Genomic DNA, 57,744 nt, shown 5'->3' with positions numbered 1-57,744 from the left:
GAGTGATGAGGAATGGCTTATACAAGAGATAAACACTCCCCCAAAGAGGTTGCAACAGATAGCAAATAGAATGCACATTTTCGTTACATATTACAGCCCAAGACAGTTGTATCTATGAGTTGGCGTCTGCAGTGGCTTCTAACCCATGCCCAGGACTGTCCTTCACTTCACACGGGCTGTGGGTTCCATGCTGGCTGCACACCATCATTCCTGCCTCCGGGGCTCAGAGGAGGCCTGGAGCTGGCACAGGGATGACTTCCATGTGAGGACATGTGCCCAGAGTGGCTTTGTTCCTTTCCCACAGCTCTGCAGAACGTCAGTTTGCCAAATCTGTCAACTCTTTATTTACATACCTATTTTAAAGGGAGGATGCTCTGACAGCTTTACTTGCTTCCTGTCTTCAAATAATTCAGTTGTTTGGGTTTCTTTAATAATTAGTTGAGTATTTTTTCACAAGTATACAATTTGATTTGTGCTTTACAAGGGATAAGATAAGGAGCCAAGTGCAGTATTGAAGATGTTTGTGAAGCTGGCTGTTCATTCTCCAGAATCTCTGCAATATTTACCAGGACTATTTGTGATCAGTATACACGGACCCATTCTACATGCCCATTCTTCCCCTGTGCCAGGAACAAGAGAGACACCATTTTTCCATTATCTGCATTATCATCTTGTTTTACTAATGCTGTTAAAATTTCCAAGGATAGGGTATCATAGAACAGCATAAGGGGTGTGTAATTCACCAGGTGAATACACAGGAAATTAAAACTGACCAGGGGTTCACAGACCTGTGGATGTTCCAGGCTATCACAGAATATCCTGTGCTGAAATGGACTCTGAGGGATCACAGAGTCCAACCCCTGTGTTTGCCCAGACCTCCCAACAATCCCACCCTGGCCATCCCTGGAGCTCCTGGCCCTGCACAGAGCCCCAACAATCCCACCCTGGCCATCCCTGGCAGCGCTGTCCAAACGCCCCTGGAGCTGTGGCAGCCCCGGAGACATGACCAAGCCCTGGGCAGTCTGGGCAGTGCCCAGCACCCTCGGGGAAAATGATTTCATCCAAGTCAGTTCTGTTCCCATTTCATGGTTTGCCTCAACTAGTTGGGAATAAAGAGCTGGGAATTTGCAGCACAGCTTCTGCTACAGAGTTTGGGTCAATGAACTTTTTTTCTTCATGTCCTTCTGACCAACCAAGTGACGGTACCAGAACCCAGCAGCAATTGCCGACCCGCAGGCGCAGCGCAGCCGCGGCCGGCGGGGCTCCGGCGCTCACAGCCGCACTCGCTCCCTCCCGTTTACTTTCGCTTCTCCAAGTTCCCCTGACCTCTGCTTATCCCGGCAAGGAGGATCGCAGCGGGCGGGACGTGTGCCGGGCACGGCACACAGCCACCCTGAACACATGGATGATGCTCTACAGAAGCTGTAAGTGCACATTTGTAACCGGGATTTTGGGCAAAACAACGGTCTGAAAGGCGCAGATCTGTGGGGACACGAGTTCAGAGCCAGAGGGGCAGTGGCTGTGACGGGAGTGCCCAGCCCGTCACTGCCTTCACATCTTTTCGCCTTCTTAGAGCTTGTTTTTGTAAGTTATTGACTAAAGCTTGCTGAAGGGAGCCTAGTGCGCAATCTGAGCTTTTAAGAAATACTTCATTGTATTTTCTCAAGCACAAAGTAAGGCTGTTAGAGGAACTGCTTGCTCTGTCTGGATTCATTTTGTTGCTGAAGAGATCCAGTCCTCTGGCAGTGGGAAAATAACAAAGCGTATTGTGATTCAACAGTTAACAGATAAAACAAAACACTACATGATGATGTTGCCAGGACAATGGTGGTATTTAGTAAGCCAAATAATTCTCTCAAACAAACAAATCGTCGGTTTAGCGGGGGGGAACAGTACTGGCTTTTGAGATTAGCTAAGCAGGAAATCAATCTGCTGGGAAAGAAAACTTTGTTGTGCAGGTCACTTCGCAAGGCCACAGAATTGGGAGTCAGAGCCCTGAACTGCAGCAGAGTTTGGGGAAGGCCCTGGCCCCTGTGGGGAGCGGGGGCTGGCACCGCGCCGCCCGCCCGGAGCGCTTCCAGGGGCGCGCTTCTCGCCTCGCTGTCCGGGATGCGCCTTCCCCACCCGGCCGTGACTGCGCTGTCACGGGACGTGGCCGTCCCCAGGGGACGTGGCTGTCACCAGGGGACGTGGCTGTCACCAGGGGACGTGGCTGTCCCCCTGGCAGGGCGCTCGGCGCTCCCCTGGCCGGAGCTGCGGCTCTGCCTGTGGAGGCGAAGCTGACAGCGATCCTGCTGCAGGTCTGGCGTGCCGCCGGGCAGGAGCAGGAGATATGTTTAACCTCTGCTCCTTGTGTGTTTATCCGAGTCCGCAGGACAAAAATATCTGCAGGCGGTGTGGTACGGCACATCGCAGCATTCCTGAGGGATTGATTTTCGCTTCCACTTCACTCGCTGTGCTTGGAATCACTGTGTGCTGAAAAACATATATTGGATTTATATTAGAGATTTCAGTCCATGTCGCAGTAAGGTGACCAGAGCTTTTGTTTAGCGCTTTAAATTCCAGTAGTTTAAAATTGAAATTTAAAGTTTCTAAAATTTCTAAAAGTTTCCAGGGCAGCACTTTTCCAGGGAAACACTTTAGCAGGTCACAAAATGCAATGAATTCGAAGAGGTATAAAGGGGTCACAAAAACAAATCCTCAGCATCGCATTCTCCCACTGCTTCTTCTTGCTGTTATGTTTTAATATACATATGGAAGTGAATCGTAGAATACAAGAACGGTTTGGGTTGGAAGAGACCTTAAAGATCATCTTGTTCCAAACCCCTGCCATGGGCAGGGACATTTTCCGCTGAGCCAGGTAGCTCAGCCCCATCCAAAATAGTCTCAAAAATATATGACAAAAGGAATTACAAAATTCCAAGTTCCTTTTCACAAGGTTCCTGTTTCTTTACTAAAATACGTTGCCAAAATCACACCAATACAGGCGTGATCAAGGTCTCCATGTGCGGTAATAGTAATAATGAAAAAAAATTTTTCATGATGTTAGGAAGATCTAGATTCCAGAGGGTAAATAGCATAAACTCGGAACTTCATACTCTGTACTCTACTGAGCTCAAGGATATGCACCATGAATGTCACAGCATTTGACAACACTTCAATCCTCTGAAGCATTTATCCCCAGGAAGGCATATTCTCTTCCATTCCTTGCTAGGTAATTAATTGTTGATGGAATTTAGTGCAAATGGCAGGTTTTACATCCACGGATTTGCATGTACCTATTCCTTCATGAAGTTAAAAATCCCAATTAATTAGATACTTCACTGCAACCTTTTCCACAAGAGTTGTCCCTGCTCCTTGGGCTTGATTCACTACCTGCCCAATGTACCTTACGTGTCCAGCTGCGTTTAAACACGTGTTGTACTGCAGCACAAGGAAAATACAAATGCTACATGGGTGCTGTGAAGATGTAGACATGATATTTTGGACAATGTAATTACTTCTGGAAAAGGAAATCGCGGCTTTACTAATCACGCATTAGTTTTTTTTAAAAACTCGTGGCTGTGCAACTGTAAATTCATGTTTCTGCAGGGGGCGGCCTGGTGAGCACAAGCATTTGAAGAACTGTTTTATCTCGAAGCTCAAGGCCATGGGAATCCCGGTGTGGGCTCAGGGGGGCCCGCCCCGGCTCCCCCGGCCGCTCCCCGGCTCCGATCTCCGCTCCCGGCCCCACGCTCCGCTCCCGGCCCCACGCTCCTTTTCCCGGCCCCACGCTCCTTTTCCCGGCCCCACGCTCCTTTCCCCGGCCCCACGCTTGCCCCGCCGCCTCCGGGCCCGGGAGGCGGTGCCGAGCTCCGGCCGCCCCGCCCCGGCCCGGGCTGGCAGGAAGGCCGAAGGGCGCCGTCCGAAGGCCGCGGCCCGCGGGCCGGGCGGGGCCGGGGCCGCCATGGCCGGTGAGTGCGGGGCGGGCAGGAGCCGGGGGCCCCGGGGCTCGGGGAGGCGCGGCCCGGAGCCCCCGCGGCCAGGCGGCTGTGGCGGTGTCCCCGGGCCCCGCCGGTTCGGAGCGCGGCCGGGGGTCGGGGTGAGCGGCCGGGGCACGGCCCGGGCAGCGCCGCGGGGCCCCGCACGGCCGGGCCGCTGTGGCAGCGGGAGCGGGGACCGGGCTGGGCCGGCCGGGCGTGCGGAGCCCCGGGCCTGAGGAGCCCCGGGCCGTGAGGAGCCCCGGGCCGTGCGGAGCCCCGGGCCGTGAGGAGCCCCGGGCCGTGCGGAGCCCCGGGCCGTGAGGAGCCCCGGGCCGTGCGGAGCCCCGGGCCGTGAGGAGCCCCGGGCCGTGAGGAGCCCCGGGCCTGAGGAGCCCCGGGCCGTGCGGAGCCCCGGGCCGTGCGGAGCCCCGGGCCTGAGGAGCCCGGGCCGTGCGGAGCCCCGGGCCGTGAGGAGCCCCGGGCCGTGAGGAGCCCCGGGCCGTGAGGAGCCCCGGGCCGTGAGGAGCCCCGGGCCGTGCGGAGCCCGGGCCGTGAGGAGCCCCGGGCCGGTGTCTGCGGTGGGGCCGGCGGTGCCACGTTTCACCCCGGGCACGCTGGCTGTGTGCTGTGTGGCGGCGAAATCTCCTGCTCGCCCCAGCCTCCGCCCAGCTCGCTGCGATGGTGCCTCGCAGCCGCGGGCACACGGTGTCCTGGTGACTCGGGTGTTTCTGGCCATCGTACGGAGCTTGGAGGACTGGGGTGCGTGTAACATAATGCCGCGCTCTAGCGTCAAATGCTTTGTAGTATTTTGCTCACCGCACTTTTGCTACATTTTCCTCTTTGCTTTAAAAAACTATTTTGAGTAAAAATGACTTACTGAAGTCTACAATTCCCTGACAGGTGGGTGTAGCCGGGTGGGTGTCAGTCTCCTCCCAAGCACCAAGAGACAAGATGAGAGGTGACGGCCTCAGGTTGCACCAGGGGAGGTTTAGGTTGGATATTAAGGAAAATTTGTTCATTAGAAGGGTTGCCCAGGCCTGATACAGGCTGTCCAAGGCAGTGATAGAGTCACCATCTCTTGAAATGTTCAAAAAACGTGTGCATGTGGCACTCCAGGCCATGGTTTAGAGCTGAACATGGTGATGCTGGATTGATAGTTGGACTCAATAAACTTCTTTTCAAGCCTAAATGATTCTGTGATTCTCTTGACTCGCTGTCAGAGACTTTTGACTTCTGATAACTTTCCAGTAGCACATGGCAGTGGGTGAGAGTAGCAGGGGAGGGCAGCATCTTGTTTTTCACCTCTTGTCATCCTTCCAGCCCAGAGGAGCAGACCAGTTGCTCTTTGCAGGTCCATCTGGTAACCAGTGCCATCCGATCATCTCAGACATTTCTCTGCAGCCAGTCTCCTTCTTAAATCCTTGGCATCCCTTTCTTGGGCTCTTGAAAGGGAAAAGCCCAAACTAAATTCATGTGACGCGAACATTTTGTTAGGAGAGGCTTTTTCCTCTCTTTCCTGAGATGCTTCTGAAAGGACTTGTCATGGACATGTACAGATAGTTTGATCATCAGATCCTTCCAGGGTTTGGTTGCCAGCTTTCCTGTATTGTGTGTATGAAAATCACCCAGGAGTTTTACAGGAAGTAGCAGCTCGAGTTTGCACTGCACAGCAGACACCACTGAGCTTTCTGGAACGGATGTTTGCAAGTTCCGTGTTTTACAGAGAGTGTCGGAGAGCTGCGTTGGGTTTTGTGTCTGTTGCATCTAAATTTATCTCCTTAATGATCCTGTTTGATACATTTAAGAAGGCTTTTAAGGGGAAAACAAACCAAAGTTGAGACCTTAAGAAAGATACAGTGGTGTTGGAGACAGTGTCCAGAGTCCTTATGTAAATATTAGTGGAGTTACTAATTGGGAATGTGTACCTGCCTGACTAAAGGTGGTTGGCAGCATTTGTGCTCCCAGGGCCCAGGTGTGGATGAGAATGCTTGCATGTTGCAGTGTGGCAAGGAAGGGCTGGTTTCAGCCTACAAATTTGAAATGCAGCTGTATTTATTAATTAACTGTAATAAATATGACATGGCAGTGCAGCTCCTTAGGGCCCTGTGGCTTTATCCAGAGGGGCAGTGAAAGTAGATCACAGAGAAATACATGCAGGGGATTGTGACAAACAAAATCCTGCTTGATGTTTCTTGTACAGAAAGCAACATGAGGTTTTTTATGCTAAGAATAGTTGAGCAGAAACACATTACAGAGGTGTTTTTGGCAACCAATATAACCTGAAAGTTCTGTTTTGTGTTGTGCCAGTGGCTAGTGACAGCTTTTAGGGACCACACACCTTGCCAGAGGCGTATGGAGCAGGAGTGCAAGGGTTTGTCCAACATCCTGGCATGTCCCTCCCTGGGTTAGGAATTGTGTCTGACAAACTCCCTGTGAGCACTCTGCTATCAAATCAGGAAGAACTTAAGAAAGGGTGTCCCTGATGTTTTTTCTGCAGGTGCTCTAGCAGACAGTGTGGCACCTTATGGTCATGTACATTGAGTTTTTTTATGAGCCTTGTTATTTCCAAGAGCAGAATCAGAGCATCCCGTTGGATGGGAGAAGCATCTTGCAGGTGCCTTACATGTCGTCATGACTTCATATGTGTTAGAGAATTTATCTTCAGTGATTCATTAACTTTGGTGCTGTATTTGATTAAATATCCATCAGAGCTTGACTTCTACATGATTTAGAGCTTTCTCTCTTTGGAAAGAGAGAGGCAGTAGGAGCAACCAGCCAGAAGTTTGGATTTGTGTAATTTCAAGGGGATCGGTCTTCAAAAGCCCATGGCAGTGTTGTGTTTCCGTAACAGATAGTTCAGCTTTCTAATATTAGGTGGTGGTGATAATTTTATTTCAGCTATTTAATCACTGGTGGGAGAATGAAATTGATGGAATTTAAAAATGGCTTATTAGTTAACTGGTGTGCTTTTTCCTGTGTTATTTTATCTCCAGATCAGTCGTACTGTCATCGGCTGCAGCATGACATGTATTTCCTCACAAGCACCAGCCGTCTGAATGAGCAAGTGGTCGACAAAATTGTTCTTCAGCTTAACAGAGTCTATCCCCAAATTCTTACCAATGAAGAAGCAGAAAAGGTAATTTGAGGAGTTTTGCTGTCACTGTTGTGTGGCTTTTGTGGGTCACTAGCCCACCAGACACAGCTCTTGGTGCCATGTGCAGCCAGTCTGCCTCACCTCCTGCGTGCTGACCACTTGTATCTGGCATCTCATGTGCGAGGAGCAGTCACAGGGCTGGCACGTCCCTGTGCCAAGTGGTCATGAGGGAGAAGGCCCTCTGGAGCAGCAGTTTGATGCCACAGTCCCTGCCATGATCAGGGGCACACAGCCATGGAGCCAGTCCCTGGGCAGGAGGGCACCCGTCCTGTGACCTCATGCCTGGCGTGCCTCTCCTCACATGAGGTGGTGTGCAGTGGCACACCAGGTGGTCTGTGCTGCATCCATCTCTGCCCACAAAATCATCCATCTTAGCTCAATCGCTTGTGGTAACCAGTTAATAATTTTAAATATTGGTAGAGAATTGGGGGGGTGTTACTCCCACGGGTAAGCGTGGAGCTGTGGGAAGTGGATGGGGTCAATAATACCTTGCAGTGGTGTCACCATGTGTGGAGGAAGGCCACCCTCCCCGATGTGAAGCTTTCATAAATGGGTAGCTCTTCTTAGGGAGAAAAAGCTCCTAGTCTTGTATGGAGACAAAATTAAAGTCAGCTAAGAGCTTCCACAATGGTACCTATAATAGTCTGTACTTGCCCTCTGCGTATCAGTGTTTTAACATTGGGAAAAATAGGTCCAGTTCTGCCATAATCAAACTCCATGGGGACAATTAGTGTTTTGTGGTGTAGAGCAGAGCTAGATCATATTTACTGAGCCAGTCTTGACACTTCCCTCAAGAGCTTCCAAATAAATCCATAAAGAATCTGAAACATGATTTGTGACTTCTGTACTTAGGCAGAAATGAACTGCTTTTTTATGGGTTCAGGCAAGTTTGTGTCAACTCTATTGAATGTTTAGGAAGTTTATAATCTCAGCTGTATCTGGTAGACCCTGTGGGAATTTTGTCAGAATAAGGAGTGTTGTGTAAGATCTGTGGCATTCCTGTCCCCCTCGAGCAGCAATTGTTCCTAACTCAGTATGCTCCAAAGGTTATCCACTGTGCTGCTATGAAATATGATGCTTTGTGAAAATAGCTTTGGATTTTTTTCAGATAAACTGAAATCGGTTTGATGTGTAAGGCTAGGGATGCATTTTCCTTCTCTTTGTAAGGTCTCCAAATACGCATTGCATTTGGCACTACAGGAAAAATATATTTTCCTCTGCAGCTGTTTGCCAAGCTGAGTAATGGGAATTTGTGCCTGTTGAAGTGTGTACACAGCAGTTAATTGTGCTGCAAACAATAAAAACCAATGAAATATGAAATCTCAGGATAATGAACACTCCAGTATTGGGACTAAGATAAGCAATATAAAATACCTTTTTGGGGATCATTACGAGGCAGCTAAGGGCGAAGCATCAAACTTTATTTCAAATTATATGATTTGCTGAAATATTTTATCTACAGCTGTCAGAATTAAACTGTAGGATAGCAAGTACTGTGTCAGCTTGGATGCAGGGAAGACATCAAATGCAGAGTGTCTTTCCCTTGATTGGGACAGAAAAAAGCAGAAGGAGAGGCAGAGACAATATGCTCTCCATCAGACAGTGCTGATCAAGTGGAGCTCAGTGCTGTGCTGTGTATGTCCTTTTTAGGCTTCCCTTTTTGGCCCATTCTTTTAGTAAATATGAAAGAAGCTCCATGACTTTGTTCCCTGGCATAGTGATGTAAAATTGATCTTTTAATCTCTCTTCTGTTTTAATCTCTTTTCTGATGTATACTTTTCTCTTACAGTTCAGGAACCCAAAGGCATCACTCCATACCAGATTCTCGGATCTGTTAAAACACCTCCAAAAGAAAGGAGACAGGCACTGTCAGGAGTTTTACAGGGCTCTGCAGATCAATGCTGAACAGCTGTTTAATGACCTGCCAAGCAGGAAAATCTTGAGTAAGTTGACCTATAAATTGATTGAGTTGTGGATTTCCTCACCAGTGTATTACAAAACCTCATTTCAGATGCAGTGTAGGTAATTTAAACAACCAAAACAGGTTATAAATATAATAAATAAACAAGTTACTTAAATAATTTTTGGAGTGTACCTTAATTTCTTAATTCCTTCTGACTTGAGTTTTCCAAAAGCTGTAAGGGGATTTTGTAATGTAAAATTTTGATTACCTTCATTTTATCTTTCATTTTGAAAGAAGCAATTTGTATCTACCCAGCAGAAACTGGTGGAAGACCGTTTTCTGCACAGGGAGGCTGCAGAGTTATTCCACATCCATCCCTGAACCCCTCTGAACTGGGGAAGTCTGGGCCCATCCTGCCTCAGAATTTCAGAGGAGCCCCAGTCCCAGCTGACTGGACTTCACGGCAGCTTGAAGGCAATGCTTTGATCTGATGTTCACCTTGTAGAAGTCGTGCACTTTAGGGTAAAGGCTCTTCAATCAAATTGGCTTGGGTCTATCAATTTTACTTGGGTAGAGCTCAAGAAACAGGTTTTCTGCCAGGCTGACTAGCAGTTAGCAGACAGCCTTTATGAATTAAGAGCAGTTTGAGAAGTCTTGGTGTAGTCACTAAGAATAAAATTTCTGGACTGTTTTGATGTTTAAGAGTTGAAGCTTTTTAAATGTTCAGTAGCACATTCTACAAGCCATTTTTGAAAATGCATCTTTACAAGGAGACTTGGATATGGTCTGTGGGATGTTTTCACTTTTAGAGCAGAAATGTGCCCATCCTTGCACATGATCTACGAGGTGACTCTGAGCTTTCCTCAGGTAGCCAGGAGTAGGCAGGGTTAGGGTTTCTCATGTTCAGGTGCATAGCAAATACCTGTGCTACAAGAGCTTCATGTTAAACATGTGGCACCCAAAAACTGTTTGGCTGCTGCTGCAAACTGCTGACTTCAGTAACCATCAAAAGCTGTTAAATTCTCTGTTGTCTTGGTACACTCTTTTGTTACCATCCTCAGAAGGATGAGGACAATTTAAAGAACTGTGTTAGAACATTACTGTGTGCTGAGGTTTGGCAGTTTCCTTCTGTTAACCCAAGAAATAAATACTGAGATGATTGTGTTAATATGCTTGCTGCTTCTTAGAGTTCTGTAATTAAAACAAATGTCTGCATTCTGTATTGAATGGTCAAGAAACATCTGTGCAGCTTTTTAAGCTAAAATCACAAACTCTTCTATGCTTCAGGAAAAGCTCCTTTATCAATATGAGGAGTAGCTTCTCATTTAAGTGAGCTTGGACATACTAAAGGCATTATCCTTCAGACGTCCAACATGCACAGTTCATTACTCAAATGTTACTCCTTGGAAGTGCTCAGGGGGTTTTCAGGGCCAAGAGCTGTGGGGTCCTGAGCACCCTGGTCAGTGGAGGGTCTTCCCTGCCCACGGCAGGAGGCTGGAACTGGATGGCCCTTGGTCCCTTCCAATTCAAACCATGCTATCAGTCTGTAATGCTCTTAGCAGTAGTTGTTAAATTCAGCACAAAGCATTTGCAGAATTTTCACTAGAATTTGTAAATGTGAAGAAAAAGGAGAATCCTAACATGAGGATTTTCTTCTAAATGCCGGCTGAGCTGAAACAATCAGCATTACAAGCAACTGGAGAAATTACTGATGAGGACATGGATGAACACGGCCAGGATGGAGTTCTGTAATAGACCACACGCAGCTATACTTAGGACAGATTTTTTCGAGGATTTCAGAGGAAATCCTTTCAAATGTTTATTTTTCATTTTTAAGACAGCTTTAAAATTCGTGCTAGAACAAAATTTCTTTGCCTAAAGTATAAATTGCCAATGAAATGTCTAGTAATGTCTAAACATTCCCACTAGAGGGAGGGTAAGGCACACGGTGTGGGCAGCCTCGGAGCTGTTGAAGCAAGCGGGAGTTTCCAAGGCACTCAAAATGTTTTTCTTTCTCTCCATGCTGACGTAGACTAAAAGGAGAAAGGCTCGGATCAGCCCCACGCCGATAGAAGTGTCAGGGATTTGTCTGTGCTCTCCTGTGCAGGGTGAGGATTCCCTAGGTGGAATTCCTGGGCAATTCCCTCAAAGGGGCAGGCTGGGTGAGGCTGCTGGGGCACACCGGAGGCTTGGCAGCAATCCCCACCGCTGCGGTGACTCTCAGGCTTCACAGCAAAGGGCTCCAGACACTTCTGTCCTGCTCCAGGGCCCTGCCCTGTCCTCCCACGCAGAGGGAGATCCTTAGCAGGGGACATGGATGTTCCTTAGCAGGGGACATGCCTGCGTGGACAGGGCAGTTTTCAAGGCACCTCTTCTAGATCCTGGTGTCATGTAAAAGATGGATCAGTCTCAAATTCTTCCCTATTGACAGCCAGATTCAGAGCTCTTACTTTTTTTCCTTTCATTTTTTTAACCCTCCTAAGCCTTTGGCAGTTGGACTTAGTGATCGTAGAGGTCTTTTCCAGCCTTTTTGATTGTGTGATTCTATGACTACAGAAAGGTTTGGTTAGGCAGTGCTGCAGATTGGTGATGTGTTTTGGAAAGTGACTCCTGTGCCGTGTCTGGTGACAGCTCTGCACGTCCCTTCTGCACACAGCGTGAGCTCCACGTCTGTGGAGCAAAGGCAGCTCTGAAAGGTTCTTTCTGCCCAGACTAGAAACGACTGAACACATTGTCCTCAGCCAACCAACCTCCTTTTCTACTAGAATTTGCAGAAAGATGGAGGCCAAAATTCCTTGTGCCAAATGTTAGCCTGTAGAACCTACGGAGTTTTACAGAAGCTGGGCACATCTTCAGCTGAGACCTGCTTTTAGTAAATAATCTGCACCAAGAAGTTTTTCCTTTGTGCTTTACCTGCTAAATACATCAATGCCCAGAGATTTGCTCAAGAACAAAGGTCCATTAAATTATAGATGTATTTTTGGATTAGTGCATCTATTAACGAAGAGTTTGTATGTATTACAATGAAAATTGCTGGTGTTGAGAAGGATTATCTCCTGCTTTCCTAACTTGGGAAACAAGTGTAATGTTATTTATGTGGTCACTGCTTCAGCAGATCAGAGGTGGGGCTGCAGCTCTCTGTAGCTGCATTCAGATGACTCTGTAGCTGTGTCTTTTGCTCAGTCCAGTTTTAACTCTAGCAATGATTTACCATTGGAGGGGTTAATACTTAATGTCAATATTGGGTATTTTTTTGAAATGTGTTGTTTTGCACCATTTTGCATGTGCTGATTATGTTTGTTTGTTTGCTTGAGCTGAGTACTAACTTTTCATGTGTTGCTTTTATTTCTAGAAACCCCAGATCCCACAGAGATAGACACTGACAAGGAGCAATATATGCTAAATGACAGGGGTAAATAAATCATACAGTGTCACTGGATGGAATGACTTTGCAGATTATGATGCAATTTATTATATCATGTAATTTGTACTTCATATAACAACTACTTTGGCTTATGATGTCTTTACTGTCACAAGTAGAAATAGTGAAGGAAAATATACTGAGCTACTGTCAAGGAAACCAGTGCCAGGAAATTGAAGAGACTGTAAAGTTTAATCAATATTTACAATGGTATTACTTACACTATTACTGCTAAACTCTTAATTTCCTCTGATTTCTTCAATGCCTGAACAGTAAGGTCTATTCATTTTACATAAGGCCATCAATAACTTTTTGATCTTTCAATTTTTTTAATTTTTTTAAGCTCTCAATTTAATTGCAAATAATTTGAAAACAATGACAGGAAGGAAGGAAAAGCTTAAATATATTTTCCTTAGGAAAACATATTCATTATTTTCACCTTCCTCTGTTCAATGCCAGATTACAGAGGGCAGATATTTTTTTCACAGTAGGATATTTTGAAAGGGAAGATCTGAAATAAAGATGAGGAGTTCTCACATTTTGTAATGAATTATTGTATCATTTAAGTTCAGTATTTTATTTAGAGATTTAGGTACAATAATGAGAGAGTAAAAATACCTTCTATGAATTATGCCCTTTTTGCAGTTTCCTGAGAGAAAACTGAAATGAGTAGCAGAAACTCTGTTTAACTTGATACATAATTTTGGCTGTGGTGGTGGTGTTTCTCTGAATATTGAACCAAATTGCTGTTCAGACTTTCCAAATTGCTGTTGCTGTCTGCAGCATAACAGCACTGGATGAACAGAGAAAGCGCTTGAAAATAAGGAAATGAAATAATATTTTATTTCATTTTTACTAACTATTTTTTTTTTCTGAGCTGGCTGCAGACTAGAGATTGTTTGGCCACTAGCCACCCTCCTTGGGAGGTTACATGCTGAGGAGCAACCAAATCCTTGCTCCTTTGGTGCTTGTCCAGTGTCCTTGTCCACACAGTCAGCTCCAGGAATTTGTTGAGGCAGTACATTTGTCCTTAAATTGACAGACGTAGCTTAATTGTATCTACAAATCGAGGTGTAGTTTAATTGTATCTCTGTTTCTAGTGAGATAGTAACTACAAATAGAGTATTAGGTAATAAAGAAGCAGATATAAATCTTTATGCTGTTTTGTCAGTGGATAAGTATGAATTAGAAAGGTTTTATTGAACATCAGTACTGACCATCACCATTAAACTGTGTGTAATTCCAGGGAGGCAGTTTCCAGGAGATTTGGTTTGGAAACTTTTCCTTAAATACCATAGGATGTAGCTAGATGAGTAGGGGGGAACAGGGAATGGTGGCAAAGCAACTGTAGTGAAAATTAATTGCAGTCTAGTAAATGTGCTTCACAGTACATTAGCTACAGAACATACAGAATTGTGAATATGTTAGCTTCATTTGAATATGCTTAATTATGCATATTGATAGCAATTGGTGATTTATGAACTGAGCTAAACTTCTGCTGTCCTGCTCTGTCTCAGTGTGTTTCCTTGGCATTTCCTGTAGGCCCAGTGTTTTTCCTGGCATGTTTCAGCGTGGCTGCAGGACTGGCCCTGTTCTGGTACTGCTGCAACTCAGGTGAGCTGCTCTGGGGCTTCTCCTGCTGCCTTCCCCCAGCAGGGATTAGTGAGCTGGGCTCCTCATCTCACACGGTGGGTCACGGTGTCATCATTCATTAATGAGCTCCCCATACAAATTGCCCAGCAGAGAGCTGAGGTGTAAATAATGGATGTTTTGCCTACAGAGGATGCACAAACAGGGGCTCTTTTTAAAGACAGTAGTCATGTGAGCTCCTGTTGCTATAGCAATGGGTCATGATTCCCAGCAGCCATGAGACAGACCCAAAAGCTTCTGGCTCCCACACCCCTTGGGAGCTGGTGGAAGCTTGGCCAGTGCCAGGGCTGGGGGATGCTGGCTGGATTTGCTGAGTCCCAGCAGGTCCAGCTGTCCCCATGCTGCTGGCTCTGGGTGTAGCTGTCACCTGGCAGTCACCTGCTCCACACCATCCAGTGCTGTGCTCAGGTGTGAGCACATCCTTCCCTAAGTGCCCAATCTCCTCTTCCTGTCTGAACGTGCAGCAGTGAATCTGAACAGATTCCCTGTTTGCCTCTCTTGGCAGTTGATTTTTACAAATTGAAGGAAATGGGCTTAAGTTATTTTCAGTTGGCTTTTATTTTTTGCAGATGCTGCTTCCTAGCTAAAATGAAATTTAACTGTGTTCGCTTTCTCTTTTTCCTCTCATCATTCTGTTTTAGAAACGCAAGTCATAGGAAGAGCCAGGAGAATCTTGGGCTTTTCTCCTATTATCATAGGAAGACATGTTAGAAATATTTGTTTGTTGTATTTGGAAGACATGTCAAGAAATTAAGGGCAAGCTCTTTGCTTGTCTGTACAGTACACCGGCCAAAGGAAGCCAACAGTGCATAAAAATGTCCTGTACTCATACCAAAGATTTTATTAACTAGCTTCATCAATAATTGCCTTGCCTCCAGATGTATTTGGAATTTCAGCTATAAATGTCCTTCTTTATGGGAATGGACTGTTTATTTTTGTAAATGCTTAGAGTATTTATCGTTTGTATAAAAATATTTTTATTACAAGCTTTAAAATATCTCCTAAGTGAGCATGGGTCTGAAGCCATGTTTGCTTATGTGTTTTCTATACTGGAATGAAGGATCACAACTGTTTGAAGAACTCTGGCCTGTCTTTTGTGGAAATTAATTTAAGAGAAGAACTTAAACACGTGCACTCAAAGCCTTACTAAGAAATGGATCTCTGTCTTAGAACTGTCTGTTTTGTCTAGATCCTTTGTAGTCACTGCCTGAGCTCAGGTGGGCACTGGCACCTGTGAAAAGTTTATGGGGGCCAGTTCCCTTTATGTGTGCCTTGTATTCACTGTGTCTTCTGATTCCCTGTGGGTGCCTCATCCCAGCCTGCCTTGTTCCCAGGCACACTCAGCTGCTGGCCCTGGTTTGAGTGCCCTGGAGCTGGTGCAGGCTGGTTCCCAGCCCATGGGGTGTTCCAGGGAGTGTCTGGTCTGAAGTACTTCAGATTACCAAGAAAATGTTCCAGATTAATTTAGCTTTCCCTTTCCCAGTGAAGTGAAGGGAGGCTCTGCAAGGAGACCTGGACAAATAAGAGGACCAGGCAGTCACCAACCCAGCGAAGTTCAACAAGGGAAAGTGCTGGATTCTGCATCTGGCATGGGACAGGCTGTGTGGACAGGCTGGGCAATGAGATGCTGGAGAGCAGCAAAGGCACCTGGGAATCATGGTGCATGGAAAATGGGAAACGAGTCAGCACTGCCCTGGCAGCCAGGGGGGACAGCCCTCTCCTGGGGGCACCAGGCCCAGAATGGCCAGTGGGGCCAGGGATGGGATTGTCCCACTCTGCTCTGCACTGGGGCAGCCCCACCTCGAGTGCCAGGGGCAGTTTGGGCACCACAATATAAGGAAGATATTAAACTGCTAGAGAGCTTCCAAAGGACATGTCAGGGAAGGGGCAGCAACAGCTTCTCTGGGCAACCTGTGCCAGGATTGCGGAAAGAATTCTTTCTCAGTATGGTACAGGAAAGTTTACTATGGCTAGGACTGTATTTCCTCCCTTCCTGAGGCTGCTTGAGATGAGGATGTCTCTCAGGGAAAAAATGATCCAGAATGAGCTATGTCAAGGGTTAGAGCTGGAAGGAGAAAGAAAAAGTGAGTCTTAGTTCACCCTAGTCTTAAAGGACCTGACAGCAAAGAACAGAAAACAATCTGTTCTTTCATTAGTGCCAGTTATTGATTTGAACGGTGAATGTCAGGCTGCCTATAAAATAGGCCTGTGCATAGGCTGGGAGAGTCTTTTTCTTGGAGTATTTTTCTCAGGGGCTTGCTTCTCTGCAAGCACATCTATGCAGCACATATGGACAGTGATAATTCCATTTTCAGTTCCTGGAGGAAGCACATGTGCACCTGCATGGGAGTCAGGTCCTTATGGGCAAACAGTGTTGGATGAAGTTGCAGAGAATTCTGTTTACCCTGGCAAGTCAAGAATAGCTCAGCCTTTGCTGCTGAGACTGTGCTGGTATTAATTTATAAACATGCTTCACTCTGTGCAGGGAAGTTGTCCTGGCTGGGTTGTAGGTGGTTCCATGCCGAGGGTGCAGGCCATCCCTGGGAACACTGGCTCCCATGCTGCAGGTAGGAATTGTACAGGAGCTAAGGAGGTCAGGGCCTGAGCCATGGAAATGGTTCAGGCCGAGTGACAGGATGGTCTTTGTGCAGAGGGCTGGGAAGCAGAGTGATAGATCCTACAAAGAATTGGCACAATTCCGTTTAAAGCCAGACTGCTATTTAAAGAGCTTGGTGAAGGATGGTGTGCCTGAGGAGTGGGAATGAAGTGATGATTTATTCTGGGATGCACTGGGCTGCTTTACAGCTGCTGGATGGAGTTTGCAGTTAAAAGTGCCTTTGCTGAGGCAAAGTTATTCCTTTTGTTTCTTTCATTTGTTGTTACTTTTCTTATACTGTAATAAATTGAAAACATGTTTGTTCAAAATGTGCCATTGTGGATGCTTTTCCCTGCCATTCTGTGTGCACAGATGCTACTCCATGTTATGCCATGCCTTGACTGTGCTGCCAAGAATCAGTTTGCTGCACTTCACAGGGCCTGTGTCCTGTAGTAATTCCTGTAGAAATCAATGTATTTCTTTTTTTAATGGGATGAAGCTGGCAATTAAAATGAAATAAAATCTGAGAGAAGAACGCTGCTGTTTTTCTTGTAGTTAATGCACTGCTCTTCCTTGCAGAAGCTCACCTTGGTTGTTGCCCTCCCACGGCTGCTGATTGACCCCTCATGGGCTCTGGCCTCTCATGGTTAAATTTTTCTGGGTATTTGCACCAGGATTTTTAACATTTTCACCTGATTTCAAAATTGCAGTTTTTCTGCTTCACTTGTTTAGGGATCTGGAGTTAAACAGGACTCATCAGTTCAAAGACTGGGTGTCTTTGGGTTAATTCTTGATTTTGTGTCATTTTGAGAGTTCCAAGGGTCACTGCCCATGAAGCCTTGGAGGTGCACTGGTGTTTGCTGTAAAGGGACTTTGATAGGCAGTTCATTTTAAGTGCTACTTTGACCACCCAAAAAGGGACTTCATGTTGGGAAAACCATGCAGATTGTTTTGTTAATGGCCTGTTCCTTTGGATAAGGGGGAACTGCTGGCCTGGGCAGCTCTTTGAGCAGTGTTAAGAATCCCACCAAAGAAACTTGTTGCTGTTGCAGGAGAGTCATGGGATCACAGAATTGTGAGGTTGGAAAAGGCCTCAAGATAATTAAGGCTGATCTGGCAGCACCACCATGTTCACCACTAAACCATGTCCCGAAGTGCCCCGTCCACATGTTTTTTAAACACTTCCAGGAATGGTGACTTCACCACTGCCCTGGGCAGCCTCTGCCAGGGCTGGACAGCCCTTTCCATGAAGAAATATTTCCTGATATCAAACCTTCATTTCCACTGACACAACTTGAAACCTTAGGTGGAGTCACTGACCCAGAGCCAGGATTGCATCTGCTGCTGCAGGACTCTCTTTGGGACAAGAGGAGCCCCAGAGCTTGGCACTGGATTCTGTTGAACAGGGCCTGGATGGTCACGGAGGAGAATCTCTGGGATAACTTCCTCTAACTGGGGAGAAATCCTCTTCATCCTGTGCCCTTCTGTGGACTGACTCCCTGATGAGTGGGAACTGCACTCCCCCATTTCCCACTGGTTTGTGGCCCTTTGGGGAGAGCAGCAGCTGTGTTAGTGGGAGGCTGGGCTTGTGCTGGTGCCTGGCTGGGCGGAGTGCCCCAGCTGGGGCAGCCTTGTTCCAGGTGAAGGGACTGGAGCAGAGCATCAGGGGCATCACCAAGGCCTGGCTATGACTGAAACAACAGCCTGATGAAACTACAAAACTACAGAATTCAGGGGAGGGGGTCATTGTCTTTCTATCCTCATCTCACTCACTTCATAGGGATGTTATTAGAGCCAAATGGAAAGAAATCAGAGGCAGGAGATGAGACAGATGCAGCAATGCTGCTCCAGTTAATTCAGTACCATTGCTTTGGCATAAAAGAGCATTTTGGGTGAATCCTGAGCTGCCCTTTCTATTTTGGAGCACAGGCCGCTATACACAGTGGTCACAAGGAAAAGCTTTCTGCCACGGTGCTGTTGATAAATCTTTAATAACATTGTGTCTAGTAAAGCAAAAACCTTTCAGATTCAGTCTGTGCTTCATCACTGGTAACAGGTGAAGGGGGGTGCCAGCAGCCAGAGTGCCACTGCACCTGAAGCCTGGATAAATCACAGGCGAGGTGTGTTCAGCAAATCCTCTCTTTTCCGCAGCAAAATGTGTCCTCACACTCAGGTGGCTTTTTTCCCTTGCCTTTGAAGGCCCGGGTTTAGCTGTCCTGTGGGGCTGTCTGGAGCCCTGCACCTCGGGAGGGCAGCGCTGCGGGTCCTGCGGCTGCTCCCTGCCCAGCGCTCTGCAGCAGAAACCCGGACAGCTGACACAACTCTTCCTCTGTGGGCTCCGAGCTAATTCATTTTAACAGCTCCTAGTGGAGGTTGGAAAGAGGGTGCCTGTGCCTCTTAAGTATTCCTGCTCCATAATGATTGCATGCAGCTGGATTTGGCTTCACCTGTGCCTCTGGAGCTGGCTCACAGTCAGTTTATCATGGCTACTTTGCTACATTTTTGTGGAGTATGAAGGAGAACACTGACCCACACAGGCCCATTGTGGCTTGCTCCCAATGCTCCCCACTTAGTGCACTTCACACAGTTTGTGAAGGTCAGTCACGCTCCCAACTACATTTGAATTTGAAACTCTACAAGGGATGGAGAGGCCGGAGGGGATACAGTCATTTCTTTCCAGAGTGATGCTGTCCCTGGCATGCCTGGTGAATCATGTTTTCTGACACAGAAAAAAATAACTCCTCTTTCAGGGTAAAGACACGTAGCTGTCTCCCTCCATATCTTCCACAAATCTGAAACATAAGGCCTTCCAAACAGTTTAGATTATTTTCATCCTTCATGCCAGAAATCTGTGGTAATGTTGGGTGGTAATGAAACCGATTTATTTTTAAGTATTTTTGGCACCAGTGAAAATGTTTTGCAATGTTTCCATAGCCCTGGTGTGGTGCTTCCTAGCATGGCACCATCTTTACCACTCACCTCCCAACTAGTTAAAACTTGTACCATTAAAAAGGGGGTGGGGCAACTTCTAGGCTGTGAGACTGGAAAAAAGAGGAGTGGAAAACCTCAGGAAGGAGGCTGAACCAAAAAGGAACCCGAGTTTTTGCCATCTCCATTTCTGACAAAGCCTGACTTGCCTGATGAGGAGCCATTGAGAAGTCTCTGTTCCTGCCTGGGAGTTGTGGCGCTCCTCTTGGGAAGGCAGCCAGGTTAGTAAATAGTTCTCTTTATGAGAACCCAAAGGGGTAAAATGAACCATGAAAACAGACCTTCAACAAACTGTGGAGAAAGAGAAAAGCGAATTCAAAATAACCCATAGCATCCAACAGGAGGGCAGGTAATGTTTGGTCACCACCCTGTCAGGAAGTTAGACAGTTATTGGTTAGATATTATTTTGAAAAGATTGTATTCTGTGTTTTACAAGCTACCCTGCAATGACACGTCCGTGACCCTCCCACTGGCAGGGCCATGGAGTAAGAACATCAAGAGCAAGGATGAGGGGGGGCATTTACAGGCAGAGCCAAAGACTGGACTCCACGATCTTTGAGGTCTCTTCAATCCTAAGTCAGTCAGTGATTCTGTGATTTCATACAGTGAAAATAATTCAATCAGTGTCAAAATTAGAAACTCCTGCCAACAACTGCAGCCTTTTTATACCACATTTTTTCCACTTTTTTTGTTTTTTTCCACATTTTTCCATTTTTTGTGTTTGCTTCCTGACATGGCCAAGAGCTGTCTGCAATCAATCAGCTCGAGTTGTTCGGTCAGCTCTGCCCATGCTTCTGCCCCCTCTGCCCTCCCACTGCTGCCGGACGTGTTCACATGTCAGGATGGGAATAATTAATGTGGGGAGAGGGGTGAAACTCCAGGTCCAGCTCACACATCACCCTGCAGCACTTGGATGCAACTCAGCCTCTGATGGAAACTCTTCTCTAAGGCCTGCTGTGGCCATGCTGTTATTTATCTCCTCCTGGAGTGCCTTCTCTCATTTATTTCAGTTTACTCCTTTCTCTAGGGATGTTTCAGCTTCTGTCTCTGGTTTGGCTTTGTTGATCACCTGTGAATACCGAAGGGCTCTGGCAGGACCTCTGCATGTCCCGAGTGCTGGGGTCCTGGTGGTGGTGCCTCCCCCAGCTCCTTTTCAGGCTGCACCAGGATCTGAGAGATGCACGGGGCTCTGCTCCTCTAGAGCTTATCAGAAACACCGTCTGCTCCAGGAACTGGTGCTGTCCAACTCCTCCAATGTCCAACCTGAGCCTCCCCTGGCCCAGCCTGAGCCATTCCCTCTCCTCCTGTCCCTGTTCCCTGTTCCCAGAGCGTGACCCTCCTGTCAGGGAGTTGTGCAGAGCCAGGAGGTCCCTGAGCCCCCTTTTCTCCAGGCTGAGCCCCTTTCCCAGCTCCCTCAGCCCCATCCCCTCCTCTGGACACACTCCACACCCTCAGGCTCTTTCTTGTTGTGAGGGGCTCCAGACTGAGCCCAGGGCTGGAGGTGGGGCCTCAGCAGTGCCAGCACAGGGGATGGCACTGCCCTGCTCCTGCTGCCACCCCAGGGCTGGAACAGGCCAAGGTGGCCTGGTCCTTCTCACCCACCTGGGCTCCTGTTCAGCTGCTGCCACAGCAGCCCGGGGCCTTTCCAGCCCCTCTGGCTCAGCCTGGAGCTGCAGGGGGTCTCTGTGACCCAAGGGCAGGACCTGGAACTTGTTCACCCTCAGACCACTGGCCTGGGATCCAGCCTCTCCACATAAAACTGTGGAGCTTTTCTGCCTGACAGGAGATCAATACTCCCAGCAACCTAAAAGTCATCTGCAAACTCACTGAAGGTAAAGAAGTTGTTAATTAAAACACCTGAATGGCAGTTGAGGGGATACAGAAACCAGGATGGTGTTTTGTGCTTCAGCCTATTTTATGTAAGACTCAGCATCAGAATAAGCTCAGCAGTGACCTGGTTTAGAAGACAATTACTTAGAGTCAGTTCCAGTAAATATGGTTGTTGTCACCTGCTCCAGTAAGTACAGCCACACTGAGAACCCCAGCCCAGGCTGCTCTGGATGCTGAAGGGACTAATGAGAAAGGCCATGGGCAGTGCTCAGCCTGCCCACAGCTTATGAAACAGGAGCAAACGGCTGACCTGGCACGAACTGCTCCCCACACAGCCTGGAAAATTCATTTCACTTCATTATTGATGACCTCTTTTTAAAAGAGGTATTTGCCTCCAACCAAGAACTCTGAAAAAGCACAGCAAACCAAAGAATGAGCCTAAGAATGAGTCAAACCTATGTATTTGTTTGCTGCCCTCCAAAGATACTTGCCAGGATTTTAAAGCAGCACCTGACTTAAAAGAATAATAATCCTGTGATTAAATTATTTATACTTGAAACCAACCTGCAGATGCTTCTGTCTGCTAAAAAATACATGAACTCTGAAGGCGTCAGAGACTTAAAATACAGATTTCATGTCTGAGAATGTTTTGCAAATCTTACTTAATCACAATAAAAGACATGGGAAGCAGCATCAGAGGTGTGAAAGCCACGAGTGGGCATGAAGAGTCCTACAGCAGCTGGTGGTTTGTAAAAAACAAATACAGGAAGCTGATCTGCGTGCCTCATTCAGAACTTGTTCTGAGCTATGTTTAAATTAGTATAGCATACAGAATTAAACCACTGTCTGCTGGATACTGGTTAAATACACGTTACAATGGAAATGAAGCAACAAAAGACAAATTAGAAAATAAAAAAGAATGTCTATTCCATTACAAATCACACAAGTTTGATTTGTTTCCTGTTTGTAATTCTTACAGAGCATGTACATGAAAGTCTGGTACATCAGTGGGCTTTGAGACATAACCAAAGACAAAGGTCAGTAATAAAAACTGTAAATGAGATGAGATATATGAAGTCAAACTTCTATTCCTATGTACAAGGGATCATTTGAAAACTGCTAAGAAAAATTATTAATACAAATCTGCATCCACAACCTAGAAAACTCAGATTTTTCTGCTTGCAGGTATGATACTTTTGAAATAAAATGACTAAAATGTTTTTGTTGAGGAAATTCTTGTAACCTACACCATTACTAGCAATAGTGTATTTAGAAAAAGTGTAAGTCCCTGAGCCAGCAGGTAAGGGCCTAGAAGATATTTATGTCTCTCTCTATATATTTTTTAAAAAATAAAAAAATTGTTTTGCTTTCAGCCATAAACTCATAACAAAACTGCAGCAATCAATGATGAGAAGATAGAGAGCAAACTAGAGAGAAAACCTCAGTTCATTCTGCCATTTGAGTTGCTGCTTACAGGCACTTGATACCAGTTTAGCAGGTAAAGTTCACCCTGGATTCTTCACTTTACCAGTTGAGCCCAGAAAAGGTGGCACTCCTAATGAAGTTTCCAGAAACTGGATATGAGTAAGAACCTTTTACAATGAGGGTGGGGAGGCCTGACACAGGGTGCCCAGAGCAGCTGTGGTGCCCCTGGATCCCTGGCAGTGTCCCAGGCCAGGCTGGACACTGGGGCTTGGAGCAGTCTGGGACAGTGGGAGGTGTCCCTGCCATGGCAGGGGTGGGACTGGATGATCTTTACAGGTCCCTTAAATCCAAACTACTCCATGATTAAAATAAATACATATAATGCACAGAATGCACAGTTTGTGGTAAGAAATAACCAGGTTATTTGTGTCTGTGCATGAAGGACAGGAAATTTTAAGTGCATCCAGAAGAAACAATACAAATGATTACCTGTGAACAAAACTGAACAAAAGCATGCTGCTTGTTTCTGTTTGTCTCACCTTTGCTTTAGCTAGAGTGGAAAAAAAGAAAAACAAGGCACAGCTACCTTTACACGCTGCAAAGGAAGAGCCCTGCTGGGCTACAGAGTACATGGGCTTGGTGCCAGGCTGTGAAATAAAGGACAATGTGACCACAACAGAATCAAAGGCTTGACATTTCTTACCATGGTGGAAATGAAAAATTGCCACAAAATCCAAAGGCATGTAAAAAGAAAAGTCCTGTAAAGTGCTACCAAGTGATATTTTCTTTTTCCATAAATTTAAGTCACTTCTCTGAAAAAAAAAAAAAAAGGAAGTTTCTTCGGAAATTGAAATGCAAATATTCCAGAAAAACAGCATCCTTGGGGCAAAATCAACCTTTTCTTAGATGCCAAACAGTTTAAATATTAACACATGGGAAAATTTCAGGTATACAAGTGTGTTGGAAGCTTGAGAAAGCTGCTTGGTGTGTCCAGCTTCTTTAAATTATTTTTCTTCCCCACTGTGTCCAGCGTAGCTGGCTCAATTGCAAGCGGCATCTAAAACGAATGCTCCAGGTGTCTGAAACAAAGATATTGATATTTTAGTGATACAGGAATTATAGTAAATGACACATTTGCTGTAAAGGAGGAATTGAGTTTTCTGTGGAAAAGGGTGCATAACAGTAAAGGTGAAGCCAGAAAATGATGGTGATCCACTTCTCTCAGGGTTTTGAGGAGACTGCGGCAACAGACTAAAACCCACTTATTTTTCAAGTTACAGTCAGATGACCAGATGTTTTTAGCAGCACAATGTGTACAAGTGAGCAAACAACGGCTATAATGTTCCAAAGCAATACAGAACATTCACATTGAACAAGTCTGCAGCAAAAACCTGGTTCTGGACACCACACTTGGCTGTTTAATTAGAAAACTGCATGGAGGCAGGAGCCCACAGCTGCTGGTTTTGTTCTGAGCTTCCTTATGCCTATTTCAGGTCCTTGCCTCTGCCTCTATCCCTGCTATTGGGCGTGTTCTGTCCCATGAAAGCAGCTAAAATTCCAATAGTCCTTCATGCAGATCTCTTGGCTTTGCCAGTGTAATTTTGGGGTTAGTGCTTCAGTACTGCTTTAACATCTGAAGTCAACATTCTACCTGTATTTCTGATAATAGCTCAAATATATGCGCTCTTCACTGTTAAAACTAAATATTTGTTAGTCTGTTTGTAGCAACTGTGGCCAGAAAATGCAATAAAACTATCTTGTTTCACTGCCAGAATTTCACAGGTTTTGGTCAAAGCAGAAAATTCCACCCACACCCTGAGATAAATCGATGTAGTTCTTCATCTTCCTAATAATTTTTGCACTGATTTCCCCCCATGCTGTTTCAACTGATGATATATTTAGGTTTGACTCCCATTCTTTTTACACCGTTCATCTACAGATTAATGGTTTAAAGGCCACATATCTTCCTTTTCATGGAGAAAGGGTTTCCTGTAGAAGTCTGGAGAAAGCAGTAACATTACATGCAGGGGCTGTCTGTGTAGCAGAGTGCTCTGTCAGCCCAGTCAGTCCTTCTTCAGCAGGTCTGACCCTGGGCTGAGATCTGGGAGACCAAGAGCCAGAGCAATGTTGGCACACACAGACTTAGCAGTGCTATTCTAAAGGCAGATGTTGACCATGGTGCTTCTTGTGTTACAAGCCTACAATTTAGGTTTATCTCCTCCCAAACTGCTCATCATAGCTATGATGCTAGGAAGATACCCAGATTGATCCCCACAATTCCTAAATTTATCCTTCTGTGTAAGTAAAGAACAAAGTTGAAAGTGCTGGTAGAGGAACAGCATTGTCCTAAATGGCGACATGTGAAGTGACAGTGCCCATCTTTGTGGGCTGAGTCTCCCACAGAGCAAAGGCCTGTCCTGTGGAGGACACAGGAGCCACACCATCTGCAGCTCAGGAACTCAGAGGCTCCAGCATGTGCAGTGTTACATGTCAGATTAAACAGCCCTAGCTCCTTGGAAACAGATTGTCTTCAGTGTTAAGTAACAGACTGGATGTAAACCTTCCTTAAAAAAAGGAGAGGCATTTGGAGAAAGCAGAACAACATTATTTCCCTTATTGTCTCAGTCAGCAGTAAGGAAAAGGAGTGGCTAGGCCAGGACATTCCTTACACTTCCTATGGGTGACATGTGCTGCCATCAACTTTTGAACTCCACATTCACAAACAAGCTGTAATAACTCACCAGCTCCCAGCAGCTTCTGCTTTTGCACTAACAGCAAGTGAACTCAGGTATTTGCAAGAACTTGCACAGTACAGAGGAGCCTGTGGCTGTTCCCAGGGTGCCCCAGTGCGCCCTGCTCCCTCATGCTGCACGAGACCACACTCACCTGCTCCTTACTGTCTTGAGGCTGACTCAGCAACTGGTTTCTGCACTCCAAAGGCAGTGATAAAAATATTCACAACTACTATAATGAATACTAGTCCAGTTGCAAGGTTGTTGAGGAAATTCAGCTTTCCATGTTTTGCAGGGTTGTTAAGGTCGTATTTCACTTCAAAGAGAAAGGAGAAAAAATGCTTAATGTTATGTTTCAAAATCTAGAAATCTATTATATTTCAAAATCTAGAAAAAAAGGTTTCATACTGCTGTAGTTGAAGAATTTATCTTTTGCTAAGCTATTTAGATCAGTCATATTTAAAAGGGAAGTCAGATTTTGCAGTGTCAGTGGAAGTGCTAAGGGGAAGGTCTGCAACCACAAGGAGCCTATTAACTTCCAGTAATTAGCATCTAATCTCTGTGGAGACACATGGTAAGTAACGGATGCACTAACATCAGTAGAAATCTTTTGAGTTCTTGATGTTTTGAAGCCTAGCTTTGTTGCAGACTTCAGGCATTTAAAAATTATTTCAGTTTGAATGCAGTCAGCTCGAAGCCCTGACAGGGCTGAAGTTCAATTTCCTAATGCTACAAATCTCATTATCAGTGCTGGATATTTTCTGTACTAGTGCCCTTCCCCAGCTTGTATTCCCTCATACTCCCTGCTTTTGCCCTGATTCTGTTTTTAGAAAGCAAGGGCACTCTATCTGTTAAACAGAGGGAGATGTCAGAGCAGTGTAGCTGCAGCCCTTTCTACAGAGAGCATTGCTGTGTAAACATTTTCCTTTGTTTCTTGCAGCTGTTTTTTGGTTGAACTGCTAAAGGGAGCAAGGGAGGCTCACACAAGGGAGATAGCATTAATATAGTGTAAGCTTTGATTCCAGGCCTTGAGATAGCATACAAATTAGTTACACTGGGCTGATAATAGCTTTGCTTTAAGACAGTGAGAAGGCTGGGGCACTTGCCTGGCATCATAGAATCATTAAGGCTAGAAAAGACCTCCAGGATCATCAGGTCCAGCTTTGACCAAATACTATCATGTGCACTTAAACGCCATCTGAAAACCTGAGAGCTTTCTGTTCTCTGGCAGCAAGGGGCCTGCAGCTCAGACCCTTGGCTGTATTCCTTTGATGCTGGTGGAGTGAGTGCTAATGAATTCTGGAGCACGTTTTGAGAATGGGTTTTGTCTATCAAGACTCCAAGTTCTCAAGAGCATAGATCACTGGAGCTTGTGTCTGCATGAGCACAACATGGGAGAGAAAATTTATATCAGACAGGTTTCTACAGCAACATAAAACCTAGAGCTCCTTCTGATAGGCACATACAGAGACATGGAGCTTGTGACTCCAACACCCAAAATAAATCTTATTATTTGCTTGTACCATCATCACCCTGTTCCATACTGCAGAAGTGAACCACTGAACCAATATCTCTTGTTGCTGAAGCAGTTAAGTGGTTGCAAACACACTCGTGATGCTGAAGTGCTAACAGGCTCACCTGGGGTCCCTAATAATGCTGTTCTGGTTTCAAGGAATTCTGGGCACCTGCTCAAGTCCTGTTTGCTAAAGCAGTGCAGTCACACATCACAAGCCAGGCAAAGCACTGAAGAAAGCCACTGCACACCTGTGCAGGCATGAAATAATTTCAGCTCAGCAGTACTTCAACCTTTAAATGAGTTTACACATCTGTAAAGCATCTGGAGGCATGTGGGTGCTTGCACCCCAACAGGACCTGGAAGGACTCTAGTACTGCCATGTGAATGAAGAATAAATGAAATGGATTTATTAGTTCTGAAACATGGAAAAAGAGCATCTGAGACAACTGGATTAAAATGGAAAGGCAACAATGGCCCTGTTATACAAGTTAAAAGCAATCATGCTGAAAGGCAAACTGACACTTTCAGAGCTGTCCCTTTGTCCAAAGGAGGGTCAGAGAAGACAAATGGTATTTGTCAGTTTAGGAAGAGCTCTAAATTTTGGAGTAGAATTGCAGTAATCCTATCTTTATAATTACTGCACTTAAGATGAGAGTGTTTGTGAAAATGTTCTCGAGAACAGTTATTCTTTAAGTGTTTTATTATAGTGGATTACTATGATTTCATGCCACTGAAACTATTTCAAGACATTCTTTGCTTTTCTTCCAAAAATTTAAGGTCACCAAATCACTTCCAAGGACAACTTTGCTGAACATTTCTCACACTGTTTTTGTGAAAGGCTCTTTAGAAGGAGGAAAAGCTTTTAATACCTAGTATTAACTGCGAGAACTGGCAGCTCCCAGGATAAAACCCTGACTAAGGAAAGAAACAGGGTGGTGGGACAGACTTCTGTTTGGCCATCTGAGAGCTTAAAGAGACAGAGTTTCAGAGCTGGAACAGGAGCAAACTACTCTTGCAAGCCAAAATTATAAAATACACCCTGTGAAAAGCAAGTTCTTGCTCTGATGCCTATATCTTCATAGCTTTGTGTCCTATTTCCTGTCTTCTTCCTGTCTTTGACTCAGCATGACAACAGTGCTCCAAGAGTGCATCACCAAAAACCAAGGGCTCTGTCACCCTCAATGTGACAAAGATAAAACTGACAGCAATTTAAACCATTTTAGCAGTGTCTTGCAGAAACAAGCATTAAAAAGCAGTATCTCCGCATTTACTGAAATTATTGCCCAACATCAAGGCGGGGAGCTTGTTTACAGCCTCAAAGCCTGCTGAAACAACCAGGGAGATGCCTTCAACAGAGGAACATAAAAGTATTTTTCTCATTTTTCCATTACTTGCTTCCCACACCTTGCAGCACCAACAGGTTGTTTTTTTTTCCAGTCCCCTTCTGGAATCTCCTCTGATCCAAGACCTGGATTCTGCTCTTGCACCAACTCTAACAAATACAGAGACAGCTGTATTCCATCTCTTTTGTAAGAAATAAAGAAGCCACATCAACTGTGAATATTACAAGCCATGTGTATCCTGAATCCCTAGGAACTTTCTCCTTGAACAGAATGTTGATTTTTTTCAGCTGTGGTAAGAAAGCAGAACAGTGAAAGATTGACAGGGATGCCAAAGGTGGCACTCATAACTCATTAAATGCCATGTGTCAACTCTGACTCTTCATTTACATCAGCCCCCAGGGCAGTTGTCTAGTTCCCACTAAGGTAAAGGATGAGGTCTGAAAAACATTAGGAGAATAAATGATCCCATATCACCAGCAGAAATCCTGTTTCCTACCAGAGGCAGTGTCATTTACTCCAGGTGGGCAATGGCAGATGCAGTTTGATTACAACACAGCCAAGCTAAAGACAACATGCCACACCAACATGACAATGGACATTTTGACTTTCACTTCCCTTTCAGAGTTCCACATTCACAATATTTTCTTGTATGACTGATATGGAAGAAACACATTTCAGTCATAAGATTAAGTAACAGGTCTTGCCAAAAACATTATTATGAAACTGGATAGACTGCATTAACCTATCTGGCCTATTGATGTTTCTTCTACAATCTTTCGTAATTTTCCTTCCTCCTCAGGCTTTCTGGAGGAAAAATATTCATAGTATGGGCAAATGAGTAGAAGGAAGTTGACAAAAATTGAATATTTCACATAAAGTTGCCCTTCCTCCATTTGTTGCAATATTTCTATGGTTTCAAGAGAAAATCTGTATTTTTGGAAATTAGGAAATTTTTTTTCACTGAAAGGGTTGTCGAGCATTGGAACAGGCTGCCCAGGGAAGTGGTTGGGTCACCACCCCTGGAGATAATTAGAAGACATGCAATTGTGACGTTTATGTAAATGGTTCAGTGGCGAACAGGGCAGTGCTGGGTTAACTTTTGGACTAGATGATCTTAGAGGTCTTTTCCAACCTAAACGGTTTTAAGATTACAACCTGGATATGTTCTGAGATCAAGGCTTTTTAAAAGCAAAGGGTGTGTTTATTTACCATCTTATAGGCTGTGTCCTGTAAGAAAAATACAAGTCGGTGGCTGTTGCTACCTACCAAGGAATATCAGGAGCACTCCCACTATGATCTGCAGGGTGAGGGACAGGCTGATGAGAACGATGAGCGGGACGTAGAAGGAGAAGGAGGGCCCCTGCTCCATGACGGCTTTGAGCTGGGAGGCGTTGGCCATCAGCAGGGCGATGTCCAGCATGCTCTCGGCCGCGCTCTTCTTGTTGGCGTAGTGGTTGATGTTCATGGGTCTGTTCCTTTGGAACCACGACCTGCGCTGCAGCCGCCAGAGAGGAGAAGGGTTATTCAGACTTCTAAACTGCTGCTGAGTGAGACATCACCCAGCCCAACAAACCTCCTAGATCCCCGTGATCATGCCACAGCAGCACTGAGGTCTCCTGTGCAGCTTTCCCCGTCACCCCGTGCTCCGGGAGAGCAGAAAACAGTGCCCGCCTCTGCTGCCCTTTGGCACTTCTTCCAGCTTGCCTACAGCATCAGTCTAAACAGCCAGCACGTTTCTATCCTGGGAAAAGGAGAGACTGGAAAGGCTGAAAAGTTTGCACTAGGAAAAAGCTGGGAGGGAAAAACCTCTGTAACACGATCGAGCAAACAGCTTGCTGTGACTAATTTACTCCTGAAGGCACACTTAAAAATACAGATATTAATTAAATTCACTTTCCCTCATCACACATCCAAAAAGCTCCTTCATTACTCACGAGTCTTATTTTAAGGACTGATGTGAATTTGGTCACTGTGTGATCTTTGCTTGCCCTCCTTTCCTTGCTACTCCTTCCTCTGCCATGCCACTGTCCAGGGCCATCCACACACCCACACACAGATGTTTTTCCACTTAACTATCATATGATCTGTTGTTGCCAAGATTTGCCCAATTACAAGGCAATCTTTTTCCCCCCCATTTTCACATCTGCTGTTGTGGTGTGGTTTTTTTTTTGTTGTTGTTGTTGTTGTTGTTGTTGTTGTTGTTGTTGCTCTGCAAACAAACAGGAAAACTAAAAACCAACTGCAGGGCAAACCTAGGGCTAGTTAACCCAATGGGATGAATACATGAGTGTTTCCTGATGAAGATTCAAGTGACCCGACTTGAAATTTGACTGCTTGTCTCCTAGAGCTGCCTATTTCTCCATGCATTAGATGCAGCTTAGGGTAACTAGGTTAGACTTAGCTGCCCAACTCCATGAGGAAGGAAGAGCAGGTGATCTCTATCCTGCTCTGAACAGGTTAGGAATTTTTAGGAATTTCATTCTTGCTACTCTTGCTTCTAGAATTCAAAAATAATAGACAAATATATGAAAAGTAAGCTTATTCTAGCTGCCTAGAATGATTTATTCTTTAAACCTACTCCTTAGACTTTTTTACTGCCTAAGTGTGTTCCTGCTTGCCAGAAAATCCTGTGAAAAAAGGTCTGGCTTTGCAGGTTAGTTCAAATGCAGAAAATACCCTCTAATTACTCTCCTCAGCAGCACTAAACATGACCAACTCCCAAGCCAGGCTTGCCACAGTCCAGACCTAAAAGCCTCCTTTTAAATAGGGTAGATATTCATGTACACATTGCCAGTTTTTCCAGGGCATTTGAACACCAAACTTGACCTATTTTCATCAGACATGTTGTCATCCATCAGAAGCCTAAATACTTGGCTGAGTGTAATTTGTCATAGGGCAGCAGCAAATATCAGAGCTTTTTCTCAGCCTGTGATCTTGCCTTCACCAGGAAAAAATGACCTGTAATCATGAAAACCCTAAAAACATTCACTTCCTGTCTCCTGACTGATGCTGGAAAACCATAAAACAAACAAACAAAAAAACCAACAAAAAAAAATGGCAAATTAGCCTTGTCTTCTGAAGAGCTGGCAAGCCGAAGGCCACTGCCAGAGGTATTGAAGCTGATGCAGTCAGTACTACATGGGCACTTTTTAAGATCAGACTGTGTGTTACACAGCAATTTACAGACAGGCAACGGAAGAAGAGATGTTGCCTTAACCTCAGGAGAGTGACAGTCTGTACAACAGAAATGAGAGCAGAACTTGCTGATGTGGCTTTACGGCTTCAGGGAGATTCCAGGCATGGAGCAACGTGTGCAGCCCACAGCACCAAACAACACTTACTGTGCTGTGATCACCCACAGGGCCCAGCAGAGGGACAGGGGAATGTCTGGAGACTTTCTAGGATGCAGGTGAAGGAAGGCTTTCCCTGCAGGTGTCACTTGGCAAAAGAGCAGTGTGCACTGCACGTGACCTGCTTCAGTCTCAGTGCAACCAAAACACCTCCTCACACACATTGAACATTCAAATTCCTTGCTAGAGACAAGCTAAGCCCTTGTGTTCATGTCTCCAAAGGAGTTTGAGTCAAGTCAGCACGAGTTCACACGTGTGTAAGAGCCAGGTGCAGCTGGGACTGCATTCCCTGCAGTATTCCCTGCAGCATTCCCTGCCTGCCTTCAGGTCCCCAGAGCTGCAAAGCTTCAGCCTTTCAGCTCAACAACCTGCCCTGGTGGTCTGTGCACAGCCATACAAAGGACAGGAATGAAAAGCCTCTCCCTCTTGCTCCATGGGTGGTGGAAGAATCCCATGGAAGGGCCGATTTTCACAGTCCCCACAGGCAGTACCACTCTGGGTCTCCTCACAGAAGCAGGGGCTGTTTGCTTGCCCAGAGCATTGCACTCTGCCAGGATAAAGCTACAATTCCATGTCATAAATGGGCACGTTTTTGGCTCTGTAAGACAGAACCTTCACTCCAAGCGCATGGTACTGGTTCACAGTCCCCCTGCCCCTGCTTTGCCTCACTCCTCACAATTCAATGGTACACCCAGAAGAATGGAGTCCCTTTGAAATGCAGAAAGGATTTACTGCTTACATTTATTAAAAAGCAAATACAAGTGGCTCTGCCGCAAGTGCCCTGAGGTGCTGAGTTTTATGAATCACAGCTAAGCCCCACCTGGTGATTCCACAGGAAGGAAACAGCACTGAAAATGGAAATATCTGAAAACAATAAAGTATCTTTGCTAAATACAGTAAATTGTTATAGTAGAGATTACAGCAGTTTTCTTTCTATTTGGGGCGTGTTATTAATGCAATTTTAGGGGCCAACAGCCTTGACTCAAAATGAGAATGGACCAGAATGACCTCTAGGTTTCTAATGCCATACAGCAAGCTTCCTGGACATCTCATGTTTAGGAATAAGTCTGAATTATAAAACAATGGAAAACTTGCTACATAATAATGAAACTGTGCAGAACTAAAGCTGAGCCATACTGAACTTAGTGGAGCTGATCTTTACTGTGTTCTGCAATATTTTTCCAATCGGAACTGTCAAAAAGATGCTAAAAGGCAATTTTGTTTAAGAAGTAATTTACTACGGTTTTGAAGTATTAATCTTTCAGAAAAACACCACGTGGCTAATTTTTCCAGATCTTTGAGAGGAAATTTCATGTTTGGAAAAAATTCCAATTAAATCAAAAAAGAGATGGATCAGACATGAAAGGAATAATACAGGACTAAAATAGAACACCATGTCAGAACTTTTATCTTTTTCTAAAATCAAACCCAGTTACAGGATTAACTAGCAACTTTACACTAGTATTTAATAATCCTTATAGCGGTAGAATTTCTGTCCACATCTCCATCCCCTACACACTGAAATCGCAAAGGGCATATATGGCCACTCTGAAGTCAGACTTCCTCTCCATCTCAGAGATCTTGCTGATCTAAAAACAAACAGGAAAGATATTCTACAACGGAAAAAGTACTCTTCCAACAAAAAAAATTCAAGCTGTATCAGTCATGTAATGGATGATTACAGAGTCACAGAACAGGATGGGTGGGAAGGAACCCAGAGGTCACCAAGCCCAGCTCCTGGCCCTGCACAGAGCCCCAACAATCCCACCCTGGCCATCCCTGGAGCTGCTGGCCCTGCACAGAGCCCCAACAATCCCACCCTGGCCATCCCTGGAGCTCCTGGCCCTGCACAGAGCCCCAACAATCCCACCCTGGCCATCCCTGGAGCTCCTGGCCCTGCACAGAGCCCCAACAATCCCACCCTGGCCATCCCTGGCAGCGCTGTCCAAACGCCCCTGGAGCTGTGGCAGCCCCGGGGACATGACCAAGCCCTGGGCAGTCTGGGCAGTGCCCAGCACCCTTTGGGGTAGAATCTTTCCCTGATCTCCATCCTGACCTTCCCTGACACAAGTTCAGGCCATTCCCTGAGGTCCTGTCCCTGGCCACCACAAAAAGACACCGGTGCCCTCCTCTGCCCCTCACGAGAAGTTGTTGAGCCCAGTGAGTCTCCTCTCAGCCTCCTCTTCTCCAGCTGAACAAACCAAGGCTTCCTCTCCAGGCCCTTCACCGTCCTCGTGGCCTCCTTAACTCTAAGGGATCCTTTGTACACCTCAGAAGATATTCTGTGGCTTTTCCTTCAGAAAAAAAACATTAGATCACTTGTTCAGCTTAGCACTGACTCAAGAGAGAAAAACCCCTATCCCTGACTCTGGAATGAATCATCAGTTTCATTTCCCATGAAAATTTCATTTTGAGGAGAGGAGGGAGATGTTCACCAAAATACCAATCAGTGTAACACCAACTAGTCTGTGGGAACTCCGCACTCACATCCTGACATGCTGTGGTTGCAGGCAAATACAAAAAACCAAACAAACCCAATCAAACAAAAAAATCCCAACACCTCAGCATGTCTTTGTATTTCATAGACATCATGATTTTCTAGCAAGTATGACAACATTAAGAAAAAAACTGTGGCAATCATGTTGACTCCAGAGTGCTAAAAACGTTAATATAAAAAAGGGAAAAGTACAGTCTGCTGAGGGCCAAGCACTGTTTTCCTAAAGCTGTACTGGTTCTAGGATTCAGTCAGAATATTTCTACTAATTAAATTACTGTAAAGTAATCAGCACACCTCATGACTAAATTTGTGGAATAAAGGAGTAATTTTAACTTGTTCACACAGTTATTTAAATGGAAGTTTACTCCTGTATAGTTTTTTTCTGCCTTGCATTATTACTACTCATTTCAGTCATTTGGTCTTACAACTATTCTCACAACTGGCCTCTGGAGTGTCTACTTTGTTTTATAACACATTGTTTACTCTAGCTTCTTTAAAAACATGCAGGCAAAAACTTATCACCAATAGTATCAGTATTTGGAGTATATTGAATATTCTAAATTCAATTTGATAGGAGTGATATGAACATATCATTTCAGGCCACAAGCAGCAAAATAATTTTAAGTGCCTACAGGCTGGTTACTTGCAGTACGATGCCAAGAAACCACAATTCAAAATACTTTTATGTTCCAAATTACTTCTGAATTAATATACAGACTTCAACACATTTTTAGGAATTACATTATTAAAACTGTTTATTCCTACTATGCAATTCTTGTTCACCTTTTTCATAGCTCTTCTTTAACCCTTTCATCTAGCACGTCCTGTTATCTGGGAAACACTAAACTAGATTTTCCATCACGGTGGATGGAGAGTGTTTCAATACACACCAGGAACTAGGAAAGCAAGTAGATGGATGAAAAAACAGTTCCAATCTTCATTTATATGAACAGATCCTTTGAAGAAGAGATACTTCTGCCAGGTGTAACTACACACATTAGCCAGCGAGGTGTGCCACGCCAGCCCAATCCTAGCAGCAAATAATTTCTTGCTTCTAAAAGCCTGACAGCTGCTAAAAAATGTATTGAAATGCATGTTGGAGTGAAAATAAACCACATCAAACGACTGTATGACCACTTGTTCAGAAGTACTGAGAGCTTAAGTGGTATTTTTAAAATTTGTGTGCTTTGATTGCTTTGAAGCTAACAGCTACACTTGCATTTCATGTCAGCTCTCCTGTATGAGAAGGCTGTGGTCCATGGTGAAGATGTGCAAGAGAGTCTGTTTGGAGGAGAGGACAGATGCTGGGATGGGCAGGAAGGAAAGCAGGGTAGCCTAAGTTCCAATGCCCGTGAGTATTCCTCAGAGCAGACACACTTCTGACTCCAGCACGGAAGATTCAGGCAGCTGCAGATGGTCTCTGCAGGTTTAGGTGGCTGCTGAGCTGAGGTGTTCTTTTGTTGTGTGAATTGTGAACACTGGCAGATTTTTTAAGGTATCTTCTGTTCAGAGATGGGTCTTTGAAAAATCTGTCCCCATCTGTTTTACCTTCTATATCCTTTATGTGTGTGTGTGTGAGAAAATGAAAAAAAGTGTTTAGGAACAGTATGCAGTGTTTATGAACTGAAGTGCTACTGTATACATTTAAAACAACGGAATAGCGTGTCTCACTGCTTACTCTTTACATGGCACTCACTGAGAACTTGAGTTTTGATGGGAAATATGTAATTTTCCCATCAATGAGGGTTGCTTGACACTGAAGATGAAGTAAAACAGGAAAGTTGCTGAAAAATTCTGGAAGCGGACCACACTGGGAAAATCCCCCATCAAAAACACTTGTGATGCAATCACAAAGTTGTGGCAAATGAGAGAATTGCTGAGAAGTCAGAGGTTTAGAGAAAACCCTTCCAGAACACCAGTTTGACTTGCACATCCCAGTCTTGACTCACTTTAGATAGGATTTCCAGGATTTATTAAAAAATTATTTTTATTTTTATTGGTTTGATATTTGTGACTCCAAGGGTTTGTCAGAGAGGGAGGTAGGACAGATGTGCTCCAAAATCAGCCCAGTCTATCTGTAACCAGAACACTTACCAGTGACTCACAAGAGGGTTTAGTACAGCAGTTTCTGTGTGGCAGAGACTTAGGCTGGAGTAAGAGCTGCCTGTAGAGCTTAGTCCTTTCCAAACAAGATAAAAGCCATTCTTCTACCAGTCTGGTTGTTTCAGATAAGTGGCATGCTCTACAAAGATCCTTTACACTTAACCAGAATATGGGATGAATATGGGATGAGGATGTCTGGTCATATTTTGACTACACAGAGAAGGAAACAGCTGGGTATTCTAGTTTTTATTTTGGTTACTGCATGGAAATTAACCATACAGGCGCTACCACTTCAGTAATTCCTCCTAGTTTTGTAATTGCCTATTCTGCGTGGATCTGCTCTCCTAAGGCATGGATGGGCAAAGCCCTGCAGGAGCCGTGAGCTGCGGGCGGGTCCGGGCGAGGAGGGCTCTGCTGGACAGGTGTGGGAGCCGGGAGCTGCCGGAGCCCTGCCCGGGGCCCTGCCCGGAGCCTGCCCGGGGCTCTGCCCGGAGCCTGCCCATGGCTCTGCCCGGAGCCCTGCCCATGGCTCTGCCCGAGCCCTGCCCGGAGCCTGCCCATGGCTCTGCCCGGAGCCTGCCCATGGCTCTGCCCGGAGCCTGCTCATGGCTCTGCCCGAGCCCAGCCCGAGCTCTGCCCATGGCCCTGCCGGGAGCCTGCCCATGGCTCTGCCCGGAGCCTGCCCATGGCTCTGCCCGGAGCCTGCCCATGGCTCTGCCCGGAGCCTGCCCATGGCTCTGCCCGGGGCTCTGCCCGGAGCCTGCCCATGGCTCTGCCCGGAGCCTGCCCATGGCTCTGCCCGGAGCCTGCCCATGGCCCTGCCCGGAGCTCTGCCCGGAGCCTGCCCGGAGCCTGCCCATGGCTCTGCCCGGAGCCTGCCCATGGCCCTGCCCGGAGCTCTGCCCGGAGCCTGCCCATGGCCCTGCCCGGAGCCTGCCCATGGCTCTGCCCGGAGCCTGCCCATGGCTCTGCCCGGAGCCTGCCCATGGCTCTGCCCGGAGCCTGCCCATGGCCCTGCCCGGAGCCTGCCCGGAGCCGTGCCCGGAGCCTGCCCATGGCCCTGCCCGGAGCCTGCCCGGAGCCGTGCCCGGAGCCTGCCCATGGCTCTGCCCGGAGCCTGCCCATGGCCCTGCCCGGAGCCTGCCCATGGCTCTGCCCGGAGCCTGCCCATGGCTCTGCCCGGAGCCTGCCCATGGCCCTGCCCGGAGCCTGCCCGGAGCCTGCCCATGGCCCTGCCCGGGCACACGGAGGCCGCAGCGGCCTCCCTGCAGGAATGCGGGGAAGGCAGGTAAAACCCCAGAAATAACCCAGCAATAATCAAACAGGACCGCACCTCGCGGAGTGCCCGTCCTGCCGGGCCCTGGTATGGACACTGAGGGTCGGACACGGTGCCGGGCCCCGGGATGGCCGCTGTGGGACACACGCTGTGGGACACACGCCGTGGGACACACGCCGCGGACAGCACACGGTGCCCGCCCCGCCCCGCCGGGCCCGGCCGGCCCTCACCTGCGCCTCGGCCGCCGAGTCCGCGCCCTCCGCCGTCCCGTTGAGCTCGTGGGTCTCGCTGCCGGAGTCCATGGCGGCTGCCCGGGCCGCTGCTGTCCCCGCGGGGCGGAGGGGAACGTTCCCCGGAGGCTGCCCGGCCTCCTCGCCCCGGGGCCGCCTTCCCCGCTCTTCCTCGCTCCTCCCGCCTCTTCCCCCTCCGCTGCCCGCGGGCGGAGGTTTCCGCCGGGAGCCCGGCCCAGCCCAGCCCAGCCCGGCTCAGCCCAGCCCGGCCCGGCTCGGCCCAGCCCGGCCCGGCCCGGCTCTGCCCAGCCCGGCTCTGCCCAGCCCGGCTCAGCCCAGCCCAGCCCGGCCCGGCTCTGCCCAGCCCGGCTCTGCCCAGCCCGGCTCGGCCCGGCTCTGCCCAGCCCGGCTCTGCCCAGCCCAGCTCTGCCCAGCCCGGCCCGGCTCTGCCCAGCCCGGCCCGGCCCAGCGCAGCCCAGCCCGGCCCGGCTCTGCCCGGCCCGGCTCAGCTCCCCGCGCTGGCCCGGAGTCACACTGCGCCGTGCTCTCGGCGTAGGCACTTGGCGATGGATGCAAATGGCTCCTGCAGAAACCTGTCTTGAAGAAGTGCAAGGCTAGAGTTTGATTTTTAAGAGCTTTCTAATCACTGGTTTTAAGGTTTCAATAGCATTATCCTTCCCCCTCCCCCCATTGTCCTATATATTTTTGTCTCCCTATGTTCTGTGACAACGACCATGTACAAAACCAATCAACACACAGGTTTTGTGGTGAGGAGACATCAGAGGAACATGCGGATGCATTGAAACAACTGCCAGCAAGAGCAGAAATGGAAAAAATAAATGAGAATAATTGGGGTTTATATGACCACATGTAATCTCTTTTAAAGCCTGAACTGCTCTCCTCTGCACTGAAAATATTCCTGAGCTGTAGTTAGTGCAGTGGGCTAGGAAACACTAATTTGGAGAGAGCAATAAAGTTTGTCGTTATAGTTCATAGAAAATGGACCAAACAACATCTTATGACAGCAAAGATGCATGTGTATAAACGACTCTGTTCTTAACAAGTCCAAGGCTTATAAAGGCACATTGCTTTCCTTAATTTTTGGGTTTGTGGTAGCTAAACTTTAGTAATAGGCTCAGCTAGGCCAGCCTTTAGCAGATATATTACCTGTTCATTTAACAACCATGAAATATGCATGAACCATAATTGTTGCTGCGTTTGGTCCCCAGGACAACCTGGCCGGAGCCCTCTCTGGTTACAAGCGTCCAGTGACATATTCAGAGATACTGCTATATTTTTAATGACCCCTTTTCCACCTTCTGTACCTCCTTGCAAAGACATTTTGAGAACCTTGTTGGGCAGCTATAAGGGTTTGATGGGCTCTAGTGAAATTATTTTGCCCTTAGTCCTAGCAATGAAAGATCTGCTCTTTGGACATGACAGGGATAGTGCTGAGTGATGCCCCCTGAGTGCTGACTCCCTCTGTGCTGCACAATCACGTGCCAAGGACACCTGAGAGGACTTGTTCTTATCCCTATGGGAAATAGGTGTAATTTCAGTGGAACTGGGAAACAGCTGAGCTCGTGTTTGTGAGACATACAGTCTGAAGCAGTAGTTCTCTGTTGAAACGTTGCATTTGTCAGTGCAGTATGATGTTTTTAACAATAAAATTTCCTGTTATCCAGCCTTTGAGTTAGTTCTGTGGGTTGAATCTGAAAAAAATATCTTTTGCTGCTTATGAAAAAGACCCTGTGTTCCCTACATGGAAATAGCCTCAGAGTCAAACTGTGGTTGGAGAGAGGCAGACTGCTGATGGATCAGTCTGCAGCCATGGAATGAAACAAGAAGACAACACTCTGTGGTAGGTAGGTCTTGTTCGTGTGTCATTTACAGAAAGAACACGCAAGTGCGTTCACCGGAGTCTGAGTCAGGGGCTCTGGTGAGTGTTTTGCAGATCAGATACTGGAGGCACAGACAATCCTTGGGGCCGCTGTCAGAACAGCCATTGAAATCTGGATGGGAATACTGAAAACAAACAAACAAAGATGCTGCTCTGCATCTTAGCTATGGAAGGAATTTCCAGTCTTTATTAGACTCTTAAGCTGTCCGTAATTATTAACTATTTTGTGGGGTTTTTCCCTCAAAATCACTCTGATGACTACGTGACAGGCACAGAACGATCCTAAATTGTGGAAACAATTAGCAAGGACAACACTACTTCTGGGAAATTCTCCTGAATAACTTGAACTGCAGGGCAGCCTGGCAGCCCGAGGAATCAAGGGTTATGTCCATACCAGAGTCCTGAAAGTGGCCTGGATGGTTTTATTTACTATGGACTTCCATGAAAAGCCAGTGATCAAGACAAGGGGTCATTCCCTCCTTCCCTCCTAATCAGTAGGACCTGCGAAGACATTTTGGAACATTTTCCAGACATTCTGGAAAGACATTACTGGAAGGTTCCCTGTTCCTGACAGGGTTGTGACAAGATGATCTTTTTGATTCCCAACAACCCAAAACATTCCATGATTCTGTGATTTTGGGTTTGCTTGCTCAGGAGCAACTGGTATGGGCTTAATGCATGAAGCACATGTGGAAATTTCCAGCCTCTGTTATTGGGAAGGCCAGTTTCAGCAATCACGTTTGTCCATTTCGGATTTAAAATCTTGAAGCCAGTGATTACATTCTTTTTTTCTTAAAATGTGCTGCCTTGCTTGGCACGCACATGTTTGGAACAGAGAAAGGGAAGTTTTTCAGCAGTGCTGGACTTGTGCCAGAAGGAAATGAGTAAGCTCCTACCTGGAAATAAACAGAAACATTGATACAAGTGGTGTAGCATTAAAATGGGGACGTCTGGAGTTTGTGAAAATGCTCTGACCCAGGATATACAATTTACCAGTACACTTTTGGAGTAATTTTTGATGCACTCAGAAGTGTAAGGCAGTTGATTTTCTCTGTTGAGAGCAAGGACTACCCATTCCACAAAGGACTTCTCTGTGCAGTGGCGCTCAGTTCCTTTGGGCTCGCTGCCCTCCACGCAGTCACACATTGCTGTGCTCACATCAGCTGTACTCTCGGATCAGCCTCTCAGCGGCTCTGTTCTGCCTTGTACAAACAGCTGCTCTGCATCTGGAGCGCTGGCTGCTGTTGGGTGAGCAGCCACCGTGCCTGCAGTGCAGCTGTGCCTGGCAGGGCTGGTTTTAGGACAGGAGGGACCCGATGGCCCTGGGCTCCTCTGGAAGGGAAATGGCTGGGAGTGCTCATGGGTGTCTCACGAATGTGGAGTACAAGTTTGCAGCAGCCCACGAGTCATCTGGAAACCAGAGCATTGTGCCTGGCGTGTTGTCTGACTCCAAACCTTGTGTTCAGAGACAGCAGTGTGATCCCCCAGCCTGGCCCTGCACACACATTACTGCCATTCCTCCCTACAGAGCCTGATGATCCGTTTTTTACAGAGTTTTTAGGAAATGATGACAGCCCGCCAGGTTGTCAGGTGGTTGTACTGTTCTCTAATCCTGGAGCACACTTCCTGAGGAGCTGTGGCACTCCTGGTGTCAGTTCTCTGTTAACTCCCTGCTGGAACAGCTGCTTTGGGATGTGCTTACACTGCTGCACCTTCCCTGCTTCCCTGCTCTTCCCAGCTCACACTGCTATTTGAGAAACTGGGTACAGCCCTGTACTTACAACAGGAAAGAAACGTCAGGAGTTTGAATACAACCGACCCAATAGGAGGAAATAAAGCTCCTGCTTTTAGCCTCTTGTCTTAGTGACTTCATAGCTTTTACACTTTCTAGCTGAAACTGCATTGCTTAGACTATTTCCATATATTAATTTCTCGTTTCAGAAGTCCTAGTAGAATCTCTGCACCTTTTTTAACCATAGCACATGTATGTGTGTATATTTATACACTTGTACAATGAAAGGATTTTTTTTTTTTCCTGCAAAATTCGTTCTGGAAATTGTAGAGCTGAAATGAACTGGCATATAAAGTTGCAAGTTTGGCATGGTGAGGCTGGTCTAAAAGTTCTGCTGGGCTTGAGCATTGTGTTTTATAAAATTGTGATGTGTGTTAATTTCTCTTCGCTGGTGTCGCTCAGAAAATCACATTTGCCTGTGCCTGAAGTGTGTAACTTAGCTGGTTTTTACAAAATGCGCAAACAACACGGTGTTTAGGAGGCGGTGGTGTGTTTTTAGAGGCTGTACTGGTAGTTCACTCCAGAGGTGCTGAATCCATCTGGGTGATGAACGAGATCAGGAATCAGTTGCATTTATATTCCCTGTGTTGTCATTGTTCCATTGTAGCCAACAGAACTTTACCATCATTAAAACATTTTTATAGATTTTATTATATCAGATAGATGGAGAATGATTTAAATACATCTATATGCAAACTCTGGGATTTAATGTTTACTTTTGAAAGGTGAATTTAAACTTTTCCCATCAAATGTATAGGCAGTGATAGGTCAGAGATGACCCGTTTGCAGTAATACACCCCTAAACAAGGAATTCAAAGAAAAATCAAGCTCAGTGTATTTTCAGGGTTGTGCAGAGGTGCAGCAGTGGTCTAGAAGAGGAAGTGGAAGGAGGTTATCTGTAAACCAGAGTAAAGAACGCACCTGTTTAAAATGCCAGGTCTCAGTAGAGGTGTGAGGCTGAATTGTATGTCCCCACATCTCTTGTCGGCACCCAGGTAAATAAGAGAAGAATCAGGCCCTGGAGCTACTGTAGGGAAAGGGTGACTCAATGAAAAGACTAATCCAGTTAAATGAAAAGGCCTTTGTGTATGGAATTACTCCCAAATGTAATTCATAGAACAATGCATGCTATTGAAATGCATTAAAAAAAAAAAAAGAGAAGAGGAAACAAACGAGATGTTCAGAGGGTTCTTTTATATCAGACTCGTGCTTTCAGGAGTCATTTCCATCTTCTGAGATGTCCGGGGAGAGGAGGGAGAGAGGAGGGAAGGGAGAGGGAGATTTTCCCCACGAGGTCGAGCAGCAGCTGCACGGGTGGCACAGCGCTGAGGCTCCGAGAGCCGGGCACCTGCGCTGCCGTGGCCCAGGGAAGGCAGGAGGGAAGCAGCCTTCAGTGCCAGCCTGCAGCCCCTCCCCATTTCTTGGGGCTTTTATTAATATTACTATCCTTTAAAAAAACCCCTAAGCCACCCCAAAACAAAACAAATCCCCAAACCCCCAAACCAACCCAATAAAACAATCCCAACAAAATCCCAGGTGATATTTGCCGGCTATCCCGGTTTTGCGGCATCGTGAAGGCTTTGGAGCCGCTGTGCAGCAGCAGGGTTGTGTCTGTGTGCAGGGTGTAGGGCCTTTTGGGGTTTCTGTGCTCTCCCAGGGCTGAGTTCAGGTCCCACAGTGTGCAGTGGGATAAGGTTATGTGCATTGCATTTGTCCATAAATACTGCAATGATAATAAGCTAATGATGTGTGCAACGTGGGAGCCCACCTGTCTGGAGTGTGCAGGTAGTGGGGCTGGTTTGGTTCTCTAGAAAGAATTCCTAGTTAAGGTTGCTTTTTTTCCAGAATTTCTGGAAGTTTTTGCTAGATTCTCTGGATAATCCAGGCTGAGAGAAGCATCAGGAGGTCAGCTAGCCTAACATTTTGCTCAGTAGGATAAGCTGTGAGGTCAGCCCAGGTGACTTAGGGCTGGTGCATGCTCATTGGCTTTTAAACATGTTTTTGGTGGTTTGTCATTATAATATCCCAATATATAAATTTACAAATACAAATTTACATCCCTTTCATGCTTTCTTTTTCCAGGTTCATAGACAGAAGCTTTTTGAAAAGCTAGGAATTTTACAGTATAACTTTTCATTTGTTTGGTTGGTTTTTAAGGAAACCACATGAAATCTTTAGGTCTGGATGATTTAAAGTGGTATCTACTTCAAATCCCATTGTGATAGACCAGCTGGGTGCCAAACACAGATTGCTGTTTATTACTGACACATGGTGTCAGTAGGTAAAATAGCAAGAGGAAATTCAAACCCAGATGGAATTTTAAGGCCAGAAATCAGTATTGTGATCAGTTTGCTTGAATTTCACACAGCACCACTCACACTTTGCCCAGTAGCTTGTGGTTGAACCAGAGAAGGACAGTTGGCTTTGTTGAAGTCCTTGGCATTGCTTTTAAAGCTGACATTAAAAGCACTTGACAGCTTTGGTGAACACTCAGTCTGTGGACTAGAGTGGACTGAAACCATTAAATACGATACACAAGGAAATTTTAAAATCTGTTTCAGCTGGAAGTGCTGAGCAGCCTCAGCAGAACCTGTAGACATTAATTCTGGCTATGGTCTGCATTTCCCTCTGAGGAGTGTCTGTAAAAATACAAATTTTCTGTTGTTTTACTGGCTGACTATCAGACAGACATTGCAAATGTTTCTCTCCGCTGGTTCCTGTCTCCAAACACACGGATATACGCAAGGGCTTTTCCTTGCAAGACCTGTTGCCTGATGAAAGCAGCGCCATCTGGCTTTGTCTTCCTTTTTTTCACCAAATATTTGGTGCAGCGTGTGAAACTAATTCCAACACGACCGGTTTATTAGCATTGTTGCCATGTGTTCACTTCACTGGGTAATTATACTTGCAATCATTTCCCGTTGTTGGCTTTTCTACTTTTACATGCTGAGTGACTTTTGTGTTTTTATGAAGTCTTGATGATTGCACTAGTTGTGAGTAATTTTCTTTGACTTAGAGTATAGTGATCATGGAATTACTAGTACATCAAATGAATATAAAAAGAATCAAGAATATAATGATGTCAGTTATATAGCCCATGGATATATAAACTTCTTTGTATTTACAGGGTATTTGTAATTTGTTATAATTCCTGTCTGTTTTCATAGAAGCTTTGTAGAAACTTACACGGAATGTAAGTTTAGGATAACTCCCCCATTAAGATGCATATTTTACTTTTTTAACTTTGCTGTGACAGTTTCTGCCATTGCCAAACTGTGCTCTGCCAACAGCTCAGTTTAATGCTCCCATTACTCATGTGAAGGAATTGAACATCAGTCCAGTGTTACTGAAATACTCGGGAGTGGAGGAAATTACCCTCAGATAAATGGGGTTTAGATCTGCAAACGTGATTTTTAAACCCCCTGTCTAGCTGGAGATTGAAATCAATAGTTGTGCTTCTACCTGAAGAAATCCATTCATTGAACATCCTGCTGCTGAATGTGCCTGAAAGCTGCACCCTGGTTAAATCACCTCACTGAGGGTCTGAGCATGGGGCTGTAAAGAACGCTTATTCCTACCCTCAGATCTTAATTTCAAAATGATAATAATTCGGAGGGAAGGGGAATTTGCATCCTCCCTTTCAAGGGCTCCCTGGCAGACACGTGTCTCTCCAAACCAAGGCAAGGATTAATCCACAAACCAGAGGCAGTCAATGACAGGGACAGGGAACGTCCTAATGCTGAGGCCAGGGCAGCTGTGGTTTGGATGCTGTTGTTGCTGCATCTCTTGGCACTTGCTCTTTATTTCAGAAGAGAAACACCAATGGTAGTGTTTGAGAGGAATGGACACTTACACCAGAACGCTGGGCAATCTCAGGACCTTTATAAAAGTATTGCCACCACAGACTCAAAATTCTGAGCAATTTTGCAAAGGTTACAAAAGAAAATGACCAAGACAGAAATTAGCAGACATCTTCACATTTTTAAGAACTGAGAACAGAGACTTTCAGCCTAGCTTGGAAATGCTGCAGTTTTTTAATGTCAGTGATATATAAAGATGAGTGGGGAAGATGAGAAAGAAATGTGTACATGGACTCCTTAGCCTGGCTGCACCATGCCCCAGCCACCATGTTCATCTTATGGGGTAAGCCTTGATTTATGTTGTGGTGTAAATATTGACAGGTATTTTTGCCAACAATTATGGGTAATCTCGTTTTTGGTAAGTAACATTGCAGATTTCCCCTGCAGATGTTTCTGCAATGGTGCTGGCTGTGTGGGCAGTGAGACATCAAAGCCTTCAGCATAGACATTAAAGAACTGCTGTCAGGAGAAATGCAAAATGTGAGAAGTAAAACTGTTCTGATGTCCTTAATTGCTACTGGTCAGTCATTTACCCCTGAAAACACATTTCTCCCAAACCTAGCACACCTGGCATGAGGGTGAAAAGCTTAAAACTGGAGCTGTTCTCTAAACCACCTCTCTGACAATATTGGAGGAAAACTAAGGCTTCTAATTGTCCCTATTTTAGGGATGCCAGTGTCTGATTTCATGTACATTCCAAATAATTTTTGTCTTAATGTATTAAAAAAATCAGAATCAAAACTCCAGAAAACTTCGGCTTTGAGACCTCTTGGGGAGGGTTTCCTCACCTGAGATTTAGATTGTTTAAAGCCCTTGGCCCTCTAAAAACCCTGAGTCGCATCGGTATAAAAAAGCAGAGTCCTCAAGGTTTGTTTTCAGGTTTCTCGTGTTGTTTATTATTTGGTGTCTTCAGAATTTTCTCTGCTCCCAGCCAAGGTCCTGACAGCAGCTGGGACACGAGGTGACTGCCCACGATGGGATGTCCCCTTATGTTTATACAGATAACTACGTGTTGGTTATTTACTATTTTGCACCAATACCTAGTGCCCACACTAAAAGTGTCATTTCTGCTTTGACCCAATCAACTCTAACTACTTTGTGCCATCACCACCCCAAAAGATAGAGGACGAGGAAGAAGGAGAAGTACATGAGGTACCACCCAAATTCCACCATCTTGTCCCCATTTACCTCTGTTCTATGAACCCTAAAACTACTGAATTTTGTATCTTCTATTGTGCCAAACTACTGTTTTTACATCCCAGTGGTTTGCAATTCCTCCTCTGTGTCAGAGGCCTCTCCCATGGACTAGAATCAAACCTGGTGTTTTCCTGGGCTCTGTGCCAAGGTCTCCAAGCCCCCTGGACCAGCTCCACACCCCGTCCAGGGCTCAAATTCCCTTCCTCGGGTCCCAGGTCATCCAAGGGGATGTCCTGGACTCCAACAAGACCTTTATGTCAGATCCATTGGTAATCCCAAAGACCACACAGTTCGGACACCAAGATGGATTTTAATATCCTGGTTCCAAAAATAATTAATTTTTTAGGAGTTCTTAACTGTTTTTCAGACTAGACACAGTCAAGTGCATTTTTATTAATTTTGGTGCAGTCTTAGAAGCATTTACATAATTGAATAAAATAAGAGGTATTTATTCCATTTTCACTGAGACATGGGATGAGTGTGGCTTTCCAGGAATTTAAAATGTTTTGGTAACCTTAGGGCAAAGTCTGAAGGTGAGTTCACAGTGTCAGTCCTCCCAACACCCTGCCTTTAGATGGTGTTCAGCCAAGCCATAGAGAAAACAATGCAAAATGGAATTCCACTTTTATATGGGATGAATTGTTGGAAACCAACATCTAGGATTCTATTCTTGTTATTGAAATGGCTCCAGATTATTAAAGGAAATTTAATCCAGTAAGTGTAGACAAAGTTGCCTGTCAGTTTATCTGACTATCCCACAATAGATTTTATCTTTTTTTTTCTCTTCTTTTTAAAATAAATCTGTCAAAAGCAGTAGGAAAGAGCATCTTTGGTCAGTGCTCTGAGTCAGTTTGTTCTGATGCTGCTCAGGGAACAAAATACATGCTGATGTTACCACGTTGTAGTTATGATCCCAAGAAATTATTTGCTTTGCTTTTAAGTGATGTGCCTTGCTGTAGACAGCATTGCTGTCCATTCAGGAATTAATTGAAAGTACCATTAAGGACACTTACACAAGGCTTGAAAAAAACACAGCCCCACAGAGCCAAACCAGCACAAATGAACCCACTGCACCTTGCAGCTCTTTAACCTGCTTTGATTCCTTGGGAGGATTTGAAAACGGCTGATGTGTTTAACTTACCTTTTTTTGCAAAGGTTTTAACAAAACTCTTAAAGTTCCTGAGTAATCTGAGTAAGGAGCCCTATTAAATCATGAGCCAAACCCTGGTTAAGCAGCTGCAAACAAAGCAAGCCATAAAGCTGTGTCTGTGGGTAACACTGAGTGAGGGATCCGGGGTTTCTGCTCTTGGGGAAGGCTGTGGGGGCAGCTGCTGCCTCTGTGCCAGGGGAGAGTTTTCCTGGGAGCAGCTCTGGAGCTGTGTCACGGTGTGCAAGGCTGTCCCTGCAGCAGGACCTGGCGTGCCATCTCCTGGGGTGGGCTGCAGGGAGGCAGAACAAAGAGCAGCTCTGTGCTGAGGCCGTCAGGTGCCCCGAGATTTCGGCTGTGCTGGAGTCTGGGTATGCCCTGAAACAAGAAAGCTGCTCTCAGTTTCCAGCTCAAGCTAAAAGCCAAAAATCAGGAGTATAGCAAACATGCCTTCAGAAATTACTCAAAGGAAACAAAAGGCTTTTAGTAAAGGTAAACCAGACCTGGAGACAGGACATTTGAGGATACTTTGGGTTAGTATTTCGCAGTAAGATTCTAGAATACAATCGTAGACTTTTGCACAGGCTTTTCTGCTGTGCAACTGAAATAGCAAAAGGAGAGTAAAAAGGGACACCCACTGTGGTCTCCCCTGACCTGACCCAGTCCATAGTTCTGTGATTCTGTACTGGAAAGAGAGCCTGCATTTTTGAGTTGATCCAGATCTTGTCAAATTTGAAGGAAATCCTGCAGTGAGCTTTTGCTGTGTTGAATGTGAACCAAGACTGCAGTAAAACATATAAAAATGTTTGTGTGAAAATGAAAAAAGACATTTGATACCTGCTGTGTAGTTTGCATGTTTGATCTCCCTTGCCTACAATAGCTTTTCTCTGTTTCAGTTTTTACAGACTCTGTAGCTGTGGGTTTCTCCTCTTAGCTGGTAGTCTTTTGTAGGAATAATATACCCTGGCAGGAGGGAGAACCAGGCTGCTTCCAGAATAAAAATATTCTGCCTGTATCAAATGTCCCATTGACTTTCACAGCCTGTGTGGGAAAAAAACCCCCTTTATTTAAAGTCAGTATTGCCATGGGGTCTTGTTGGGGCAGTTTTGGTTGGGAGAGGGTTTTGTGTAGGATGGAAATGCAGTTAAGTGAACACCTACAGAGACAAATACCTTCACGAGTGCTCCCCTCTGCCAGCACTCCTGTCTGGGGACACTCCACAGCTTCCAACCCCAGCTGCAAAGGTGACCTTTGGTTCTGGCAGAAGGTCTTTTTCTGCAGAGGTGCAGGCTGGAAGAGCAAAGGTGTCCTCTTCAGAGAGTTTAGCAAACCTCATCATTGACAGACAGGGTCAGAGACCACTCATCAAGGGGATTCTCTGTTCAGACTGGAGCTGTAGGAGGCATTTCTGCAGGTTCATGGTGGATTGCTGGGAACCTTCCCATGGGGAGTGGCCACCATCCTCAGGAATCCTAGTCCATGTCCTGGGTTGTAGTTTAGGATGTATTCTATCACCATCTTCAGTTAATGGCCCATCAATGCCTTTTGCATGACTTAGAGATAACTCCCTCCGGGAGTTATCTCCCTTTAATGGGCCATTAAGGCTCTCTTCCATGACTCATCATCCCATTGTGAGATGCTCCGCCCATGGGGAAGAGCCAAGCATTCTCACCTGGATATAAACTGGGATTTGGGACAGTAGAAGCAGCCCTCACCCACTGGATTCCCAGAGGACCGGAGCTAGCAGACCTTTCTACAAGATTTCTGTTTCAGGAAGACCACCTCATCTGGACTGTTTCCATCACCCTGATCAGGTTGTATTCTGACTCTGTCACTGGTTTTTCTTTTTGTATTTATTTTATTTTATTCTATTTTATTTTCCTTTTCTTCTCATTAAATTTTATTCCTGACTTAGAGCCTCTTACTTAGTTTGTTTTCAAACCACAACAGTCCATCACATAGAATGGAAAAGCCTTTGATTCAGACAAAGGTTAGGTGTGTTACTCATTGTTCTAGATCAGGGGCTTGAGTTAAGCTTGGTAAAAACCCCAATGCTCCTGTGAGCACTTTCCAGCTGAGGCAAGTGCAGGTCCAGGGAACAACAGCCTGCAAGTCCTTGGGAGAGATGAGGAAGTAACTCTTGGGTGGATTCAGGTTGTCAATTAAAAATTAATTATAGCCTTTGGCAATATGAGAGCAAAGGTTGGGTCTGAAGCCTTTGTGCAGTCCTATAAATAAGTTAAAGCTATTAGGTGCATTGGTCATCATTTAAAGATGGCTTTTTCCAGTAAGCACCATCAACAGCGTGTGTGAGACTGCAATAGTGAATCCAACTGTGCAGTGACACAGAAGGGCTCCCCACTCGTCTCTTAGTGTAAGAGCTCTGCAGCCCACCCACCTGACCCCTGCTTCAGACAGAATGGTGTGGGGAAACCTGAAACAGGACTGATGTCCCCTCAAATCCCAGCAGAAGATGTGCAGGGATGGTAGGTCTGGTACCAGGAGGGTCCCTCCTGAGAGCACCCAGCCCCAGGCAGCTTGTTGCTAGGCAGAGGCACAAAGGACACCTTATATGCTCCGAAGAGGAGTCCGTACATTTGATTTTAAGAAAAGACCTGATTTTCTACCAGGACATTTCCATATTTCATGTTTTGTGCTGGTGTTTGATATTAATTTTAAAAGCAGTCCATGATTTGCCTTGCTGACTGTTGTGTTTTAACTGCAGCACAATTTTGATGCCTCCCATTAAATATTTTTCCCTCTGCAATTAACTTATGTAAAATCAGGTTTCTAGGGTTTTTTCAAATTTTTTGAAGAAAATCATATTGAGTACGATTACTGTGCTGTGGCTTTTTGCAGTGTGCTTGTTCATTCTCTTACACAGTTAAACATGTGTTATTAAAATGCAATAGTGGTAACATCATACAGCTGCAATTACATTATGGAAACATTATCTTCATGGGATGATGGGGCTTCAGGGACACAGCACAGTACAGGTTTCCACAAAAGCATCTTGAGGTTATTTTACCAGCATGATTATGTCTCTCTAGGCATGCCTTGAGACTTCTGCAATGCTCTTAGACTGAATGCAGAATAATAATAAAACCTGCAAAGTATTTCAGCTTTTCCTTAATCTGTGAAGAAATTTGACTGCCTTTTTGGAGTTTTTATAGCTGGAAGGCTTAAACTGCTGCAGGAGTTAATCAATACACATATCTATTTTTATATACCTGTATTTACACACATCAGACGTCATCTCTGTGTGTGTGGGTGCCTACAGAAATCCTGCTGGAGTACACCTGTTCAGCGGTCAGATGTCAATAGATTTCATTTTTTTTCACTTCTCTCACAAAAGACAGGTGTCACAGACCCTTAAAGCTGGCCTTAGCTGTTGGCCCTGCTGCTCCACTACTGGTCTGAGCAGCCTGTTCCAATGCTTTACCACTTCTTCAGTGAGGAAATGTCAAGTTTGGCTTTTCTTTTCCATTGTTGGGAAGCTGGGCAAACCTGTAAAATAGGCTTGCTGCTGCTGTGTCCCTGTGCACGGAATGACCCCGCTCCTTCAGTCTTGGTGACACATTGCTGCTAACTCGGGCTCCAGCCCCTTCTGTGGCTGGACACACCATGTGCTGTGACAGCCTGCACTCCCAGTGATGTTGTACCGGTGCAGATGAGTGTGCTGGGGCTAGAAATGGCCTTTTCAAACCCCTTTGAGCTGGAATTCCCTCCCCTGGCTGCTGTCCTGGCACACCCAGCCTGGCTGGGGCGTGTGGCTGTTCCCAGGCAGCCCAGCCTGGCGGGGCTCATGACACTCAGACACCAGCCATGTGTCCAGGGAGCTCCTGTTTGCCAGCCCCCTGGGGCCTGCACGAGTGCTGGGTCCAGCTCCAGATGCTGTGCAGCTGCAGCAGCCATCTGGGGGAATTGGCACACTCCGTGTCCCACCTGAGGGTGTGCCCTGATTTGTATTTCTGGATGGAAGAATCTAAGGGTTTGAGGAGTCCTCAAGTGTCTGGGGTTCTTGTTTTTAATAATCACTTTTATTATCAGCCAAACAGTTATATATATATATGTTTAAAGCATTTTTTTTTAGTCTTCTCTAATGAGTCATGCTCTAAGTGAAACATGGTCTGTAATTATGTTCTCCTTTGGTTTTCACAGTGTCTAAGCATTCCTTTTACATTTGTCTAAAGCTTGTACTGTTTCTTCTGCCTCTTTTTAATTTTTATTTTAAGCCTATGACTAAGAGAAACAATTTAAAAACCATTAGAGTGTTGTCCTTGATGATGTGTTCATCAGAGAACAGCTCGTAACACTCTCCTAGGACTAGAATTATTGGGCATCTTCGAAGCTCAGCTGGCAGAAACCAACCAAGCCAGGGAATTAGCCTGATCTATGGGCTAGAATAAACCCCTTTCTGCATTTGCCAAGGCAGAATAAAAAGGACCATTCTTGGTGTGAGGGAAGGATCCTCCCCCGGGGCCCTGGGCTGCACTGAGAGCCATGGATTATCCACCCCTGGAGGTGTGCTGAGAAAGGCTGGAGCAAGGTGTGGCTTGGCAGGAGGGCTGCATGCCTCCAGGAGCCTGCCTCAGAGCCCTGGGTCACCTCCCCACGGAGCTGTTTTATCGCTGCTGCTCCAAGAGAGATGTCTTTTTTCTCTTGACAGACGATACAAAGGCAAATGCCTGTGTGTAGCTAAGCAACATCTCTGTCTAGTTCTGAAGTTTTGCCCCCAAAAGTCATTTTTTCTATCTTTCTCTGTGAGAAAAGAGAGAAGGGGAGGTTGGCTCAGACCCCAGGGGAAGGCTGCAGGGATGGAGAGGAGCATGCAGCAGGTGGGAGCAGGGAGAGGGCAAGTCCATGTGCTGTTCCATGGCACTGCACCCCAAAGGGCCCCAGCCCACAGCCAGAACCTGGAGAGCAGAGGGACAGGTCTGCCAGGGGCCTTGAAATGCAGAACAGAGACAAAGATACACAGATGGGTTCCAGGATGGTGCTCCAAAGTCTGTTTAAATTCCTTTTGAATCTGTCATGAAAACCTTGAAGAGTTGATCCAGATCTGGAAAATCCATGCCTCTAGGAAAACCTGCTGCAATTCTTTAAATCTATCCCATGCCTTTGTAACCTTTTGAGTTTGCACAAAAGGTGTAATGGATTTGGTTTTAAGAAACAATAAGAAGGAACATATTTAAATTTGCCATAATTCAATGTAAGGCCTTTTGGATCCCTAGAGTGATGTATCCAGGTAAAGCTGGATGGAGCCTTAATTTGCTTGGGAAATGCAACCATCCTGAAGTGGTGGATGTTGTTCTGTTAACAGCAGGGGGTTGTTTTAATACATTCTGACTGACAGGAATGAACACTATTAAGTTATGATGCATCAGAGTTTATGATCCAAGAGCTTTTCATTTTACTTTTAAATTTTTTTCTTTCATTCTTCTTCAAGCAAATGTATCTCATCCAGTCCTTGGCTGGGCAGGGTGGGAATGTAGCAAAATCACTCCTCTCTTCTTCCCTTCTGAGGCAATTTAACATCCAAAAGGTGTTTAAACAATATTCAGCTAGTAACTATCCAACAGAGTTTTTACCCAGAAGTTATTACATTTCTTCATTATTTGAATCATTCAGAGTACTGTGGAAATGTCACAGCATTCAGTGAAAACCACTGACAGCTCTTTGCATCCTTCCTAGGGTGTCCTATTATTGCTAAAAACGCATCCAGTGTAAAATAATGTAATGAAAATAGGCAGAAACCCTCTCTCTCTCTTGATCTAGTCTAAATTTAGCAGGAAACCCTTGCTCAGTTTTTAATAAAGACAGCTTTGCTTTGCTTTACTATCTTGTGCATACTAATACAGTCTTCTTTTAATAATAAAGAAGACAATATTCTTCAAATTGACTTTATCATCAGTTAGCTGGTTAGTGTCACAACACTTGCCTTGGTTTTACTTGGTTTACAGCTGTGACAAAAGACATAGAATCATAAAATCACAGAACAGTTTAGGTGGGAAAGGGCCTTAAATATCACCTAGTTCCAATCTTCATTTTTAGTCCACGAGTCACAAAACTGGACAGCCACCACCATCAAACTTTGGTTTTTTTACTTATTTGCATTTAGATATTTTTTGCTGTTGTGTTTTTGAACAAGGTTTTCCAGGTCTGTCTCAGATCCTGAGTGGCTCAGCTCCCAGAGAGGGAGGGGAGGTGTTCAGCAGAGCTGCTCTCCACACACACACACCCCTCACCTGGTGTGCACATCCTTCCCAGCTGGTTCGTGCCTTGTGTCCAGGACAGGTCAGAGGGAATGTGCAAGTAGAGGAAGCTCCCTGACATGAGCCTCAATCCAGCTGAGCTGTGCTATAGAACAGACATTGCCTGGCCCGGTACCTCCTGCCATGGAGCTGTCTTCATTTGAGGAACCCCGTTTGCGTTGCAGAGGGAAGGTCTGAACAAAGTGAACACGAGTTAGGAACATGCTGCATGGCAGTGGAGCCCTAATGAAAACACAGCGAGCTGGAGAGCTGCTGAAAGCAGGAGGCTGTTGGAAGTGTGGTGCACTATGTACTTTATTTGTGTCATTGGCACAAAAAGTGTTTGTGGACGGTGTGAATCTTTCTCCAGCTAGAGCAGAGAACACCACCTCTCTGCAGCTGCACTCGAGCTGTCTCTCTTTGGTAAGGTATGTCCTCTCTGACAGCAGAAATAACCACCCAGGAAAAAAAACTCAAGCAAAGGTTTTTTAACTCCTCATTAGTGTTTCCCTGCTGGTTTCCCTTATTTTTCTGTATCTAGAAGCCGTTTCTGTCTACTGTTATGTTCATTAACTTCAGCTCCAGAATCAGCACCTGGAATCAGCACGTTTCTCTATAAACTGCTGAAACCTGGAAGAAAGATTGCAAGACCCTGATGCACTTTCCCATAGCTGCTGGCTCATGATGGTGAGGAACCAGTTAGAGAGGCAGCTCCTGCTGGGCATGGATCAGTGAGGAATGCACCCACTGCGGCACTGGCAGGAGTCCCTGTGGCATTTCCTCTCTGTTGTTTCGTGGTTAGAAAGTGCAAATTATCTCCCAAGTGCACACACGTGTGGGTTTTCCTGCTTGTTTTCATCATAGCTGTAAAAGTCTCTGGGTTTCTCAAAATACCATTTGCCTTAACAAGGAGATGCCTCTGCTCTTGTGCTGGGAGCGTCCTCTGTGCAGCCTGTTTCCACCAGATAAGGTGCTTCAGCTACCCAAGTGGAAAATGTAAGAAAAACCTTCCCCCAAAGGGGAGGGCACCTTTGCTGAGCTGCAGCTGGTGGTGTGGATGGTGGAATCTGAGCAAAGGGAACCTCTGGTGGGGAGCTCTTGTCCCCAGTGAGGTTAAGGTGGAGCTGTGCCTGCTGCTGCAGAGAGCCCGTGTTGCTGCCCGCTGTGTGCAGCACATGAGGGACAGAACCAGAGTCACCAAGGCTGGAAAAGCCACCCCAGATCGAGTCTCACTGTTAATCAGCCCTGTGCATCACTAACCCACATCTCTAATCCATTCTTACGCCCTTCTAAGCTGCTTTGTCACCTGTCTCTTGCACAGATTGATTTCCCAGGTCGCTCTTTACCTGGCCAGTGGCAGCAGCTCTGCACCATGAGCCCGTTCCTGTGCTTTGCCAGGTGGATGTGTCAGGCAGGAGTTGGTCTCTCCCTGTGTCTGAAACTCGCTGTGCACTCCCAAGTCACGGTAATTAACTCAGCCAGAGCAGCTGAACTAGCTACCCCCTGAAATGTGCTTACTGACAATTCCAGAGTCTAATCTTGTCCAAAAGCACCTGCTTCCAGTGACTAACTCCGGTAAACCTGTGCTTATGTGAGTGCTCAGACAATCTCCATCACAGCCCTCTTCTGGTTTTGGGGGTTAGATTACATCCTCTGTGGATTAATTTCAGGCTGTTGTATTTGTTCTAACCAGTTTTCATAATGAAAGTGAGATCTAATTTATTTTTATTTACCTGGTAATTAATGACAGCTACATATTAGATCCTTGGAAAATGCTGATCAAAGGCCTGGGGTGATAAATTGGGCAGAAGTATCCCCAAAACAAACTGCCAGCACAATCAGGAGCATCTTCTTGGGATTTCAGCTCTTGAGATTTCACTGGTTTAAAAAAGGTGACGTGTATGATTATTATTAAATATTTCTGTTTCCATTGTGGGGATCAAAACCAGCTTTCAGAAAAAAAAAAAAAAGGCAAATAATACATTAACTTATCAAAGTACATCTTGGTCTGTTCTGTAGGGAAGCTTGGCTGTTAATTTATTCAGATCAAGTCACCTACTTCCAGCTGTCTTAAAATGCATTCAGAAGAAGGGGAATATTCATTCTAGCAAAAATAGTACACTCCAAAACTATAAAATTAAGAGTGGGTACTAATTATTCTCATCTCTGGAACAGAAGAAACTGCAGAAGGCATTAAAGCAGAGGGCAAGGAAGTAAGTGTGAATGACTCATATCACAGCTTTCAAGGAGGAATTTAGTTTAAAAGATAAAACCTAAAGATTTCAGATGAACCTAACCAACCAAGCCACAAAATTTATAAAATCTGAGGTTGATAAAAACAACACACAATAGAAAAGAAACTTGAAGCATCTCTAGACATTGCAGGGATGAAATTAAAGGAGGCTGATCAGAGTGTGGCTGTGGCCATATCATAAAATGTGAGAAGATGGATAATAATCTAGATAAATGCCACAGCAAATGTAACCACATCCTATTTGAGATCCACATCGCAGCCTCACCTGCAGCACAACTTTCAATTCTATTTGCAAAAGGATTGTTTAAATAAAGACTACTGAGAAAAGCAGGTAAGAGATAAGCCAGACAAATGGCAGGCAGGGAGTGTGTGGGTAAGAGGGGACGTGCTTAGAGACCTGAGGAGAAATCCTGCCCTTCTGTGTATTTTGTTGCAGGAGCAAGTGTCTTAAATCGAGAGGTACCAAATCTGGTATATTGAAAAGGCAATACACAGTTTCACTGAGGAGCCACTTCTCTTCAGTTGCTGCCTCCTTGCTGGACAAACATTAAGCACTTGAAAAAATGTAAAAAAAAAAAAAAAACAAACCTAAAATTTGCTTGAGCTTCCATAAATGATTGCCATCCTCAGAAATCTACTTCTTAAATCCAGAGCGGGCCCCAGGGAACTGCAAATGTACCAAAGGTTTCCTAGGCACCATATGGTGGTTATGAAAAAACCTAACAGGGGCCTATTTTTGAGTCAGCAGAATGGCAAAGAGGAGGGCTGAGTCTTGGAGAGCAGCGTGTTCATGGTTATGAAACCCAAAGTGGCAGACAGGCTCAAGCCCTCGACACTTCAGCGGCACTCGCTCCATTTCTGTTTATAAATCATTTTGCTAGGGGACATTAATCAACTGAGAAAATATTCTTACTCCAGCCTGCCAGTGAGGAGACTGTCATGACAAAAGAAAAGCAAATAGAGCTATTTTAAGGTATTGGAAAGGCATTAAATGCAGCCATGTGCTTGCAGAAGGTTTAGCCTTGGCTGCTGTCTCTGTCCTGGGCTGCGGGAGCCAAGGCAGCCCGGCCTTGCCCTGGGCAAACTGTGCACAGCTTGTGTCGTCCTTTGATAAAAGCAGGCTGATAGTGCACAGCTTCCTACAGAAATGCTGGTAAAGCATCCCAGGGAGTGGTGAGAAAAGCAGGCTGAGTGCCTTGGGGACATCTGTCCTGCATCCAGAGGTTTCTGTTGCTGTGATCTCTTACCCCGTGTCAGAGACACACCGTGGGATGGTTTTTAATAAAGTCATTAGAGAGTGTCCAAAGGGGGCACACAGGATGGGGCAGGGTCTGCAGGGGCCGCCCAAGGAGGCGCTGAGGACA

At 45.7% G+C, this 57,744-nt stretch overlaps 2 protein-coding genes across 14 annotated transcripts; one reads left to right on the top strand and one right to left on the bottom strand.

Annotated features, from left to right (window-relative positions):
- The first annotated feature begins 1,170 nt into the window (after window positions 1-1,170).
- Window positions 1,171-23,615, top strand: CARD19 (caspase recruitment domain family member 19). Of its 12 annotated transcripts, none has more exons than XR_010744466.1 (8): window positions 1,171-1,424; window positions 6,956-7,098; window positions 8,906-9,059; window positions 12,372-12,431; window positions 13,983-14,054; window positions 22,484-22,541; window positions 22,878-23,002; window positions 23,480-23,615. XR_010744466.1 is itself a non-coding variant. In XM_066327013.1 (6 exons), the coding sequence occupies exons 1-6, from the start codon at window positions 1,406-1,408 to the stop codon at window positions 23,481-23,483; spliced, it is 450 nt and encodes a 149-aa protein (XP_066183110.1). In that variant the 5' UTR covers window positions 1,171-1,405; the 3' UTR covers window positions 23,484-23,615. The 12 variants fall into 12 exon arrangements, 10 of the variants coding, with proteins under 10 accessions (XP_066183110.1, XP_066183100.1, XP_066183109.1 ...); XR_010744467.1 differs by lacking the exon at window positions 22,878-23,002 and adding an exon at window positions 20,702-21,506; XM_066327013.1 differs by lacking the exons at window positions 12,372-12,431; window positions 22,878-23,002.
- Window positions 22,407-38,142, bottom strand: NINJ1 (ninjurin 1). 2 transcript variants are annotated; one of them, XM_066327014.1, is made up of 4 exons: window positions 37,977-38,142; window positions 29,787-30,015; window positions 25,816-25,977; window positions 22,407-24,008 (listed from the first exon to the last, which is right to left on the bottom strand). In XM_066327014.1, the coding sequence occupies exons 1-3, from the start codon at window positions 38,046-38,048 to the stop codon at window positions 25,823-25,825; spliced, it is 456 nt and encodes a 151-aa protein (XP_066183111.1). In that variant the 5' UTR covers window positions 38,049-38,142; the 3' UTR covers window positions 22,407-24,008; window positions 25,816-25,822. The 2 variants fall into 2 exon arrangements, with proteins under 2 accessions (XP_066183111.1, XP_066183112.1); XM_066327015.1 differs by having other exon boundaries at window positions 22,407-23,741.
- Between the last annotated feature and the right edge of the window lie 19,602 nt (window positions 38,143-57,744).

This window comes from Sylvia atricapilla, chromosome 11 (assembly GCF_009819655.1).
Source record: "Sylvia atricapilla isolate bSylAtr1 chromosome 11, bSylAtr1.pri, whole genome shotgun sequence".
In the NCBI taxonomy this organism is placed as follows: Eukaryota; Metazoa; Chordata; class Aves; order Passeriformes; family Sylviidae; genus Sylvia; species Sylvia atricapilla.
This window is presented reverse-complemented; position numbering and strand designations above follow the sequence as displayed.

Excerpts from the sequence above, each read along its gene's own strand:
- CARD19 (XM_066327003.1), top strand. Across the intron at positions 9,060-12,371 it reads GCCAAGCAGGAAAATCTTGA|AAACCCCAGATCCCACAGAG; the intron begins GTAAGTTGACCT and ends TTTTATTTCTAG. Across the intron at positions 14,055-18,885 it reads CTGGTACTGCTGCAACTCAG|GCCCGGGTTTAGCTGTCCTG; the intron begins GTGAGCTGCTCT and ends TTGCCTTTGAAG.
- NINJ1 (XM_066327014.1), bottom strand. The coding sequence starts at position 38,048 with ATGGACTCCGGCAGCGAGACCCACGAGCTCAACGGGACGGCGGAGGGC. Across the intron at positions 30,016-37,976 it reads ACTCGGCGGCCGAGGCGCAG|CGCAGGTCGTGGTTCCAAAG; the intron begins GTGAGGGCCGGC and ends TGGCGGCTGCAG. Across the intron at positions 25,978-29,786 it reads AGTGCTCCTGATATTCCTTG|TGAAATACGACCTTAACAAC; the intron begins GTAGGTAGCAAC and ends TTCTCTTTGAAG.